The following is a 72089-nucleotide window of genomic DNA, read 5'->3' on the forward strand; positions in this document are numbered from 1 at the left end:
ATCTCACCATACCTTCTCTGCTATGCAATCTGGTTTCAGAGCTGGTCATGGGTGCACCTCAGCCACACTCAAGGTCCTAAACGATATCTTAACCGCCATCGATACGAAACATTACTGTGCAGCTGTGTTCATTGATCTGGCCAAGGCTTTCGACTCTGCCAATCACCATATCCTCATCGGCAGACTCGACAGCCTTGGTTTCTCAAATGATTGCCTCGCCTGGTTCACCAACTACTTCTCTGATAGAGTTCAGTGTGTCAAATCGGAGGGTCTCCTGTCCGGACCTCTGGCAGTCTCTATGGGGGTGCCACAGGGTTCAATTCTTGGACCGACTCTCTTCTCTGTATACATCAATGAGGTCGCTCTTGCTGCTGGTGAGTCTCTGATCCACCTCTATGCAGACGACACCATTCTGTATACTTCTGGCCCTTCTTTGGACACTGTGTTAACAACCCTCCAGGCAAGCTTCAATGCCATTCAACTCTCCTTCCGTGGCCTCCAATTGCTCTTAAATACAAGTAAAACTAAATGCATGCTCTTCAACCGATCGCTACCCGCACCTACCCGCCTGTCCAACATCACTACTCGGGACGGCTCTGATTTACAATACGTGGAGAACTACAAATACTTGGGTGTCTGGTTAGACTGTAAACTCTCCTTCCAGACCCATATCAAATATCTCCAATCCAAAGTTAGATCTAGAATTGGCTTCCTAATTTGCATGCTGCCAAACATACCCTTGTAAAACTGACCATCCTACCAATCCTCGATTTTGGCGATGTCATTTACAAAATAGCCTCCAATACCCTACTCAACAAATTGGATGCAGTCTATCACAGTGCAATCCATTTTGTCACCTAAGCCCCATATACTACCCACCATTGCGACCTGTACGCTCTCGTTGGCTGGCCCTCGCTTCATTCTCGTCGCCAAACCCACTGGCTCCATGTCATCTACAAGACCCTGCTAGGTAAAGTCCCCCCTTATCTCAGCTCGCTGGTCACCATAGCATCTCCCACCTGTAGCACACGCTTCAGCAGGTATATGTCTCTAGTCACCCACAAAACCAATTCTTTCTTTGGCCGCCTCTCCTTCCAGTTCTCTGCTGCCAATGACTGGAACGAACTACAAAAAGCACTGAAACTGGAAACACTTATCTCCCTCACTAGCTTTAAGCACCAACTGTCAGAGCAGCTCACATATTACTGCACCTGTACATAGCCCACCTATATTTTAGCCCAAACAACTGCCTCTTTCCCTACTGTAGTTAATTTATTTATTTACTTTGCTCCTTTGCACCCCATTATTTTTATTTCTACTTTGCACATTCTTCCATTGCAAATCTACCATTCCAGTGTTTTACTTGCTATATTGTATTTACTTTGCCACCATGGCCTTTTTTTGCCTTTACCTCCCTTATCTCACCTCATTTGCTCACATCGTATAGAGACTTGTTTATACTGTATTATTGACTGTATGTTTGTTTTGCTCCATGTGTAACTCTGTGTCGTTGTATGTGTCGAACTGCTTTGCTTTATCTTGTCCAGGTCGCAATTGTAAATGAGAACTTGTTCTCAACTTGCCTACCTGGTTAAATAAAGGTGAAATAAATAAATAAATAAAAATAATACAGTACATTAATTTATGTTTCTCAGATCACCTTCATGAGTAGTGAAGGTATGTTAGTGATTCATTACTATATAATGACAGTTTACATATGTTGCACAGTGAGGCAAGCAACAGTGATATCTGAGAGCCAACACACACACACACACACACAAGCCTCCCTCTCACTCACACACATAACTCCCCCCAACCTTACCCATTATCATATCAACACAGTCGAATTGAAAAGATGATATCCAGTGGGACAGGACTGGGCGGCAGATAATGGAGTCTCCCTTGGAGGTTGGCTGGCGGTTCCCATGGGCCCCATGGGCCCCATGGGCTGGCGATCTGATGGGAGATGTCTGAGTGTCAGACATGGTGAGGGGGATGTAATCCCAGTCGTATGCACGGTTTGTCCCCTCAGGGCTGATTCCATCTGTACAAGGCCACGGTCTCCTTGGCTTCACGCTCATCTCCAGTATGTCTCGCCTACACTGGAGAACCTCACATTGATTTTCTGGGCCTACATTGTATCTGCGCTACTTCTCGTGTTGTGCGATGTGTTGTTGATTTGGTGGTCTGATGATTTGAGTTAGTTGGTTTAGCTGGTTGTCGATTGGTTGTGTTGAATATGCCAGGCTGTCTCAATGTCAGAATTCAGACTGCATAAACTATTGTGCAAATCCTTTTGTCTTAAAGTCATCTCAGATGTTCCGATTCGTGTTTTTTTTTTTTTTTTTGCTATTGAGTCTAGAAAGATGTAAATGGAATCCCTAAGCAATGTTTATTGGTATGATCCAATCTTCCATTTGTGCTTCCGTAGTACAACTGAAAGTGCCTCTGGGATGATGAGACATACAGGGAAAAGAGATACCTAGACAGTTCCACAACTGAATGCATTCACCCGAAATGTGTCTTCTGCATTTAACTCAACCCCTCTGAATCCGAGAGAGGCGGGGGACTGCATTAATCGACGTCATCGGCGCCCAGGGAGCAGTTGTTGTTGGGGGTTAACTGCCATGCTTAAGATTGTTTCTACCTTGACGGCTCTTTGATTCAAACGAGCAACCTTTCGGTTACTGGCCCAATGCTCTTAACTGTGCTAACTCATGCCCGCAGCATATAGACATATAGAACTATAATTGTCTATACTATATAAATAACCATGATTCTCAGCGGGATTAAATATATTGGGAACTGCTATGAGAGAAAGCATTGGAGGTCCCCATAGAGCTTACACAAAGTGTTATACAATCACACTGCGCATTGCCACCTACTGTACTGTACACACGGATCATTGGGGACAATGGGAGAATGGTCAAGGGAACCTTTATGTGATAACTGGAACCTTGCACTGAAATTACCCCATGCCCCTTTAGTTTGCCCCTGAAGAAAAGCAATTATAAAAGTCTGATGCACCTAGGTGACTAATTTCCCACCTAACAGGCATCGAAAGGCCTGGGGGGGATTTCGCAGCTCGTGCAATCGCTCCTCTCAACAACGAGGAGGAGAAAGAGGAGTGGAAACAGAACGGGATTGGAGGGAGGGAGGGAGGGCGTCAGACATATTAAGCATTAATATTTTACACACTCGAGCCTCCATTTGTCTCTTTCCTATTTTCCTTGGATTTAATCATCTCCACAGATGCGTCAGAGGGAGTCAGGGGCTCGCTGAAATATGCACGTGGTGGTTATGTGTTATAAAGAGAGCTGTGTTATAAAGAGAACTGGGTTCTAAAGAGCTGCCGAGTCATTGTGATGGTTCTCTCTTTGTGATGAGGGACCGCAGGAATCACGTTCAGCACTCAATGAGAGTTGGTCTACCATGGGAAAATTGCAATTCATAGGCAGGTCGGAAAAGCAGGTCTATGGGAGATAGGCCTACAGCCAGACATTAGTATAAGCAATGCATGTACAGTTCTTACTTCTGAAACCTCTCAATATTTCTTATATACTGATCAAAAATATTCATGCAACATGTAAAGTGTTGGTCCCATGTTTCATGAGCTGATCCCAGAAATACGCACAAACAATTTAGTTTACATCCCTGTTAGTGAGCATTTCTCCTTTGCCAAGATAATCCATCAATCTGACAGGTGTGGCATATCAAGAAGCTGATTAAACAGCACAATCATTACACAGGTGCAACTTGTGCTGTGGACAATAAAAGGCCACTCTAAAATGTCACCAAGTTTTGATGGAGTGTGCAATGCTGACTGCATGAATGTCCACCAGAGCTGTTGCCACGAACGCAATTGCATTTATCGATGGCAATTTGAATGTACGCAGATACCGTGATGAGATCCTGAGGCCCATTGTCGTGCCATTCATCCACCGCCATCACCTCATGTTTCATCATGATAATGCCCCATGTGACAAGGATCTGTACACAATTCCTGGAAGTTGAAAGTGTCCCAGTTCTTCAATGGCCTGCATACTCACCAGACATGTCGCCCATTGAGCATGTTTGGGATGTACGTGTTTGGGATTAGAGGCATTGGGAGTGGGACAACGTTCCACAGGCCTCAATCAACAGCCTGATCAACTCTATGCAAAGGAGATGAGTCGTGCTGCATGAGGCAAATGGTGGCTACACCAGATACAGACTGGTTTTCTGATCCACGCCCCTACCTTTTTTTTAAGGTATCTGTGACCAACAGATGCATATCTGTATTCCCAGTCATGTGAAATCCATAGATCAGGACCTAATGAATTTATTTAAATTGCCTGATTTCCTAATATGAACATAAAAGTTCCTATGTGTATTGAACATCTGTCAAAATCATTTAGCCATAAAACGTAGTTAAGCAAGAACATAAGGTTTAGCGCCTGCGGGCATAAGGTCCACTTGTCTAGCTTCTAGACATGTTTATTGTTTTTTTATATTCTGTATATTTATATATTCTGTATATTTATTTTCTATTTTTATATTCTGTCATCATCTGCCCATTATTTCAAACACACATCCTCCTACGCACAAATCCTACTCTGTGGAATCTGGAAGTGTCTTTGGACATAAAATCCTCTTCCTTTGGCAACATCTTTACTACAACGCTGTCAGCCCTGGGTCTGGTTCCATTGCTCTCTCCTTACTTTCACTCGTCTTTTGTCAGACTGTGGTGTCAGTCACTTCTTGCAGCCGCGGGTGCCAGAGAGGGTTCTCGACATCCCATTGTGACATCAGTGATGAGCGCCACTCCAGGTGTGCGCTGACTCCTGCCCAGCTCGGCCCAGAAAGCCTTAATCTGAGCTGGGACGGGGCAGGGAGCCGGGAGCTTCGGACCATAGCCGTGTGTGCGGTTCAACGATAAGACCTTCAAATTCAGGAGCCCTCTGCTGTCTTCTTCTTCCCCTCCCTCTATCTTGCCTCCTCCTACTTCCCTTTTATCCCTGCATCCCCACTAAGGGCAGGTGAGAACCTGAAGGGATGGCCTGATGGGAAATAAATAAGCCCTGCATTTAAAGGAGTGAAATGCATTTTTCAAACCTTTTTGAAGCAGCAATTTCTGTTTTTCTCCTTGAGCTGTTCGATTAGGAAGAAAACTGCCCCATAATGGAATATTTAATCCATGAACCAAACCATTGTGAAATTAGAAACTGGGCCTCACAAATATATGGGGGGAATGAACTTGAATCTTTCTGAAAGGTACTGGATGACTGGAGGCTGCTGCTTTTTCAACTACACAGGAAATGCTGCTTACCTATTGATCGCTGTGCAAAGTAGATTTCAATGGGTTGTATTGTCAGCTGCAAATCCCATATATATTTGAGCTTCTGCAAATCCCTGGCTCTTTGCAACAAGGAGGTGAGAATTCATATTGGGATTCCACATCTATGATGCCACTTTTCCCTTTCCATCAATTCACATATTTCCTCTTAAATCCAGGAAGGATTCATTTCAATTGCAGACTATGTAGGCATTTGGAATGGCGTTGACACTAGCTTCACATTGAATCCCTCTCAAATCCTACAGCACTAGTGCCTGTGGTTATACTGTTATGCTGTCATGTCTTTTCTTATTAAATAGAACAAAATCATGCACACACAATCACAGCTCTTACATACAGGCCACTCTTACACCCGCCAGTGTGTGATGTAAAGGGCTCGTCTGGTAACATACACAGTACACTACAAACGTGCCCGTTTAGACAAAAACATACACGCAGCATTCTCCTCGTTAACCTTTGGAGAGGCAGCTGTGTGATTGTTTATGCTCTGTCCCTGTGTGACAGGCAACGCTCAGGGTGATAGAATACCCCATTCACACACGCACCAGACAGCCTCTGTGGTGCCATCTGGTTTCATAGAGGACTTACCCGGTAAGTATCAGTGCAAGGTGAAGAGGTAACATCCCACATTCCCCCCCTCTCGCTCTACCCCTGACACGTTTCTGCCCCCCCCCCTCAAAATCTAGATACATGAGGTTTGAGGTTATTTATTTATCTATTCCACCCTTCACTTGACAGACTTGACACACTTCTTCCTACCACCAGATGGCAGTGTTAACTCGCAGCGCCCGTTTTACACCCTCTTTTTTCTCTCTCTTGTATAAAACAAAGTAATTGCCTGCAGCACAGTTCAGAAGCTGCAGCTCCGGCTGACGCAGTTCTGGCTGGGCCCAGTCAATCCTTATTCATCACAGGAACACAGTTGCTGCTCTGAGGATGAGGGTTTTAACACGACCTGTTGACAACACCGTTTGAATGTGTATGCATGTGTGTGTGTGTGTGTGTGTGTGGCAGGTGAACCGTGCTGCCATCCAACCCCTTCCTCTTGATATTCATCTATCTAACAACCATTTATAATTCAAAATGAGGAAGCCAGGGATTTTTGGGGCACTCCAAGAGGGGAGTATTCTTTCCCCTGCACCACACAGCAGCAGCAGACTCTGATCGCTCCACTCTGTCTGATCAAAGCGGGAGGAAGTGTTATCCCGCCAGTGTTTGACACCTTCCACGCTTACTGCTGACAGAGAGAGGGGCCTAATTAATACAGAATTCACTATCGTTCTGCGGGGAGTCAAGTATCTAGATCGGCTCTGATTGTGGGCTATGTGGGAGAATGTGGGGGGTTGGGTTACTGGAGTTACCTGAGGAGATAGAGGATCGGGGACACTCTAAATGGGGCTCTAGCACCGGCTCCATCAGACCCTGGCTGCGTCTCAAATGGCACCCTATTTGCTATGTATAGCACTACTTTTGACCCAGGCCCATAGGGTTCTGGTCAGAAGTAGTGCACTCTTGGCAATAGGTTACCATACGGGACGCAACCCATGTCATCCCCCACTCCATTACTGTCAAACTTCCAGCTTGTAGATAGTATGAAGAAGGGCCAAACAGCATTAGTTACTGAGTGTGTTCAGGGGTTTTGGGCGAACATTTAGGGCATTGGGAGGAGGTATGCATGTCTGGGATTTCATAGATCTGCCCTGGCGTTAATCGGTTGGAAAAATGCATTCCGGAGAGAGAAAGGTGGATGTTGTACTCTTCCAAATCTTTTTGTTGTTTTTGATGCAACTAAGGCCTAACCAGACATGACATTTAGTGTGACTGTATGTCAACAAGAGTGCATGAGATCAATGCATTATTTCTGCAGAAACCCTATTTTAAGGAAGCAATCATTAGTTCAACAGTACTTGAACACCCATTCTCTGTAGACATTGATGTATCCAAACACACGTGTGCTTTGATTCAAATACTCCACAGACCCAATCAGAAAAGGAAATTATTCAGTTTCGTCATTTAGCAGACACTCTTATTCAGAGCAACTTACAGTAGTGAGTGCATACATTTTAATACCTTCTTCATACCGGTTCTCTGTGGGAATCCACAACCCTGGCGTTGCCAGCACCATGCTCTACCAACTGAGCTACGCAGGGCACAGAAGCATATAAAAATAAGCAACATATTGAAGATAATCAGTAGCTGTCTGACTCTTGCAAAGTGACAAAATGTTTGTAGCTGTCCAATGATTTGGCTGCAGACAATGCACTATTTGATTCAATAGAATGCTGTGGTTGTCATTTATGAAGGATGCAGTACTCTGGCTTCTACAGACCAATCAACCTAGCCGAATATAAAGAAAAGAAAGCCTCAGTGGAGGTTATGTACTGTGTAATGATATTTTTTCATCAAGGCTTCTGTCACTGTACACGCTGTGTGTGTTTGTGGGCATATACAGTGCAATGAATAGTGAAAACACACTGTATGTAAATGCAAGAATCCACCCACGGATGGACGCAGACATGCACGTGGTCACACTCATCCATGTCGCATGTTGTAGCAAACCATGGTCATCTAGGTGAATCTCAGATCTTAGCTTGGCTGATTGAACCACTGTGAAAGTGACCAGGACCTTGATATGTCCAGATCTCTCCCACTCACAGCCAGAAAACACACAACTATGCTCTATTAAACATACCAAACGACCATGTCTCATAGCCCCTATTAGGCTAAAGTGACTTGTGTCTCCGGTTCCCACAACAACCGGTTCAAAGATTATCTGACAAGTGAGGAAGGAAAGATAATAGGACAAATTCCAAACGCCAGGCCAATTACTGCTTTACAAATCCATCACACTGGGGACTCCCATGGGACCTGAGCCTCACACTGTGTGCTGAATGAATGACTGGAAATCAATGGTGGCTGTGTGTTCACTGTGGTGGTATGTGGTGGTGTGGAGACCACCAGGGACGGGTCGGTGTGTTGACGTGACCTGTTTCCACCTTACCTGGTTGCACCAAAATGATCCCACCACTCAGAATGACTCGGCTCTTTCTTTGCTACCAGTGTAGTAGACACAAGCCAAGTCTTGGCCTCTGATGGTAGATTTGGCTAGCAATCTACCAATGGTTGATAAGATCCGTTGAATTGTTGAACTCATCCAGTTTGCTGGATTTCTTCTTCTTATTGAGCAATCTACCGCTGCATCAAATGTAGATTGTGTGTACTGGTATAGTCAGTGCTACAATTGCAGGTAGAGGATGAATAAAGTGGAGTTAAGGTGTCCATGGAATTATTTATTGCGCACAACGTCATTGATGGGTTTCCACAGAAAGAACAGGCCGTTCCTCTCTATGCTCTGCAACGTCTGGGTCAAAACACTCCAGAACAGTCTCCTCAGAAACTCTATTTCATGTCTCATTCTAGCTTCTCTGACCCGCATTTCCTTGACCTTCGGATGTCTCTTCAAAGGGAAAATACTTATATTTTTGGAATGAGAGCAATGAGAGGGCACGTCTGAATACATGATGATTTTCCATTTTCCAATAATGTTGATTTCTATTTTCCAATAACTCTCAGTGTAGCTTTCTTCATAGGACAAATTATTAGAAAATGTTGTCGTATAATCTTCTAATATTTTAGTAATATAATATTTGGTAATCTTTTAGTAATCTAATCTTTGATAATATTTTAATCTGATAATACATGATTTACCCTCTTTATCAGATAAAAAAAAATGGTTTATCTCAGCAACATCAGCTCTGTGCATCGCTGAAAACATAGCCATGAGAAACCTCCCCATTTAGTGAAAGTATTTGAAACCCATTCCTTTGTCTCTGTGTGCCATGTGTGATACCTCCCGGTTATATCACACATGACCGTAAAAATGATGCGGTCAGTGCCAAATTTTCACCTAACTAAACTTCCAATTTTCCTGCTACCGAACCTCATCTTGGTATTCCTGCCACCCAATGTGTTATCATTGGAATCCCATAAAGCCATTAGTTACATGACTTTTCCCAGTGACCTATTTCAATTAACTGCCTAAAATAACAAGGTTAATCGAGACAGTTCCTGTGCTTACTTGAAGCTCAGGTGTTTGGGACAGGGATTTCCTACTTATTTATGCATCAGAATCATTGCGAAGGATAGGCTGGAAACCAAATGCAGAGCATGTGGTTATGCTCAACAAAAGGTGTAAAAAAAAGATCAAAATAAACACTGGGTGAGGTCACAGTGACACTACCATGGATTCAAAATGAAAGACATTTTGAAAAGGGGTTTAGAATGACATGTCAATTGATTTTCATAAAAATAATGACATTATGTTCTGGCACAACTCTATTGAACATGCAATCCAAATAATCATATCTTTCAAGCCATAATATTATTAGTGAGGGTTTTGGTGTGATAGTGTAACCAAGTTCATGTCACCATGCTATTTGGCTGTGTGACTCAGAACACTGTGAACACTTACACCACTGCTACTGGGTGCCATTAAAATAATTGAACTACACTTACATCACTGCTACTGGGTGCCATTAAAATAATTGAACTACACTTACGATCACTTTTCCCTCTTTATACTATATATACCAGTTCTGCTTCCTGTGGTCTGTGCTTCCTGTTGGGAGGCTGCCTTCAGAAAACCTACTTACATTTGCCATTCAAAGTGATAGAAAGACCACAGAAAGAACCTTCGGATTACAGCCATTCATCTCTATGGAGGGTCTCAAACAGAGGCGTCATGCCCATAGGGGGCACAATGGCATGTGCCCCCTCAGATTTGTCCTATTTTAAACATGGTACACTTCATTTTTAAGCCCACGTTTTATCATCATTATTTATTAAAAAAGATCTGTCTGCTGTATTTTGCTGCAGAGGGGGCACACTTCTCCCGCCCCCCCCTCTATCCTCAAATACTTCTTGCCACCTCTAAAATAATGGTGTCAAATATGCAGGTTGGGTTCCAAGTTTTTCCTTTCAGTTGCCTTGATGCCCGCCAGCACAAAAAGCTAAATAACAACAACACAATCACTGCATCTGTCAAAGCCGTGTATATAAACAGAAGTGGGTGTTGGCGGTGCACTTTCATTATGCTATGCCGTGCTTGGCTGAGTGACGTTTCAAAGCGTTTACGTTCTGCAGGGCTGGGCCTAGAGGTTGACTGGCCTCAAGCAAGAGGTTCTTCATTTTCTCTCCACTGATAAGACCACCTAACTAGGCCTGTCTTTGCTGCTATCCGAACTATGACTATTGTCTTTTTGTCTTTCCTTTCATATTTTTGTTGAGTCTCTCTTTCCCTAATCTCTTTCTTATGTTGTTTGGTCTTGCTGTGAAGCTTCCCGGGCCCTGTGAGTGCCATGCGAACAGCAAGCTTTTGAGTGACGCCTGGCGCTGCCAACCTCACAACAGGGGGGGCGATCCTTCTCTTCCTCTTGTCACCTTTCATTGAATGGGGCGTGGATAAAGGCAGAGACTGGGAGAGGCACATCAAGGCTCTCAGAGAGGGGGGCACAGATGTTCCGTTGAAGCGCTGGCAGCCATTATCCCTCCTTTTGTTTCGGGCATCTAAAATGATGACTGAATGACACCTGACAGATGAAGCTAGTGGAATAGGAGTCTAAAGGAAATGGTGAAATATTGCTTGTACGTTCTGCTGTGACAGTGAAAAGGCGAATCCTTCATCGAAATGTCATTTGAGATGGTGTTAATGTGTTTGGAAAAGGGTGCACGTTGTGAATAAGGGGAAATTGCTCTTTGGTGAATGATCATGTTAAAGGAAATATCCAGTTAAACTACATTTTTGTTATTTTTTTCATTAGTCCACCGTTTATATTGTTCCAAAATGTTTTACATGTCAGCAGTCAAGTTTTAAGATATAGGATTTTCAAGAAGCGAAGTGTTACTTGCCACATTGTCATGATGATGTGTTTTGCATCATATGATTACTTTTGTATCATGATCATGGTGGTAGCAAGTGACATTTTGCTTGAAAATCCTATATCTTGAAAACTTGACCGCTGACATGCAAAACGTTTTGGGAATGTATCAGGGGACTAATGAAACAAAACCAAAATATTGTTTTTGAGTGGAGTTTTCCTTTAACCTGTTACGGATGCGATACCTGTACAGGCATCAAAATCAGCAAAATTCCAGAGCGCCAACTAATAGTACTCCATACAACTCAAACTTTCATTAAAACACACATGCCGGGTACTCAATTAAAGCTACACTCGTTGTGAATCTAGCCAACATGTCAGATTTGTAAAATGCTTTTCGGCGAAAGCATGGGAAGCTATTATCTGATAGCATGCAGCCCCCAGAAACACATGAAGGGGATGTAAACAAAGAAATTAGCGTAGCCGGCGCTACACAAAACGCAGAAATAAAATATAAAACATTCATTACCTTTGACGAGCTTCTTTGTTGGCACTCCTATATGTCCCATAAACATCACAATTGGGTTTTTTTTTCCGATTAAATCGGTCCATATATACCCAAAATGTCCATTTATGAACACCGTGAAATCCAGGAAAAAACTCCCGTTTCCCAACGCAACGTCATTTTTTAAAATTAAAAAAGTTGCCTATAAACTTTGACAAAACGCTTCAAACTACTTTTCTAATCCAACTTTAGGTATTAGTAAACGTTAATAAATGATCAAATTGATCACGGAGAGATCTGTATTCAATAGCTGCAAGTTTGGAAATCGTGTCCGAGTTTGCCCCTTTCATCACTTCCTCTGGGAGACTTCATGACAGGATGTGCCTATTACTCATATGACCAAGGATTTAGCTGCATAGAATTCACAACACTGGCGACATCGTGTGGAAGCTGTAGGAACTGTAAGCCCATCATTATCTATTATACCTTGCAATAGACAATACAGAGACTGGCGGATTGATTTTTTCTTCGTCGATTTTGTGATCAGGTTTCCTTGGGATTTTGAGTCCGAAACACGTTCTGTTATAGTCACAGACATCATTTAACCAGTTTTAGAAACTTCAGAGTGTTTTCTATCCACACATACTAATCATATGTATATACTATCTTCCTGGCATGACTAGCAGGACGTTGAAATGTTGCACGATTTTTAACAAAAAACTGCGAAAATTCGCAGCATCCTTAACAGGATTTATGCCTGGGAACAATTTGGTGTCATGATGTTTTTGAAACAAGTCTGGTCATCAAGACAGTAATGAATGAATACCCAGATGCATTTAAGTAATATCAGCAGGGAATCACCTATGTCTGTAGAACAAGAAGGGCCACAAGACAAGTATGGGGTTTCATGAAGCATCTGGGAAATGTATACATGAATCACTCACATATGTCAGGAATGGAATGGAATCTCTATGCAGTACATGTGCTGTACTGAAGGAAATACTCATCTATAGCCCAACTCAAATACAATTACTCCTTCCGTTCTCGCTGTCTGTTCATAGTGACTCATCCAGAAAACAGGAGATAACATTAGGCTTTAGTTACCCCAACTCCTTTCAGATCAGAGGCCTTACAGGACGGCCAGGATATACTATACCTGTAGGGAGTCACTAGAGAGAGAGATGGGACGGAGCCTTTCCTCTCTTCCCTATTGCCATGGCTCCCAGCATGCCTTGTGCCTCTGATGATGACAGATAGAACACTCGGGGGTTCTCCCTGAGGGAAACATCCGTTACCTTTCACACCAGTCACCCTGCGTCTCCGTGTCATCTGTCACCTCAGCCTCCATTAGCAACCGACCATGCACCAAGAAGTTCTGTTTAGTTTTTCTTCGATTGAAAAAACCCAACCATAAAGCCATGTGTACATGCCCCTACCTCCCTGGCAATATAAATAGGTAAATACCGGCAAGCAGTAGAACATTCTAGGTGCCGGTACTCAGCTCCAGTTAGCTCCTGGCCAAGTCAAGCACCTCTTTTTCTCCTTATGCTACACCTTGTGATAACACATTCACTTGAAGCTTCTCAATGCTTGGGAGTTTGGCAGCACTACAGATTCAGCTCTGAAATTTTCAAAACATGTATTCAAGCAGGTGATTAACTGAGAACACACAGTACTTGGTGAACAGTAGTTACTAATGAGATAGAAGGATTACTCCCAAAATGACAAAAAAATACTATCTTTAAAAGACGTTTGAAAATGGAACTGAATAGGACAGGATATAGTGAAAGATTTCTTTACCCTGGGCTACCAAAACAGAAGCTATACAGGTCCATCGTGGATTTTTATCTACTTAGTGATAAAGGAAAGTGATAACCTTATCACTGTTTTCAGATATTTGTTCTCATTTGCCGGGCCTCATCCATGGCACGTCTGTCAGGCTAGCTGTAATAATGGGCTTTGCAGAAGGGAAAGCAGTCTGGCTGGTTGTCTGAAATCTACAGCACTGGCAAATCTGTTGTCTTGACCGAGTTACTTGTTCATTTGTGTATCATACCTCTATATTATGTGCTATTTAGATTGTTAGTATTATAATGTCCATCTGGCAGTGGACATCCGGACATGTCAGAAGCGAGCTACAATATGTTGAGCTTGAAATTAGTCTACATCTGTTTTCTGTACATTTATTTATAGAAAATAGTCTACATATCCACTTAGTCACAGACAATTCCACAAGTGCATGCATATACTCTCAATTTGTCATAAAAAAAATGGGCAAAAAAACTATTTTCCCTTTTCGGACATCATGAGTGTTCTTTTTGATGGGCTGAGAGAAGGGCTTCAGTGGAGCGGTAGTTTGCCAATTGAGGATCACAACAGGGTAGAGTTGAGCAGCTCCATTAGCAAACTCTATCTCAAAGATCAATTTTGCTAAATCAATTAGAATACTCTGTGCGCGTCGGTTTCCAAGTAGTAATCTTAATATTTCTCAAATAAGATTGCTTTTGTGCAAATCAACAACATACACCCAATTCAGAATTATCAACGCTGTGGTTGTTAACTGGGGAACAATTGATTTCACAAGCAGCAGAGAAGCAGGGGAGAGAGGTTAAAGGGAAAATGAACTCAATCTATATTTTGTTATTGTTTTTGTATTTTGCGTTGCCACGATGTGGCCGGTGACACTTTGCTTCTTGAAAGTCCAATATCTAGAAAACACTGCTGACATGCAAAACATCGTGGGACTGTACCAACAGTGGACAAAGAAAATACTAAAATATGTTTTTTTAGTGTTTTTTCCCTTTAAAGCCGCTCCAACTCAATCTTCTGAGCGCCTTTGGCTTCTATGTATTATACTGTATGGCAGAAATTCAATACCCCCTCAGTTACTGAATGTTTTTAAACAGAGTCAAGTGTCTGCATCCCAAATGCTACCCTATTCCTTGTATATAGAACTACTTTTGACCTGAGCCCTAAGGTCCCTAGTCAAAAGTAGTGCACTCAGGTAATAGAGTGCCATTTGGGACTCACATAAATGTATCCGTGTCTACCGCCACTCTCCCTCTGACTTTGGTCATAAACGATGGAGGTCACAAATGAAAAATATTATTTTCATCATTTGACCAGGACGTTTTTCCAAATTGCTGTTCTTTGATGCAACAACTTGAAGTGGGGTCCACACATTGCTTTTTGCTTTGTGTTATTTTGTCGGGTGCAGTTTCAGGCCGATGATAACAAGCTGGGAGCTTGGTTCTGCACTGTCCATTTGGGAGTAAGTGCACCTGGTTTTGATGTGAACCGCCAGAACAACAAGTAATTTTGTTGTTCTGGTTCACCGAACACACCATTCTCTATGCTCGCTAGTTGGCCCCAGTGGGGGGGGGGACCTTTGTCTGCTGCACGAAAATAGATACATTCAATCGTGACTACAAACTCTCCATTGAATCTTTTAGCATCTTGTGTATTATGGAGAAATGGCACCACTAGGCAAAGAGCAACCAATTGATGATGGCCTGCGAGTATAGCTAGAATACATGATGCATATAAGGCATTAATGATGACCTGCAGTATGTAGCATTATAAAGGAAGTTTGAACTACTTATAAGCTACAATGGCCACATAGTCAGTTTTATAAAACATGTGTAATGGATGTTATAAGGCACATGTATTTACCTCCGAATGAGTCAGCAAAAATCTGTAAAGTAAGTGAAATGAAGTTGACCAAATAATCAATCAATCAAGGAAGGCTTGCTGAACCTATTCCCTATTTACAGCATGATTTGTTGACAATCATATGAACAATTGCCACAATGAATGACATCTCGATGGCTTGGGTAGGAGTGACTCACCCCAAGCTACTACTGTGTTGCCAACCATTGTTATTCAAGCCTCCTAGAAACATCCCATAGACTTTTAATTATTTACATCGAATTAATCCTCTGTTTTGTATCTGAGGCAGATGAAGTATCCTCAGTGTTTTATATGAGGGGCCATATGACCACCAACGTCTTTCAACTCAGCGTCCTCTGTGTGTGAGAGTGCTCTCACTCTGCCACACAATCCTCTGAGTGTGTGTGTGCATGCTGACGAGTGTGTGTGTTTGCTGACGAGTGTGTGTGTGTGTGCTGACGAGTGTGTGTGCATGTGAGTGCTGATGAAATCACTTCCCACCACATAATGTTGTTTGCCTCCTTTCTCCCCTGCTGCAGACACATCAGCACAGCACAGTAATGTATAGGTATACACACACACACACACACACACACACACACACACACACACACACACACACACACACACACACACACACACACACACACACACACACACACACACACACACACACACACACACACACACACACACACACACACACACACACACACACACACACATCAACTCAAGGACAAAAACAAGCATGCCAACACATACATTTGAAGTCGGAACCTTACATACACCGTAGCCAAATACATTTGAACTCAGTTTTTCACAATTCCTGACATTTAATACCAGTAAAAATCCCCTGTTTTAGGTCAGTTAGGATCACCACATTATTTTAAGAATGTGAAATGTCAGAATAATAGTAGAGAGAATGATTTATTTCAGCTTTTATTTCTTTCATCACATTCCCAGTGGGTCAGAAGTTTACATACACTCAATTAGTATTTGGTAGCATTGCTTAACTTGGGTCAAACGTTTCGGGGAGCCTTCCACAAGCTTCCCACAAAAAGTTGGGTGAATTTTGGCCCATTCCTCCTGACAGAGCTGGTGTAACTGAGTCAGGTTTGTAGGGCTTCTTGCTCGCACACAATTTTTCAGTTCTGCTCACAAATGTTCTATAGGATTGAGGTCAGGGTTTGTGATGGCCACTCCAATAACATGACTTTGTTGTTCTTAAGCCATTTTGTCACAACTTTAGAAATATGCTTGGGGTTATTGTCCATTTGGAAGACCCATTTGTGACCAAGCTTTAACTTCCTGATTGATGTCTTGAGATGTTGCTTCAATATATCCACCTAATTTTCCTCCCTCATGATGCCATATATTTTGTGAAGTTCACCAGTCCCCCTGCAACAAAGCACCCCCACAACATGATGCTGCCACCCTCGTGCTTCACCTTTGGGATGGTGCTCTTCGGCTTGCAAGCATCACCCTTTTTCCTCCAAACATAACAATGATCATTATGAGAAACAGTTCTATTTTTGTTTCATCAGACCAGAGGACATTTCTCCAAAAACTACGATCTTTGTCCCCAATGTGCAGTTGCAAACCGTAGTCTGGATTTTTTTATGGCAATTTTGGAGCAGTGGCTCTCCTTCCTTGCTGAGTGGCCTGTCAAGATATGTCGATATAGGACTTGTTTTACTGTGGATAAAGATACTTTTGTACCTGTTTCCTCCAGCATCTTCACAAGGTCCTTTGCTGTTGTTCTGGGATTGATTTGCACTTTTCGCACCAGAGTACGTTCATCTCTAGGAGCAGTATGACGGCTGCGTGATCCCATTGTGTTTATATTTGTGTACTATTGTTTGTACAGATGAATGTGGTACCTTCAGGCATTTGGAAATTGCTCCCAAGGATGAACCAGTCTACAATTGTTTTTCTGAGGATTTCTTTTGATTTTCCCATGATGTTAAGCAAAGAGGCACTGAGTTTGAAGGTAGGCCTTGAAATACATCCACAGGTACACCTCCAATTGATTCAAATTATGTCAATTAGCCTATCAGAAGCTTCTAAAGCCATGACATCATTTCCTGGAATTTTTCAAGCTGTTGAAAAGCACAGTCAACTTAGTGTATGTAAACTTCTAACCCACTGGAATTGTGATACAGTGAATTATAAGTGAAATAATCTGTCTGTAAACAATTGTTGGAAAAATTACTTGTGTCTTGCACAAAGTAGATGTCCTCACCAACTTGCCAAAACCGTAGTTTGTTAACAAGAAATTTGTGGAGTAGTGAAAACGAGTTTTAATGACCCAAACCTAAGTGTATGTAAACTTCCGACTTCAACTGTACATACACATATAACACTCCCCCCAAATAGCTTTCCACACTGCAGCCCCCAATCTGCAATGTTTAATGCTATGTGATGGCAAACTGACGACAAAGTGCTCTCATTGGAAGAGGGAGGGAGTTGGCCTGTAAGTCAACCATTCAAGCGAGTTGAAAAAGAGCTCCCCTCTGGTTGTTAGTGGTGGGGAGGCTTCCTCTCATACACTCTGCTTGTCCTTGAAAGAAAGACGGTGCCTCAGGTGAGAGCAGATTGAATTGAAGCGCCTTCAGAATTGAAGCATTGCCTGTGTACATCAGCACATTCACCGTGTTAGGTTTTGTTTTAGGTATAACTGTCAGTTTCAATCTTTGGGATTTTCATCTGCATTGATTTCTATTTAATGGCTGAGGTAAATAGAACCGTTCAACTCATTGTTTGTGATGCCTCTGTGCTTTGTATATGAACTAATATGAAAGGGAATTGATTTTCTGTGGACACCATGTTCAATGTATTCTAAAAGGCCTGTCTGGTCATTGCTCTGATTCAACTATTTGAGGATGGTGTAGAAAGCCTGAGTTTTTGCTGCTCACATCGACTGATCATTTAAAAGTGCCTGCAAGAGCTTGGGTTAAAAGGGGTTGGAGGCAGTCAAATTAAATTGGGCTTTGGATAAGAATTTAAAGGGATACTTCCTGGTCAGGTCACACTTGCATTGATTCAGTTTATTAGACAATGATGCAATCCTGTACTGCACAGAATTGCACTGCACTATTGGCTGTCCCAAATGGCTTCCTGTGGTCAAAGGTAGTGCACTATAAAGGGATTAGTGTGCCCGATTGGACACACCCTATGGGTGCCTCTGTATCAGATGAACACAGTCCTTCCTATGAGCTATTTGGTTCTTCCTCTTGTCTACAGGCCTATAGCTTTTTGAGTGATTGGACTCCTTAAAGTGGAGGGAGTTGATAGCCTTTAAATGTCAATAAAATGTACCCTTCACTGTGACACATTTTTATGAGATGGCTATTATTTGTCAATCCTCGCAAAACATCACATATTTTCCAGATCCGTGGGTGAATCGAAGCGTGTTAGGAGGAAGAAACCTGTTACACAGGTAGCAAGGTTACAAATCATCCCTGTTGGCTAGAAAGAAAGACTGGGTGATGCAATTATTTTCTTTCTTACTTATTGTCGAGAATCTTACAAGGCAGGTGTGAAAACTTTCAACTGTATCTTGGCCTGTTCACCACTTCCAAATCTCTATTCTATACCACATCCAACTCTCTATTCTCTACCACTTCCAGCTATCTATTCTATACCACTTCCAGCTATCTATTCTATACCACTTCCAGCTATCTAATCTATACCACTTCTTGCTCTCTATTCTCTACCACTTCTTGCTCTCTATTCTCTACCACTTCCAGCTCTCTATTCTATACCCTTCCAGCTCTCTATTCAATACCACTTCCAGCTCTCTATTCTCTACCACTTCCAGCTATCTATTCTATTCCACTTCCAACTCTCTATTCTATACCCCTTCCAGCTCTCTATTCAATACCACTTCCAGCTCTCTATTCAATACCACTTCCAGCTCTCTATTCTCTACCATTTCCAGCTCTCTATTCTCTACCACTTCCAGCTCTCTATTCAATACCACTTCCAGCTCTCTATTCAATACCACTTCCAGCTCTCTATTCTCTACCACTTCCAGCTATCTATTCTATTCCACTTCCAACTCTCTATTCTATACCCCTTCCAGCTCTCTATTCTATACCCTTCCAACTCTCTATTCTATACCACATCCAACTCTCTATTCTCTACCACTTCCAGCTATCTATTCTATACCACATCCAACTCTCTATTCTATACCACTTCCAGCTCTCTATTCAATACCACTTCCAGCTCTCTATTCTCTACCATTTCCAGCTCTCTATTCTCTACCACTTCCAGCTCTCTATTCAATACCACTTCCAGCTCTCTATTCAATACCACTTCCAGCTCTCTATTCTCCACCACTTCCAGCTATCTATTCTATTCCACTTCCAACTCTCTATTCTATACACCTTCCAGCTCTCTATTCTATACCCTTCCAACTCTCTATTCTATACCACATCCAACTCTCTATTCTCTACCACTTCTAGCTATCTATTCTATACCACATCCAACTCTCTATTCTATACCACTTCTAGCTCTCTAATCTATACCACTTCTTGCTCTCTATTCTCTACCACTTCCAGCTATCTATTCTCCACCACTTCCAGCTCTCTATTCTATACCCTTCCAGCTCTCTATTCAATACCACTTCCAGCTATATATTCTATTCCACTTCCAGCTATCTATTCTCTACTACTTCCAGCTCTCTATTCTCTACCACTTCCAGCTATCTATTCTATACCACTTCCAACTCTCTATTCTATACCACTTCCAACTCTATTCTAATCTACTCTAATCTAAAATGAATCAACCAATCAAACAGAGGAACAAACCATCAGAAAAGAGAGCAGAAGGTGCGTCTCCAACTCCGCTCCTCTACACTATAGAGACTCTAAATACACTGATCATCAGTCTAACCCCAAATATACATCAGCTTAGTGTTGCCTCGTTACTATAGCACCTGCTATTTACTGTAGTTGGTGCTAGACATATATGTTGATCCAACACAAAACAATGGTGTGAACAAAAGCTTGCTGTGTTGTGATGTGTTGCGGCTTGGCAGTGTACAGCAGTGTGAACATCCTCGTTAATTCTCTCATCATATTAACCCCTCCATTAATCATTGGGTGTTGTCTGTGAACAAAGCACATTAATCAAACCACCCCACCAGGGTCAAAACAACAGGGGAACAAACAGTAGAGTTGTGCTGCTCACGGCGCTCCTCTGCTCCCACACAGCACAGCAGTCCTCTCCTTGGTCCCTAGATGGAGGAAGGAGAGGGAGGTATGGATGGAGGGAGGAAACTTACATAGAACTGTATACAGTATGTATTGGTAATAGGGAGGCGGGGTACAGCAGATGGAGAGGAGAAGAGGAACACAGCACGGCTGGCTGGGCTCAGTCGCCTCTGGTCTGACATAAATAAAAGACAGTTTTGGTGACATAAAATAAGCTCGCTTCACATGTGAAACTACCAGAAGGGTTGTTTGCTTGGGGAGGGGGGTGGATGAGTGGGCCGTGGTCGCAGGGCATAAACAAATAAAGAAGGACCTCTTTCCTTTCTGTAAGTAGGGAAATTATTCTGCACACACACACAAACACACATATGCAGACGCCCCCTCAAAGTCACTGTAGTCTCTCTATTATTTTCCCAAACACACTTCTGCACTCAAACACAAAAAACAGCCGCCCCCAACATCACTGTTACCGCTGCAACACACACACACACACACACACACACACACACACACACACACACACACACACACACACACACACACACACACACACACACACACACACACACACACACACACACACACACACACACACACACACACACACACCACACACACACACACACAGGCTCCCCGTTATCTTGCTCGTCCTTGTTTCCGTGTGAAACATTTCCCTCTTTTCTGACTCACTGCACCGAGAGTGTACCAGCTGAATGCCCAAGTGTGTGATCATGGCGTAACGTGAAGCAAGGAATGGCGGGAAGCATCAGCAAGTTCTTAATTAGGCTTTGAAAGAAAGACAGAATGCCTGCCAACATATTTAAACAGGGCTGCAGATGGTGCGTTTGAGATTGGTTTGCTGCTACCCTGAGAGCTTGATCTAAACCAAGTTGACCTAGATTTGAAGGGTGTTAAACATTGTCCACCATTCTACTGTTATGTGAACAAACAATACAAACAGACCATAATAACCTGTAGTATTGTGTAACTTCCTGTTGGAATTGGAAGAGACAAATGCCTGTGAGTGAATCACACTAAAAGTATTTGATTTATTTGTCATTTTCCAATAGGAAATCTCTTGAGATGCACCATCTCGTTTTCAAGAGTGTCCAAATATTTTTTTTAAGTACTTAGTAACAAGAATAATATGGCAACTACTGTCTAATAAAATGTACAATAAAACAATAATGATAATAAAAGTTAATTAACAGTATACAAAAGTTGTACAACTACTAATAGGCCTACGACTAATAAAACAAATTACCTATAATATATACATACATACATACAGTACTTACATAAATATTTATAAATATCTTCACATGGCGATGTTTCCATTAGTTAAAACACAAACCGTTTGTTCTAAAGATATGGAAAAAGGTCTTCCTTAAATTCATTGTGATTTTAATGCCCTGATTTGTATAGGCAAATTATTCTAGTCTGTTGGGCCTTTGTATCCTAAAGATCTTACTCCAACCGTATGATGTACCCTTGGACTTTGCAATTACTTCTGTTGTTGAAATGAGCAGTTTGAGTCTTTGTAAAGTTAGGTGTTCCTTAAATTATACAGGGAAAGTTAAGTTGATACATTTGAAATAAATTGGTACCAATGCAGCTGTCTGCTGTTTGGGAGCCAATTTAGTCTTTCAGACATTGTGCATTGATGTGTGTTTTATAATGGCATCCAATAATTCATCTGCAAAGATTTTTGTAAATGTAAAGTCTTGGGTTGTGTTTTGATAGATGATGTCATTGTCACGCCCTTTCCATAGAGCGGCTTTTATTCTCTAATTTGGGTAGGCATTCTAGTTTCATTATTTCTATGTTTTCTGTGTCTATGTTTTGGCCAAGTATGGTTCTCAATCAGGGACAGCTGTCTATCGTTGTTTCTGATTGGGAATCATACTTAGGCAGCCTTTTTTCCTTTGTATTTTGTGGGTAGTTATCTTTGTTAGTGGCACTATAGCCACTGGAAGCTTCACAGTCGTTACTTTCTTTCTTGTTTTGTTGGCGACATTTATATTAAATAAAGGAAAATGTACGCTCACCACGCTGCACCTTGGTCCGGTCATTTCCAGGAAGACGCCTGTGACAGTCACCATAGTCTAGGATAGGAAGCAACAGTTGGGCTACTGGGGTCTTTATATTGGACAGTAAAATAATGTTTAGATGTGTATAGTAACCTAAGCTTACAGTTTTTCTAATATAATCAATATGCTTTCCAAAAGATAATTCCGAATCAAACCCAGATATTTCAAACAATCAACACTTTCAATCATTGTTCACTTTTTGAATTGCCAACTGTGGAGTTTATTCGTTGCAGTGTACCAAGCATCATGATATAGGATTTAGTTTGATTTAGTTTGATTTAAAACCAAATTACTAGCTAGAATTTGTTTTTGTAAAACATTAAAATCACATTGGAGAGTTGCTTGTATCTACAAAACATTTGAACCTGGTGTATAGATTACTGTTTCATCAGTGTTTAAGTGACCATGCCTATTCTGACATTCGAGGCAATTCATTAATGAACATAGAGAAAAGAAGGGGTCCAATACTGAACCTTGAGGTACACATCTACTGAGTCCAAGAAGTTGTGATTTGTGTCCTTCCTTGAAAACCAATTGTTTTCCATTTCTAAGATATGCATGGATCCAGTTTAATGATCCGTTAGTAAAACCAGTGTTTTGAAGTTTTCCCAGTAAGATAGATCAACTATATAAAATGCTTTTGATAAATCAATCAATATGGTACCAGTTAGTTTGCCTTGGTCAGATGAATAATTTCTATCAGTAAGTTTCACTAACGCTGTAGTGGTAGAAAATTTGGGCCTAAATCGAGATTGAAAGGGTGAAATTTCTCAAATATTTTTGTCTAAGGAGTTTCCACCTTTACGAAGAGGGGTCACTCGGGCACACTAGGGCACATACAGAAGATATTTCACCAGTCGTTAAAGACACGTTGAATAGATTTGCTCGAGGGTACATTATAAAATTAGCAGACTATTTATACATTTGGGTTTCAGTCCATCTAGGCCAGCTCATTTATTAATATGTATTTCATTGAGGAGAGGCAGTATATCAGTTGGTTTTAAGTTAAATGTCTGATTTGGAATGTTGGTCTCCTGTTTCCATGTATACCTAGCATTGATGGAATTGCTGGTGAAATTATTATTTGAGGTAACAGATATATGAGAAGAGTTGATTAAACACATCAGCTATATCTGCTGTCTCTTGAATAGCACGGTCATTTAGGATTATTTACTGAATATGTTGATTATGTGACCTATTTAAAATGGGTGTATTTCCAGAACCAGATCTTTTCAATTATTTGTAAGACTATCCATATAGAAGGAGGCTTTTTCTATTTCTTAATTTTCTATAAGACTCCCAGTCAGTTGGATCTTGTGTTCTTCGGTACTTACAGTGTAACATTTTTATATTGTCTTAAATTAATACATTTGAGTGGTGCTTTAGGTATCTTCATTTTCCAAACATCGTAGATGATGGAATTATCACTGAAACAGTCTGGAAGAACACCTGCATTTGTAATCCTGTCAGGGCGTGTCACCAAGAGCCAATCTAGCAATATCCCATTATGTGGATTGACCCTCGTTGGTTCAGTAAAATACATATTTCCAATAGTTTTTCTATCCTTATAACAGATGATGAGTTCTTTTAACAAATAAACCTTAAAAATCTAAAGGGACATCTCAGGTGAAATCTTCATAAACAGTAATTTATCTACTCCCCCACCTCAAGTGCACCTATCAATTCTATATAATACGTAGACCTGGATTTTTAACCATGTAATTATTAATATGTGAGGATTATGAGTTTCTACCCATGCTCTGAGAATATCTATTTTGGGTACCAGGCTACGAATGTTTGCATGTATAATTTCCAAGCCTTTAGTACTCTGTTAGTCTATCTGAACTCGACGTGAGTAAATAATAACACGTTTAATTCAACAAAATGAATGCATCGCTTGACAGCAGATGATGTTCAGGAGGTGTCTTATCTGATTAAGTTCAGATGCTGCAGGGCTTGCAGGCCTTCGTGCTCTCTAAAAATAGATCTCCAGCTGAGCTCCTGGGATTTGCTCAGCTCTGTTCTGGAGCTCTGTTGTAGTTCTGCTGGATGGGACCTGTGGGTGCTCTCCTGGATGCTACTGTAGCAATACTCTCCATTTTTGGTAGATGGCTTGGGTTTGCTCATCCTTTTCTCAGGCTGCTTGTGTTTTCAAGGGGGTTTGGGTGTTGCGTTGCCTTGGCTTAGAGTCCAGTCCCTTTTGAGGTTGTTTGTGGTTGGTTGGTCTTCTGATGTCACTATGATTGTGTAACTTTCTTTCCAAAGCGGTGTCTTTATGTGGATGTGATCTTGAAGAATGTCCTTGTGATGTGCTATGTGCACAGTCTGAATCAGAGCACAGTTATGACTCTCTGATGTATATCTGTTCTGGGAAGAAGAGTGGAGACAATGATTTTGGCTCTGGCGTAGGCCTGTGTGGCTGTTAAAGCCATCCGTGTCGGAGCCTTGGCTACATCCACCCTGCCTGTGCTGAGATTATTTGTCCCTGTGTGGAGAATTGTTGGTCGGTGCTCCATCTCTGCTCTGCCAGGAATCTAAGGGCAGACTGCGTAGCTGGGCACCAGCTCTTCCTCACTTGTCTCCTTGGGAACAGCCGTCTTCCATCAAGGTATTTTCCTTTGTAGTCACACAGGATGACAATGTTTGTCCTCTGTCTGTTGCTCTGGCTGTGTGCTGCTGTTGTGGGTGGTGTCTCCATGGGGCAGGGGTTGAGAATGTGTGTTAGTGGAGGGGATGTTGGATGTGTGGCTGTCAATGCAGGGTGTTGCACGAGTGTCAGTGGTCGGTGTGATGTATGTGTGATTGTCAGGTGTGGTGTGTGTGGGTTTTGGAGATTTTGTGGGTCTGTGTGTGTTTGTGTATGTGTGTGGGTGTCTGTCTTCAGGGTGGAGAGCAGGATGGTCCTCATCTCTTCCAGCTGTCTCTCCAGGGACTGGCTGTTCTACTCCCTCCTGATGAGTTCCTCCATTGTGCGGTTCAGCTCCATCTGCAGATCCTGGTTTTGCACTTCAACCTGCCTTACAGCATATCACATCTGATGTATCTGGGCTGTTAGCTGGTTGCAGGTCTCTAGGTCAGGTCTGGTTGCTGGAGTTGCTGGAGGTGGACTTTTTCATTGAAGATGGTGTAGTCTCTCTGTTATTCAGCCAGGCTGTCTTTCAGAGCGTTAACTCTGGGGGAGTGGAATGAGGAGGTGGGGAGTGGTATCCTGTTGTTGTTTCTGATGTTGACAGATCTTCATGGGTAGCCTTCACTGCTCCTCCTGTTTAAAGTGCTCTGTGGACGTTTTTAAGTGTTGGGAACATCCTTTTGAACTCCTCCACGCTGCTTTCAGGGCCATTTTTGCTCCATTGTTATAAATGATAACTTCAGTCACCCTGTTCTCCTTCCACAGGGATATGTCTGCCTTTGCAGATGCCACCCTTCCTGGTATAGGGTAGGGCAGCAGTGATGGAAGAGTTCCAGGCTGTAGGGTGAAGAAGAGCAGGTTGCATCTCACTCTCCTCTCTTCAGGTCCACTGAAGTCAATCAAAAGCGTCTCTGAGTTGTCTCTCAGGGTCTTCTCTTTCACTTGCTTCTTTGCTGTTGTAATATATTTAGGGTATTTCATTTAGACCCCCTTGTTTGTATTTTCAAATGATGCACATGGGTCTGCGTGGCTGGCTAGAGCCTAGGTAAAAAATAACAAGGTTAAGACAACATAATAATTCCACGCGGAAGCATTACAAAAATAAACAAATTCATAGGACTAGCACTATTGATAACTACTAGCACCGTTGCTAACTAGCAATGCTGGTCCCATGAATTGCGAAGAGTTACGGGAAATTATAACCCTGTTGCCTTAACCTTGTAATCTCCTACCTAGGCTATAGTCCCAGTTGGTATTAGATAGAACATTGCGGCCCCACCTGTTGGGAAAACAACCTGTGGTTACCTAGGTTACCCATTGTCTCACAGCTAAAACCTAACATTTTTCAAACCCGATTTTCTTGTTGTCTGCTTATTTTAGTTAATTACAAAACTTAATTTTAAGAAAAGTAAAACATGTCTAAAGGTTACTTTCAACATTGTCTGTTCCTGAGTGTTTTCATGTTTTATATTGTAGTGCTTCCCTCATGCTCCTTTTCATGACGTTGCCAGCAGCAACGTGAGTGCTAGCTAGCTACTGACAAGAACATTAAGCTTCCCAGACCCAACAACACCAATAAACGTGCTATACAGCTACAAGTAGTGAGTGGAGTAACAAATGAACTACACTAAAGTTAAGTCTTAACTGTGATAAAATGTTTTCCACACACATACAGTGTCAAGAAAAAGTATGTGAACCCTTTCGAAATACCTGAATTTCTGCATAAATTGGTCCTAAAATTTTATCTGACTTCATCTAGGTCACAACAATAGACAAACACAGTCTGCTTAAACTAATTACATACATACAATTATACGTTTTCATGTCTTTATTGAACACACTGTGTAAACATTCACAGTGCAGGGTGGAAAAAGTATGTGACCCTTGGATTTAATAACTGGTTGACCCTCCTTTGGCAGGAATAACCTTAACCAAATGTTTTCTGTAGTTGCGGATGAGACCTGCGCAATGGTCAGGACAAAATTTGGAACATTCCTCTTTACGTAACCGTTTCAGTTCAGCAAAATTCTTGGGATGTCTGGTGTGAACTGCTCTCGAGGTCACGACACAGCATCTCAATTGTGTTGAGGTCAGGACGTATTTTCTTCTGCTGAAGCCATTCTGTTGTTGATTTACTTCTGTGTTTTGGGTTGTTGTCCTGTTGCATCACCCAAATTTTGTTGAGCTTCAGTTGGCGGACAGATAGCCCATCATTCTCCTGCAAAATGTCTTGATAAACTTGGGAATTCATTGTTGCATCAATGGACCTGAGGCAGCAAAGCAGCCCAGAACCATGATGATCCCTCCACCAAACCTTACAATTGGGATGAGGTTTTGATATTGGTGTGCTGTGCCTTTTTTTCTCCACACATAGTGTTGTGTGTTCATTCCAAACAATTCAACTGTAGTTTCATCTGTCCACAGAATATTTTGACAGTAGCGCTGTGGAACATCAAGGTGCACTTGTGCAAACTTCAGACGTGCAGCAATGTTTTTTTGGACAGCAGTGGCTTCTTCTGTGGTGTCCTCCCATGAACACCATTCTTGTTTAGTATTTTACGTATCGTATACTCGTCAACAGAGAAGCTAGCATGTTCCAGAGATTTCTGTCAGTCTTTAACTGATACTCCACTCTAGGATTCTTCTTTACCTCATTGAGCATTCTGTGCTGTGCTCTTGCAGTCATCTTTGCAGGACGGCCCCCCCTAGGGAGAGTAGCAACAGTGCTGAACTTTCTCCATTTATAGACAATTTGTCTTACCGTGGACTGATGAACATCAAGCCTTTTAGAGATACTTTTGTGACCCTTTCCAGCTTTATGCAAGTCAGCAATTCTCAATCTTAGGTCTTCTGAGATCTCCTTTGTTCAAGGCATGGTTCACATCAGGCAATGCTTCTTGTGAATAGCAAACTCAAATTTTGTGAATGTTTTTACAGGGCAAGGCAGCTCGAACCAACATATCCAATCTTTTTTCACTGATTGGACTCCAGGTTAGCTGACTCCTGACTCCAATTAGTTTTTGGAGAAGTCATTAGCCTAGGGGTTCACATATTACAACCTACACTGTGAACGTTTAAATTATGTATTCAATAAAGACAAGAAAATTACAATAGTTTGTGTGCTATTAGTTTAAGCACACTATGTTTGTCTATTGTTGTGACTTAGATGAAGATCAGGTCAAATTTGATGACCAATTTATGCAGAAATCCAGGTAATTCCAAAGGGTTCACATACTTTTCCTTGCCACCGTAGCTACGTGTGGCCTACTTGGACACCGGTCCCCACATTTCCCACTCTCCCACGCCGAATAGCCTGAAGACACAGGGCTCTTTTCACAGGCTCTGTTTCCCTAATTGGGAGCTTTGCTAACCGTAGCTTGGGATTTTTGACCTCGTTACAGGTTCAAGTCCAGGCTCTTGCTGGGCCATTCAAGGACTTTCAGAGACTTGTCCCAAAGCCACTCCTGCATTGTCTTAGCTGTGTGATTAGGGTTGTCGTCCTGTTGGAAGGTGAACCTTCACCCCAGTCTGAGGTCGTGAGCCCTCTAGAGCAGGTTGTCATCAAGGATCTTTCTGTACTTTGCTCCGTTAATCTTTCCCTTGATCCTGACTAGTCTCCCAGACTCTGCCGCTGAAAAACATTCCCACAGCATGATGCTGCCTCCTCCATGCTTCAACGTAGGGATGGTGCAAGGTTTCCTCCAGACATGACACTTGGCATTGAGGCCAAAGTGTTAAATCTTGATTTCATCAGACCAGGGAATTGTGTTTTTGGCAAACTCCAAGCGGGCTGTCATGTGCATTTTACTGAGGAGTGGCTTCCGTATGGCCACTCTACCATAAAGGCCTGATTGGTGGAGTTCTGCGGAGATGGTTGTCCTTCTGGAAGGTTCTCCCATCTCCACAGAGGAACTCTGGAGCTCTGTCAGAGTGACCATTGGGTTCTTGGTCACCTCCCTGACCAAGGCCGTTCTCCCACTATTGCTCAGTTTGGCTGCATGGCCAGCTCTAGGAAGTCTTGGTGGTTCCAACCTTCTTCCATTCAACAATGATGGAGGCCACTGTGTTCTTGGGGACCTTCAATGATGCAATTTTGCTCTAACATGCACTGTCAACTGTGGGACCTTATATAGACAGATGTGTGTGCCTTTCCAAATCCAAATTTCCAAATTCCAATTGAATTTACCACAGTTGGACTCCAATCAAGTTGTAGAAAATTTTCAAGGATGATCAATGGTAACAGGATTCCCCTGAGCTTAATTTAATTTAATTTTGCTAATGTTAATAGCACATTAGCTTTCTGGATTTTTCTTCTTTTTTTTCTTTAAGGTTCTTGGTCTCACCGTCTCTGCTTCTGCCTCTGAGGTTTATGGTTTTATGACAGCTATTGCTTTTCGTATTCGGTAAAAAAAATGAACAATTCTCACAATTTTCAAGATCTTTTCCAGGAGCTCATTTTGCTTGCTGCCAGTTGCCTAGCAACAAAATTGTATGATGGTTTCAAAGTAATCCTGAGAAATGATTGCTTGTTGAGGAGCCCATTAACTGATTAGCTTGCATTAAGAAAACCACTGAGGTCCACTAGTGGCATTCAGTTTGCCTGAAGCATACCTATGGCATTGAGAGAAGAGGCAGAAAAACTTGCTGAAGTGCAGAAGCACCTTAGGAGAGAGAGATTCCACTTACTCACAATCCCCAGATGGACAGAACCAGAGCCCATTAAATGTATTAAATGATAAAGGTTTTATCTAAGAGAGAAAGCCACCTCCTCTAGAATATTATGTGAAACCTTAGACTGGAGCTCAGGTGGTGAAGAGAGGAAGAGAAAGTTGGATACCTTGTAACCTCAACCTGGATTAATGGGAACCGAGGGGCAGCCTCACTCATAAATGTAGTCAAGCAACGTTGCATGCTGACGTAAGATCCGGTTATGAATGTAACCGTAGTTATCTGAAGGAATAGAGTGAGACATGACTAGAGTGATGGAAAGAGAGCCTATAAAGAGTAGGCTGAGCTCACAAACATTCATGACATCACCCCCTGAACCCCAATGGATATGTACAGTACAGCATGTTGGTGTCAGAAGTTGTAATGGGAAAATGCACCTCCATGTCCACCTCAGTGATACAGTACATTCCACTGTTAGATGTATGTATAAACCCTCTGCTGGGATGGTACTTTACTTTGCATAATAGTCATCTGTTTCTTTATTAAAGAACCAAAGGTTTGACCAGAAGCGAGGCCACGACTTTTAATTGTATCTCTACTACACCAGTTAATGTTAGTCTTTTTTTTTGCTCTCCCTGGAATGTACACATCTTGTACAATACTTTCCTCCCCTGCTTGTGTTGATCCCTTTGTGTGAAGGTTATGAACCACTGGGAAAGTATATAAGAACATTTTTACTTGAGCAAGAGTTAGAGAAGCCCAAGATTGTACACCTCCCCTATGCATGTGACCCACAAGGCTTCTGGCAGCGTTGAGATACACGGTAGCGGAAGGTCAGAGTGGGCTTATCAAAAGGCAACTGAAGGCTAGTTCAGAGAAAGATACTTCATAGCATTGGGCCACTGTTGCTTCCTCTTGTTCCTACTTTTTGACAAGTCTCTCAGAATCGACTGTGGATAATTGGTCATGTCAAAATATACTTGAATAAACTATTTACCGTCTTCCGATTTATTTCAAATCTGGCTGAAACATTCCATTCTCTTCAGTGTGCTTCACTCAGTTGATAGAATGCAGAAAATCCTTGTCATTGGCATCTCTTTTTCCTTTGAGGAAGGAGCCAAAGGAATAACCATTTACAATGTGCTGAGTGATGACGTATTTACACATATGCAAGCGGAGGACATTTTTGGTGAAAGGCTTGTAAAGTTATGACTTCTATCCAATTCATCAAGCTACTAGTTTTGTTTGGTTTAGGTATTTTTATGCATCCAACATGATAAACATGTTAAAATAGACTAATCAATGCATGCATTTGCACTTTTTGGAGTGTGATTTAGCAGCCTGCAAGAAACATCTCACAAATTGTCCACCTGCTTACTTTTTTACCTGATAAATATATTGTACACTGTACAAAATATTTAGGCTGAGCTCATAAAGCAATAGACAAAGTCTGATTTTATGAATATTAGCTATTGGTTATCACTTAACTTCATGCGACGAGCAATCCCGTATCCGGGATCCTATTTATAGCCTCAAGCTCATTAGCATAACGCAACGTTAACTATTCATGAAAATCGCAAATGAAATGAAATAAATATATTTGCTCTCAAGCTTAGACTTTTGTTAACAACACTGTCATCTCAGATTTTCAAAATATTCTATTGAACTATAGCTAAACAAGCATTTGTGTAAGAGTATTGATAGCTAGCATAGCTATAAGCCTAGAATTCAGCCAGCAACATTTTCACAAAAACAGGAAAAGCATTCAAATAAAATCATTTACCTTTGAAGAACTTCAGATGTTTTCAATGAGGAGACTCTCAGTTAGATGGCAAATGTTCAGTTTTTCAATAAATATTATTTGTGTAGGACAAATCGCTCCGTTTTGTTCACGTTTGGCTCCGAAGAAAACCTGTATCCAGTTATAACCTCAAGCTCATTAGCATAACGCAACATTAACTAATCATAAAAATCGCAAATGAAATGAAATAAATATGCTAGCTCTCAAGCTTAGCCTTTTCTTAACAACACTGGCGTCTCAGATTTTCAAAATATGCTTTTCAACCATAGCAAATCAAAATTAACTCCATAATATCGACTGAAACATGGCAAACGTTGTTTAGAATCAATCCTCAAGGTGTTTTTCACATATCTCTTCATTGATATATCTTTCGTGGAAGTCTGCTTTCTCCTCTCAATCACATGGAAAAATACTTGCAGCTGAAGTTTGCGCACCAATTTCGACGCAGGACACCGGGCGGACACCTGGTAAATGTGGTCTCTTATGGTCAATCTTCCAATGATCTTCCAATGATATGCCTACAAATACATCACAATGCTGCAGACACCAAGGCTCATTCCTGGCGCATTCACAGCCATATAAGGAGACATTGGAAAACAGCGCTTCAAACATTTTGCTCATTTCCTGTTTGAAGTTTCATCTTGGTTTCGCCTGTAGCATCAGTTCTGTGGCACTCACAGATAATATCTTTGCAGTTTTGGAAACGTAAGAGTGTTTTCTTTCCAAAGCTGTCAATTATATGCATAGTCGAGCATCTTTTCGTGACAAAATATCTTGTTTGAAACGGGAAAGTTTTTTTATCCAAAAATGAAATACTGCCCCTAGAGTTCCAAGAGGTTAAATGTCATTAATTGGTCAAAACAATTATCTGGGTGTCTTGGGTACAACCTCCACCAATACTCATGTTCATTTTCCCCCAGGTTAGTTCCTTGCAAGAGCTAGCTATAGCACTAATGTAGGCAATACCAACACCTGTAAGACTACGTTTACACAGGCAGCCCAATTCTGAACTTGCTTTGCACTAATTGGTCTTTTGACCGACCACATCAGATCTTAAATAATTGACTCCTGTTTAAATCTGAGAGAGAGAGAGAGAGAGAGAGAGAGTGAGAGAGAGAGAGAGAGAGAGAGAGAGTGAGAGAGATATTCAACGTTTTTCTTCCAGTGAAGGAGAGGCGGACCAAAATGCAGCGTGGTTAGTGTTCAACATGTTTAATATAGACGATAAACGACAACACTACAAAATACAATCCTATCTGGTGCAATGACACAAAGACAGAAGACAAATCACCCACAAACCCCAACACAAAACAAGCTACCTAAAACTATAGGGGAGGGTCTGGGTGGGCATCTGTTCGCGGTGGCGGCTCTGGCGCTGGACGTGGACCCCACTCCACCATTGTTTTTGTCCACCTCCTTAGCGTCCTTTGAGGGTCAACTCAGGCCTGAGGGGTAGCTCAGGACTGAGAGGTAGCTCAGACTGGTTGACGGCTCTGGCGGCTTCTGGCTGACTGGCGGCTCTGGCGGATCCTGGCTGACTGGCGGCTTTGGTGGATCCTGGCTGATTGGCGGCTCTGGCGGCTCCATGCTGACTGGCGGCTCTGGCGGCTCCACGCTGAATGTCGGCTCTGGCGGCTCCACGCTGAATGTCGGCTCTGGCGGCTCCACGCTGACTGGCGGCTCTGGCGGCTCCACGCTGACTGGCGGCTCTGGCGGCTCCACGCTGACTGGCGGCTCTGGCGGCTCCACGCTGACTGGCGGCTCTGGCGGCTCCACGCTGACTGGCGGCTCTGGCGGCTCCACGCTGACTGGCGGCTCTGGCGGCTCATGACAGACTGGCGGCTCTGGCGGCTCATGACAGACTGGCAGCTAATGACAGACAGGAGACTCTAGCAGCTCTGGACAGAAGGGAGACTCTAGCAGCTCTGGACAGATGGGAGACTCTGATTGCGCTGGGCAGACGGCCAGCTCAGATGGCGCTGGGCAGACTGGAGACTCCGGCAGCGCTGGAGAGGAGGAAGGCCCTGGCAGCGCTGGACGGAGGAGCTCTGGCGCCTCAGGACTGAGGGGCTCTGGCGCCTCTCGACTGAGGGGCGGAAGCTCTGGCAGCGCCGGACAGGCGGGAGACTCCGGCAGCGCTGGAGAGGAAGGCTCTGGCAGCGCTGGACAGAGGGGCTCTGGCGTCTCTGGACTGAGGGACTCTGGCGCCTCTGGACTGAGGGGAGACTCCGGCACTGCCGGACAGGCGGAAGACTCCGGCAGCTCTGGAGAGTATGAAGGCTCTAGCAGCGCTGGACAGGCGGGAGCACCTGTAGCCAAAGAACGGAGAGAGCCTGGTGCGGGGTGCCGGCACTGGTGGTACCGGGCTGGGGACACGCACCTCAGGGTGAGTGCAAGGAACAGTACACACCGGGTTGTGAAGGTGTACTGGAGACCTGGTGTGTATTGCAAGCATCAAATCCTCCGGAACTCCAACACAAGTTTCAGGCTGAGTATGAGGAACTGACACAGGTGGCATCGGACAGCTAACACGCTCCTCAGGGTGAATGCCGTGCATACTACTCCAAACCAACAGCTCTCTCTCTACTCTGTCCAATACCTCCTCAACATTCCCAGACGCGCAACTCAACTTCGCCAACTGCTCTGGTTGCAGCCATGGCTCCTTACGGTAGACAGGGGGAGTTGGCTCAGGTCTGATTCCTGACTTTGCCACACTCTCGGGTTTCCAGCCACTCTGCCGTGCTAGCTCCTCATAATGCCGCCTCTCTGCTTTCGCTGCCTCCAGCTCTGCTTTGGGGCGGCAATATTCCCCTGGCTCTGCCCAGGGTCCTTTCCCGTCTAGGATCTCCTCCCATGTCCATTTCTCCAAATAGTGCTGCCTCTCCCACTGCTGCTGCTGCTGCTGCAGCGTTGTTAGTGTTCAACATGTTTAATATAGACAATAATCGAGAACACTACAAAATACAAAACAACAAACGTAAAAAACGAAACAGTCTTATCTAGTGCAATGACACAAAGACAGAAGACAATTACCCACAAACCCCAACACAAAACAAGCTACCTAAATATGGTTCCCAATCAGAGACAATGACTAACACCTGCCTCTGATTAAGAACCATATCAGGCCATATATAGAAACGGACAAACTAGACACACAACAAAGAATGCCCACCCAGCTCACGCCCTGACCAACACTAAAACAAGGAAAACACAACAGAACTATGGTCAGAACGTGACAGAGAGACCTGTGTTTGTGAGGTAAAATCTCTTTCATTGGCACATCAAAATAAAGCACAATCAGACAAATATAAGCATTTTAAAGCAAAAACTTTCAAATTGATCATATGTAATAAAAATAGTAAGACTATGAATGGGCATTTAAATTGATCAGTAAAAACAGAAGTGAATGGCATGACAGTGGAATGAGGTCAACCGTGTACATGGGGAAAGATTGTGTGTAGACAGAATACAGGACTAAGATAGTATTGCTTTCCATACATACTTCAAGTCTTACATTACACGATATATCCACTGCTGAAAGGTGGTACATTTATGCAGATTTTGTATATTGTTGGTCATGTGGTGTCAACCTGTTATGCTCTCAAAGCTACTCTGTGGGGATTGTGGGGAGTGGGCAGGATCTATCTCGACTTCAGAGGGAACTAAACTTCTCTTTCTCTTCCACCCTCTCTCAGAAGAGTTCATATGGTGTCCTTTGCGACCGCAGAGACGCATTGCCTTGACTCAGTTTGGGAGAGATTACATTTGCGTTTTGTGCTGTGTGTCAATGAACAAATGTGTTTCATTCATTTCTGTGGCTGGCCGATGGCAATTTCCGCCGTGGTGGATAACTTCTGGTAATGAAGCGATCCGTTGGACTATGAGGTCGTAGGCTAAGGCACATTAGCATTGAATACCAAAGCTTTTGCGTGTGGGCCTGTGTGGCTCAATTGGTAGAGCATGGCATTTGCAAAGGCAGGATCATGAATTTGATTACTGCTGGGGCCATTCATACAAAAATGCATGCACGCACGACTGTAAGTTGCTTTGGAACAATGTGACTGCCAAATGGCATACATATAGTGTATATTTCAAAGTATCTGTTCTATGTGGCTTTCAGATAAATACATTCTGGCATTTTAAATGTGATGAATACCAACATTGAATGTTCTGGATAGTGTATATCAAATGTCAATAGTCAGACCATGCTTACTTATTGCCAATACTATAATAACCTTGGTGCATTTTATTACTGTAAAGGATTTCATGCGTCTTTGTTGATATTAATCAACACAAGTGTATAGTATTTTCATGGATTGACAGGTAAGGAGAGCTACAAAGTGTATAACAACTGATGAATTGGAATGCTCTTTTCCATCCAAAGAGTATAAAAGAAGTATAATTCCTGACAGTTCTTTTAATAGATTCAGCTTGCTTTTATTTACTTGACTGATAGTGTAGGATATTTGAGTTAGCGCAATTATAAATTAAACAATAACTTTAAATATCTGTGAATTTCATATTTAATATGAAAAAGTACAAGACAATCTAAATGTAGGAGTAAATAGTATTATTATTAGTTTGTACTATTGCCATTGTCTGTCCTTCATTCAAAAAAATCCTTATCGCTGGTAGACAAATTCTTTACCCACAGTCTACTCTAGTAATCCTCAAATACTTTAAGAACTTGGTGGTTAAATGCTTTATCCGGCACACTGAGAAGATCCTATGTTAGAGTCCTAAGTTTGAATACCTTGTTTTGGATACCTTGTTTTGAATACCTTGTTTTGAATACCTTGTTTTGAATACCTTGTTTTGAATACCTCGCATGATTGTTAAAGTAACGTGTTTGTTGTTTTGAGTGTTAGTGTGTGTTGGTTGTTAGCAGAGTCGTTCCCACATTTGTGTAAATCTGCCAAGTCTTCCCATTTCTGTCAAACGCTGAAATACATTTGCACCCACTCACCACATTTAAGGAGGATCACACGTTATGTTGTGGCAAAACATGTAAAATATTCAATCGGATTTCACAGGCAAAAGCCATTCTGAAATAGTAATGGATGCAGTTGTATGTGACAGATTTTTAGATTTGGTGAAAGAAAACATCCCGGTCGGGACCTTAGTACTAGTTTCCCATGTAAAGGCATAACAGAAAACCCACGGCTTTCTGACGTGTCAATCGTGGTATTTTCTTTAGCATGACATATTGATGTGTCGTAGTCACCTCTACACAAAGTATGCAACCCAATTATTTAGTGAATGCTTGGGATGTCTGCTTGGCATGTCAGTGACACATTTCTAGAATTGATTAAGCGCCTTAAAGGACAAATGACTCCAGTTGATCACAGTAGGCTACACATTAACCTACCCGGTACTCCTTATTACACCTAGCATGTTTCAGAAATATTTAGCCTGGCAATGTTGTGATGCCCTCTATATAATATACAGCAACACAATTCATTCCCAGGGGTCTTCACGACTCCACCCTATATCCACGTAACCACATAGACCTATGAGTTCTACTTATAAACAGTATAATTTCCTACGACCTACTCTCAAGCTGAAAAAGGGCACCATTCCATTACTGTGCATAGAGAGCTTAGCTGGCTGGATAAGACGTGTTGATGTTGCCTCTGGCAAGACAGGTATTATGGACACTTTGATCTGTTACTCCTACTCCATTCACAGCATTGTCCTGGTGGTATGGTAATGCTGTACACTGAAGTTGCTTCACATTAAAATATTATTCATATTGTGTACAGTAATTTCTGAGAAGACCTGGGGCCTGTGGGTACTCGTGCCGCAATGTTAAAATCAACCACATATTCCTTGACTATTCATTGATTTCTGTTTTCAGTGCAGCCACTAATAACTTTGATGATCAATCAAACTGGCTGATAAAAAGTTAAGAATCATCTTAGTCTAATTTGTATTTTTTGTTTACCCTATCAATATTTGATTGTTGTTGATCATGATGCACCTGCAAGCCATTTGTGGGATTGGAAACAAAATGTCAGCTACTGCAGTAGACCTCCCTACAATAGCACCACCCTCGAGGCAATAGCACCGCCCTCGTTCGCATGGCGCTACATGGTTCTGCGGACAGTCCAGTACATTACTGTGGCTGAGCTCCCTGCCATCCAGGACCTCTATATCAGGCGGTGTGAAATAAAAGGCCTGGAAAATCATTAAATACCCCAACCACCCAAGCCATAGACAATTTTCTCTGCTGCCTCACAGCAAGAGGTACTGGTGCATCAAGTCTGACACCAACAGGCTCTTGAACAGCTTCTATCCCCAAGCAATACGACCGATAAATAGCGAACAAAATAACTACATGGACCGAGTTTACCTTGTATCTTATTGACCTTTTTATTTCAGTATTTGCACTCTATACACTTGCATATTTGCACTTGCATCTCTATGCACACTCACAGGTCTCATCACACTGGCACACACTGTCACTCCAACACACACACAAACACTCCATCATCTGCTCACTCACACATAATATGCTCATACGTTTATACTGACTCTATAATCCCGCACACCCACTCACATACAAGCTGCTGATACTCTGATTATCTTATATCCTGTTGCCTAGTCACCTTACCCCTATACATATCTACCTCCATCACTTCAGTATCGCTGCATGTACATTTGGTAATGGAACAGACTTTTTCAATATTTGCTGTGTATAGTATGCTTACTTACTTACTTTATTGTTTTCATATTTCTTATTCTTATTTCTCGTTTTCCTTCTTCAAGTAATACATTGTTATTGATGATTGAATTGTTGGGCTTTGAGTTTGCAAGAAAGGCATTTCACTGTGCATGTTAAAACTGGAAACTAGGTCTTTCTGAATCTCATCAGGGCTGGTGCAAAAATATGGCACTCTTAATCGTCAGTGTATGTCAGACAGGTGGTAATCACCAGGAATAGTTAGGTAGTGCAGCTCTCCTCTACCATTATAATCCATGTAAGTGGCTTTATCTGGCTGTTATCTGGAGCAATCAGACACTTTGGGACCCTTCCAATCATCCTAAAATGCTAACAGCTATCCACTTGATGCGCCCAAGTGTGTGCGCTCGGTAGCACTGTATAATACAAGTATAGCTTTAGTTAGAAATGTACTTCCTTTGTTATGTTGAGACTAGTTTTTCTGTAAGTGAAAGGTGGAATGTTCCCTGACCCATAATCTTACCACAATCGTTGCCTTACTTTTTACAATTACGCAACCATAAACAGAAAAACAAACAACTCCAAAATGAAGAGTTATATCGGTGAAGTATTTCAAGTAGTTCATGGTTGAACCAACATAAGAAGAATCCTGCAGGGCGATTCTACATCATTGGGCAGAATGCCCTATCCAGCCAATTAAGTCAAGATGTGTTTGCTGTGTGTGGGATAATACAGAGAATCCCCCTGCTACCCAATTAGAGAAGAGCCCTCCCACTTCAAGCAAGTCCAAAAAGCTAACTTGAGACAATAACAACTGCTTAACCTGATGGCGTCTCCATTGAGAAATAGTAATTCTACAAACCTACCACCCTGATTTCCTTTGGCTCCTTGCAATTTTACTTCAACCAGTAGATAGGAATTAGCACCAGTAAACATGACTTGAGCAATTCAAATGTTAATGTTTAGTTTTCTCCCCACAGACGCATCACTATTTTCTGAAATAACAAGAAACAATAATCTGTGTAATCATACATTTTTTTGCTCAAACCAACCATTGGTCACAAGGAAAATAAAAAGGGAGTACTTTTTTTCAAGTATTGCACATCAGACCTCCTGTATTTTTTATCTTCCTCCCAATGTGATGTCTGTTGATCTTGGCAAAGTGTTCTCATCTTTGGACAAATTGATAATGGAAAAATAATGTCAGGCTTCATTTGACTTGGGCCCACGCACCACTCTCGCCAGCTGCCCCCCTTTAGATAGACACAGCCTCCGCTGAGCCAAAGGCCCGCTTATGAACAATGGATATAGGCATTTACAGGGTTTATTTCCAAAGGGCATTGGAGCCATTCGATGCGTGATCAAGGCACTCAATATTATTTTAGGGGAGCCAAACGCTCACTCAATATGCTTTATTGATTGTGTAAACGAACATGAACAAATCTAATGATCAAAACGACTAGATTCCAAGGACATCATCTGGAAGTCTGCAGATCCTAGCACCGGTACCAGGAAGTAGTGGAAAGATTCAACAGAATATTTGAATCAAATGGATACCAATTGGGCTGTTGCTTTATATTTTTCCTATTTTCAAAAGTGTGTATTAATATGCATGTGTGAATTGGAAATTTCATTTTTTGGGGATATCCCAATTCTCCCTGAGACACCCTCGGAGAGTGGGGTCACAGCCAGGGTCTGCCTTTACCATCAGCAATTAGGGTTAAGTTCCTTGCTCAAGGCACATCAAGAGATTATTCTACTTGTCGGCTCAGGAATTTGAACAAGCAACCTTTCAGTTACTGGCCCAATGCTTTAACCGCTAGGCTACTGGTCATTTGAGCTGGCTGCAATTCTCCAATATACATCTACACTCATTACATTGCTTTTGGATCATATTAGGATTTGTATATCGCTGTCACTATCTATCTATGATTTTTCTGTACTCTGATGCGGTGGCATGATCACCGCATCATTCTGACATTTATCCTGCTCAGGTATTTCCGACATTGCCTTAACATTCCGCAGCCGTTACTTCGTAATTCACATTTTCTCCAGGGTTTGCTGTCACAGGGTGAAACACCGGGCTGTAAAGTACCCCGCCCTGTGTGATGGCTCATCATAGGCTGACACACACACACACACACACACACACACACACACACACACACACACACACACACACACACACACACACACACACACACACACACACACACACACACACACACACACACACACACACACACCTCTGATCCTTGTTGTCCTGTAATCTGCTGACTCGTCACATTCCCCGTCAACCTGCGAGTCCCAGTACTTTCTCCACAATCAGTCCATCAGATTCCATTTAGCATAGCTTCCCCTGCTGCAAAGAACGGACCACCATGTCAATGTGTGCATAAGTGTATTTCATTTGAGCTGAAATTTCCTAAGGATTGTAGCTCTAATGTGAATCCTTTGTTCTTTCCAAACTAAGCAATTTTATTGTAATGGTTAAGTAAGGGTGTGGAGGCTAATTACAACAGGAACATAATCAATGAGAAAGGAGCTAAATAAATCAACTCCAATTAGCTTAATTTAGAGTTGCATTGCTATCTATCTCAATGGACAATGTACTGAATGTAACAATCTTGATGGACTATAATACTACAGTTCAAGAGGCATAGATGTTTTGTGGGATATTTTACTTTGTATTTAATTTAAGTTTAAGAATAAATACTGTGACAGAGATGTGGGCATGACTGGCCATATAGACAAATATGTGGCAATTTATTGTAGCTTCCACTGAACATTGCAAAGTAGTAATTTTCAGTAATTTAAGAAAGCCATTAACATGTACATAGTCTGCTAAGAGTTTTGTACTGTTTCTATGTCCTCATGTCAGATAGCTCTATCAAAATGGTTTACAGAAATGACATAGGTTGGAGAAATGACTGAAAATGATACATTTTGTCTTAATGGCAAACATATGGCCAGAAACAGCCTCTAATAACATACATTTCTTTTTCACATTATTGTTATTATTGTTATAATTAAAGAGAGCGTAGCATTTTGGTTTTTGGATGTTTGTACTGTGAGGACTAGAGATGTGTGGAGTGAGCTCTGTCATCCCTCCTTGGTGTAGACTGCAAGTAAACCCAAATATAAACCCCATACACAAGGCAAACATCCTGTAACAACAGGTGACCGAGACGAGACTTTGAGTGAATCATATGCATTTTGCTGTCACTAGGGACTCAAAGGATTTTCTTGAAATAGAAAAATATATATTTTATATAAACATCAAATATAACACAATATACAAACATACACTATCTTACAAAACATTATAACAAATAAAACAAACTTTATATACAGGGGTATAAACGTTTAAACAAAACTACATAAGGCTTCCCAGGAATTTAGAGTGCGATTTTACTTTTTTCAGATTATGTAGCATTTAAAAAAAAAAATCAAGTTCAATGTTGCATGTCCGTATATAATATTTACCGACTTCCTCGCCTTGGGTTTCTTTCATCAACAAAGTGAGAGGTCTGAATAACATTTTGACGTCTGTGGTGGTGGGAACATTGTGAATTCAAGCGTGGCTCGGTGCAGTATAACACAGCACGACAAAACAGAGGTTACCTCATTGACATCACTTAACATAATAGATGCAAGGTTTTGTTTTTATGAAATGGACACCAAGGGTTAATAAATGGTTGTGTTCTTCTGGTTACTAACATCAACAGTCACACATCATTAATATGGATTGAGGGGTTAATAGGCTTGGGGTTGGATATGAGGGGATTGAAATGAAACTTGCATGGGTAGAAATGATATGCAGAACTTAGCCTGCCAATGTAAGCTGCCTATGTTTCAATCTTTATCTACCCATTGCTTCTGGAAGGTACTTAAACGAACAGCTTTTATCAAACCACACACAACATGAAAACATCCACGTGACCGTGATAAGGTAATGTAGCGATGTAGGGAGAGAGTATAATTTGTCTAATGTTGTAAATGTATGTCCCCGTGGCAATAACAGAACATCTTTCTTTTCTTCCCTATCTTAGGATCTTGTCTAATATGAAAGCGATTTAGCATATCAAAATGCGTCTTTAGCTTGTTTGGCAAGGATCTGGCCTTGTCCGTGACTACAGTACAGATGAAATCAAACCAAAGATTACATGGTTCCGATTCCGAAATTCAACCTTTTCATCAAAGTGAAAAACAGTTTTGCCTTTTTCTCTCAGTAGGTCTATATACAATATTTTTTACATCCATACTTTCTCTCTAAGTATAGTTCTGATTAAAACCACTTATAGTGGTGAAACGTGGGATGGGCACATTATTCAATTTGCAATGCCCTTCTCTAAAAAGCTAGAAGTCACAAGCATGCAGATACTAAAGTAAGTGTCCTCCACAAACTGCTGTGTGGTACACTTTCCCATTGCGTGAGCGACATGAAATGGATTTGGTAAAAAAAAAAGGAGAGCACGTTAGCACATCAGGAGATTGAGTGGCCCCTATGAGAAAGCCTGCCCTCGGGGTGTGAGACTTCTGAAGAGGTTAGTGTCTGTCGGCTGAACTAAGCTTTGTCTTTCACAAAAAAAGGAAGAGGAGTCAAATTTAAAACCAAAGTGAGATCTCTCAGAGGGGACTATAAAGCTGCAGCAGAACAAGCTAGTGTTGTAATGACAAACTGATTCATAACTTAAATTTTTTGTGTGATGATATGAGCCAACTGTACTAAGAAATGGTACACTACACAGGAGCTGTACAATGACATATAAGTAATGACATATAAGTAATGTCACTGCAAGTGACATGTAAATTATCAGTGTTGGTGACATATAGTATAACCACAATAGTTAAATATCACTTAAAAATATATATATATATATATTCTAATAAGATCATGACGCAATTCTAAATGTCTATTACTGTAAATTGCAGTTATCATGTTCCAATCGGTAATTTTTCCCAGTAAAGTTGCACTGAACTGTAATCCGGGCCTAATCCTATTTTAATCCATGCATGTAGAGCATGGTATTTGGTAGGAAGTGGATTGCGGCAGAGGGCCAAACAAATATTTACTGGGTAATACATGCATTTCGTCTTCTGCCAAGGCACAACTGGAAACGAGATGAAAAACAATGCCACAGAGTCATGCTAATTCGCTGACTACCCCACTGTAAAGCAGGCCAGGGTGCCCGGTATCGCCAAGTAACCATTCATTATTGTAATTAATTCATGTTTCCTTGGGCATAAACTCATTGTGAGGAGGGTTGCTTTGTAATAATATACAATTCCCCCCCCCATTTGAGCTTTAGCTTTCACTTTGGCTTTCACGGTAATATAAGTTGTAATTATAAAATGTAACACTGTAAGAACAACGGATCAGTGATGGCCTTCATCTTTTAAATACAACATGTATATAGATTTGCTTTTATCAGAATATGGTCATTGATGAAGATGCATTTACCCAGAGTGGCTTGAAGTTCAGTGATATATATTGAATTAATTTGTGCTTGCCACAGCAACACACATACTTTTATATATTTCATTAATTCCATTTCTATGTTGTCCTCCAGTGAACCAAGCCTTGGGCGGCAGGTAACCTAGTGGTTATAGCGTTGGGCCAGTAAACGAAAGGTTGCTGGATTGAATCCCTGAACTGACAAGGTAAAACCTGTTGTTCTGCCCCTGAGCAAGGCAGTTAACCCCCTGTTCCCCGGTAGGCCGTTATTGTAAATAAGACTGTGTACTTAACTGACTGGCCTGGTTAAATAAAATCTAAAAATGCTTAGAAACAGTCCAACTTTGTCATTTTGAAGGGAATTTTAGTAAAAGCTTAGTGGTTGTGGTTACGTGCATGACGTGCATGATTCATCAACCTTCTCCCTGACCACCTTCCTCTGATCAAGGCATCTTTGGAGGATGCATGCATTCAAAAACGTGGCCTAGATTGCGCTAGATTGACTGAGATAACTACAGCTAGGCTACTCATGATGATCTATTGCATGTTCATTTTTCGCTTTTGAAATGCTTTGAGCTGATGAAAGCGTTATAGAAATGTGATACATTGTAATACTATTACTATTCTACACCTTAAGATATTACATTCATTTGGAGGTGAATAAATATAACATTTCTACCTAATGTGCTCTTTTCCCTTCTTTTGCAAATTTGACCAAATTAGCCAACCTCAGGATTAGCTTCTGTTACAATTGTGATCCTACTGGGATACCGTGAAGTTGAATGCTGAGGAATTGGGGAGTGATTTGCTGTCATAATGATAAATGGGCAAAACGTTCAGTAGTGTTTCAGCTCGGGTAACAGTTGACAGACAAAAACCAATCTCAAACGTCTCTATTTCTTGTTTGTACAAAATGATGAAGGGGCCTTTCAGATGGGCCTGAGATTAAGAGTAGACCCAGTGCACCACACCTTTTTATCAATCACACACACACACACACACACACACACACACACACACACACACACACACACACACACACACACACACACACACACACACACACACACACACACACACACACACACACACACACACACACTATTGCATGCATATTGCTTAGACAAGCCTCACTGGAAATTGGATAAGAGTTCAACATATCAACACACAAATCAGCATGCAGTGACATAGTTTTGCGAGAAAGCTTCTTTTTAACATTTCGGCTGATACATTTTTGATCTGGGCTGACTGTTAGTTCTTTATTGCCCTGAGTTTCCAATTAGACTTCTCATTGACTAATCTCATTTATGCACTGATGCACTGTAGATGCTTTCCTATCAGTGGCTTATTCTGCCTACTCTCTGAATGTCTAACACGACTCCAACACCATCATTAAGTTTGCTGACGACACAACAGTGGTAAGCCTGATCACCGACAACGATGAGACAGCCTATCGGGAGGAGGTCAGAGACCTGGCAGTTTGGTGCCAGGACAACCATCTCTCCCTCATTGTGAGCACGACAAAGGAGCTGATCGTGGACTGCAGTAAAAGGCAGGCCAAACAGGCCCCCATTAACATCGACAGGGTTGTAGTGGAGCGGGTCGAGAGTTTCCACATCACCAACAAACTATCATGGTCCAAACATACCAAGACAGTCGTGAAGAAGGCACAACAAAACCTTTTCCCCCTCAGGAGACTGAAAACATTTGTCATGGGCCACCAGATCCTCAAAAGGTTCTACAGCTGCACCATCAAGAGCATCCTGACCGGTTGCATCACCGCCTGGTATGGAAACTGCTCGGCACCTGACCGTAAGGCGCAACAGAGGGTAGTGCAAATGGCTGGGGCCAAGCTTCCTGCCATCCAGGACCTATACAATAGGCGGTGTCAGAGGAAAGTCCATAAAATTGTCAGAGACTCCAGCCACCAGCCTCCAGCTACCGCACAGCAAGCAGTACCGGAGCGTCAAGTCTAGGACCAAAAGGCTCCTCAACAGCTTCTACCCCAAGCCATTAGACTGCTGAACAAGTCATGAAAATTGCCACTGGACAATTTACATTGACACCCCCCCCCCCTTGTACAGTCGTGGACAAAAAATTTGATAATGGACACAAATATACATTTCCACAAAGTTTGCTGCTTCAGTGTGTTTAGATATTTTTGTCAGATGTTACTACCGAATTCTGAAGTATAATTACAAGCATTTCATAAGTGTGAAAGGCTTTTATTGACAATTACAAGAGTCAATATTTGCAGTGTTGACCCTTCTTTTTCAAGACCTCTGCAATCTGCCCTGGTATGCTGTCAATTAACTTCTGGGCCACATCCTGACTGATGGCAGCCCAATCTTGCATAATTAATGCTTGGAGATTGTCAGAATTTGTGGGGTTTTGTTTGTCCACCCGCCTCTTGAGGATTGACCATAAGTTCTCAATGGGATTAAGCTCTGGGGAGTTTCCTGGCCATGGACCCAAAATACCGATGTTTTGTTCCCTGAGCCACTTAGTTATCACTTTTGCCTTATGGCAAGGTGCTCCATCATGTTGGAAAAGGCATTGTTTGTCACCAAACTGTTCCTGGATGGTTTGGAGAAGTTGCTCTTTGAGGATGTGTTGGTACCATTCTTTATTCATGGCTGTGTTCTTAGGCAAAATTGTGAGTGAGCCCACTCCCTTGGTTGAGAAGCAACCCCACACATGAATGGTCTCAGGATGCTTTACTGTTGGCATGACGCAGGACTGATGGTAGCGCTCACCTTGTCTTCTCTGGACAAGCTTTTTTTCCGGATACCCCAAACAATTGGAAAAGGATTAATCAGAGAAAATGGCTTTACCCCAGTCCTCAGCAGTCCAGTCCCTGTACCTTTTGCAGAATATCAGTCTGTCCCTGATGTTTTTTTTCTGGAGAGAAGTGGCTTCTTTGCTGCCCTTCTTGACACCAGGCCATCCTCCAAAAGACTGCCTCACTGTGCATGCAGATGCACTCACACCTGCCTGCTGCCATTCCTGAGCCCCGATCCCGCAGCTGAATCAACTTTAGGAGACGATCATGGCGCTTGCTGGACTTTCTTGGGCGCCCTGAAGCCTTCTTCACAACAATTGAACCGCTCTCCTTGAAGTTCTCCTTGATCCGATAAATGGTTGATTTAGGTGCAATCTTACTGGCAGCAATATCCTTGCCTGTGAAGCCCTTTTTGTGCAAAGCAATGATGACGGTGCGTGTTTCCTTGCAGGTAACCATGTTTGACAGAGGAAGAACAATGACTCCAAGCACCACCCTCCTTTTGAAGCTTCCAGTCTGTTATTCAAACTCAATCAGCATGACAGAGTGATCTTGTCCTCATCAACACTCACACCTGTGTTAACGAGAGAATCACTGACATGATGTCAGCTGGTCCTTTTGTGGCAGGGCTGAAATGCAGCGGATTTTTTGGGGGGGGATTCAGTTCATTTGCATGGCATAGAGGGACTTTTCAATTAATTGCAATTAATCTGATCACTCTTCATAACATTCTGGAGTATATGCAAATTGCCATCATACAAACTGAGGCAGCAGACTTTGTGAAAATATATATTCATGTCATTCTCAAAACCTCTGGCCACGACTGTACACTGTTGCTACTCTCTGTTTGTTTGTTACATACTTTAAACTTTTTATTCTAACGTTTTATTTTAGCCTACTTGGTAAATATTTTCTGCACTGTTGGTTATGGGCTTGTAAGTATGCGTTTCACGGTAAAGTCTACACTTGTTGTATTCGGCGCATGAGGCAAATCAATTTTGATTTAATAAACACTGGTCGTCCACATACAGTATTTCAGTATGAGGTTGGATTGCAATCCTATCTATTCAATGTAGAAAGATGAGAGGTTACATTCTAGCAATCCTCTGTTTTAAATGCTGCATTCACATAGGCAGTAATGTTTATCACATTGTCTTGGCTTTAGCCAAGCAGTCCAATTCTTTCTGTTGGTGGTAGCCTAGCAGTGTAATTCTTTCTGTTGGTGGTAGCCTAGCAGTGTAATTCTTTCTGTTGGTGGTAGCCTGGCAGTGTAATTCCTTCTGTTGGTGGTAGCCTAGCAGTGTAATTATTTCTGTTGGTGGTAGCCTAGCAGTGTAATTCTTTCTGTTGGTGGTAGCCTAGCAGTGTAATTCTTTCTGTTGGTGGTAGCCTAGCAGTGTAATTCTTTCTGTTGGTGGTAGCCTGGCAGTGTAAATCCTTCTGTTGGTGGTAGCCTAGCAGTGTAATTCTTTCTGTTGGTGGTAGCCTAGCAGTGTAATTCTTTCTGTTGGTGGTAGCCTAGCAGTCCAATTATTTTTGTTGGTGGTAGCCTAGCAGTGTAATTCTTCCCAATTGACACTGTTTCTTCAAAGCAGGGCTATCCCCGGAGGATCTGGGACGTGGCAGAACAGTAAACCCCAGTCATCAGATGGGAATCAGGCAGGTTTATATCAACCCTTATACGGTACAATCATTGATCACACACCCATAGTATTCATTACTCTTCATGGCAAGAGAACATTCTGTTTGTCCTCAGATCCGTCTCGAAGGACCCAAGTGGTAAGTTACGGCTTGCTAGCTCATGTAATAAACATTGCGCTGTGTTTTTCCCCAGCATATTCGTTCACATCAGGTCACATCTTTACTATGATAACTCTGACTTTTGAATTACGGTATTGTTTGCAGTCTAATATTTGTAGAGAAATTCCTATTTTACTGTATTTTTTCCTTTTCGTTTTGGGGATAATCAACTTTGAAAATCTTCTTTTCTGGATTTTTAGGTGTGAATCATGTTAATTATTGTATACCACATTAACTACACAAAACCCAGGGGTGGTTTTGACATATCTCATTTTGACTGTCACCATCGTAGTCCAACTATTCCTAGTTCTTGACTAGTAATGAGGAGCATTGGTTTTGGATATTCAGTTTGCTTCTCTAATTGACTCAATTGAAATGGAAAAGACCCCAACCTTGCCATATCTACAATAAATTGTTGTATTCTTTGTCAGGTTATTGGATGCTTGTGAATCGCCTCATATTCTAATCAAGATTGTAGTCACTTGTAATATCATATATATATATATATATCAAAATGCCCCGAAGAGCCCTGGGACTGAACACCATGCTTATCTTAAAATTGTATATGTTTCAATTACATAGTGAAGCTTAAAGGAATCTTCTCAGAGATACCCAGACAATGTCGCAGCAGAGAGTTATTTGGCAACCACTCACCCTTATAATTTTAGTTGCAACTTCTAATGTGGACTCGGATGCAGACATGCAATTTATCATGTACTTTAATCTCTTAAGGTGGAAAATGATAGGTAGCATTTTGAAATTCCAGCTCCCCAGTTGGAACTCTTGGCATTCACCTGTGTGTGACAGACACTGTTTGGCGCCTGGACAACTGGCCACAGACCCTAACCCATCAGCAGGCAACTGAGAAATTATCCGAATGTCCCACGCTAATTTGGTTCTTAACTAAATTTACATTCAAAATGAATTAAGATAATTATCTTGTACTATTCTTCTTGTGGTGTAATTGTGTTGTTAATATTAGCTTTACAGTGGCCATACATTACCTCAAATACTCTGTTTTCCAACCTTTGAATGTTCATGAAAAATAATCTAACCTTAATTAAGGTAACTGCATAATTGTCAAATTGAACTCAATTTGCCTTGCTGATTGCTGATTGACTGGTTTAATAAGGATCCGTCCCTTTTTCCCCAATTTTTGCCTAAAATGACATACCCAAAACTAACTGCCTGTAGCTCAGGCCCTGAAGCAAGGATATGCATATTCTTGGTACCATTTGAAAGGAAACATTTTGAAGTTTGTGGAAATGTGAAAGGAATGTAGGAGAATGTAACATAATAGATCTGGTAAAAGATAATACAAAGAAAATACCAACTTTTATTTTGTATTTTTTTGTACCATCATCTTTGAAATGCAAGAGAAATGCCACAATATATTATTCCAGCCCAGGTGCAATTTAGATGTTGGCCACAAGATGGCCGCAGTGTTTGTGCAAAGTTTTAGACTGATCCAATGAACCATTGTATTTCAGTTCAAAATGTTGTATCAAGACTCCTTGAACGTGCCAAATTTTTCTTAATAACTTTTAATAGTTTCATGTTTCAAATTGTGCACTCTCCTCAAAACAATATCATGGTATTATTTCACTGTAATAGCTACTGTAAATTGGACAGTGCAGTTAGATTAACAAGAATTTAAGCTTTCTGCCAATACCAGATATATCTATCTCCTGGGATATGTTCTTGTTACTTACAATCTCATGCTAATCACATTAGTGATAGTTCATAATCAGTCACCAATAATGTAATGCCTGAGATTGCTTCAGATGAACCTAATGAAATCACATTTTGACTATATAACCTCATATCATAGTCTGGTGAGCAGTAAGTGTGATAAGGGCAGGTAACAGATTATCAAACTGATAATCAGACCTTGGTCAAATAAAGTTACAGTATTTCAAAGACATTCAACATATCTTGAGAAAGGTATTTTAAAACACACACATACAGGTATATATAAATATACATTGAGGTGGGGGGGCAATCCACCAAGTAAATGTTACATGTAATTTTATAGCCAGCAGCATACCACCCTGCATCTTGCTTCTGAAACTAAGCAGGGTTGGTCCTGGTCAGTCCCTGGATGGGAGACCAGATACTGCTGGAAGTGGTGTTGGAGGGTCAGTTGGAGTCACCCTTTCCTCTGGTCTAAAAAAATATTCCAATACCCCAGTGCAGTGATTGTGTAAGGTGTCATCTTTCAGATGGGATGTTAAGCAGGTGTCCTGACTCTCTGTGGTCACTAAAGATCCCATGACACTGGGTGTTAACCCCAGTGTCCTGGCTAAATTCCCAATCTGGCCTTCATACCACCATGGTCACCTAATTATCCCCAGCTTACAATTGGCTCATTCATCCCCCTCCTGTAACTATTCCCCAGGTTGTTGATGTAAATGAAAATGTGTTCTCAGTCAACTTACCTGGTTAAGTGAAAACATACATGGCACTTTTTTAACATATATTTTTATATATTTTTTACAGTAGTTACATTGACAGTATAAAGTAATTAGATATTTTGATTTACAGTGCATTTGCAATGTACTCATACCCATTCACTTTTTCCACATTTTGATATGTTACATCCTTATTCTAAAATTAATGAATTTGCTATTTTTTCCCAATCAATCTACCCCATAATGACAAAACTTGCTCATGTATTAAAAATAAGAAACTGAAATATCACATTTACATAAGCTTGGCACACCTGCATTTGTGGAGTTTCTCCCATTATTCTCTGCAGATCCTCTCAAACTCTGGCAGGTTGGACTGGGAGTGTCGCTGCACAGCTATTTTCAGGTCTCTCCAGAGATGTTCGATCAGGTTCAAGTCTGGGCTCTGGCTGGGCCATTCAAGGACAACTACTGCGTTGTTTTGGCTATGTTCTTAGGGTCATTGTACTGTTGGAAGGTGAACCTTTTCCTCTGTCTGAGGTCCTGAACATTCTGGAGCAGGTTTTCATCAAGGATCTCTCTGTACTTTGCTCCATTCATCTTCCCTAGATCCTGACTAGTCTCCCAGTCCATACCGCTGAAAAACATCCCCACAGCATGATTCTGTCACCACCATGCTTAACTGTAGGATGGTGCCAGGTTTCCTTCAGTCGTGACGCTTGGCATTCAGGCCAAAGAGTTCAATCTTGATTTCATCAGACCAGAGAATATTGTTTTTCATGGTCTGAGAGCAGGGACGTCACTAGACATTCAGAACATCCGGGGCTCAGCCCTGATGACCTGGGCCTGTCCCTCAGAGCTGTGTGCTTAGTCCCCTCCTGTAATATCTGTTCACCCACGACTGCATTGCCAAGCACGACTTGAACACCATCATTAAGTTTGCTGATGACACAACAATGTTAGGCCTGATAACCGACAACGATGAGAAAGCCTATAGGGAGGAGGTCGGAGACCTGGGAGCTGATTGTGGACTACAGGAAAAGGAGGGCCGAACAGGCCCGCATTAACATCGACGGACTGTAGTGGAGTGGGTCAAGAGTTCCTTGGTATCCACATCACTAACAAACTATCAGGGTCCAAACACACCAAGACAGTCATGAAGAGAGCACTACAACACCTTTTCGTCCCCGAGACTGAAAATATTTGGCACGAGCCCTCAAATCCTCAAAAGGTTCTACAGCTGCACCATCGAGAGCATTCTGACCGGTTGCATCACCGCCTGGTATGGCAACTGCTCGGCATCCGACAGTAAGGTGCTACAGAGGACAGTGCGTACAGCCCACTATATCACTGGGGCCAAGCTTCCTGCCATCCAGGACCTAAACACTAGTAAAACTGTCAAAGACTCCAGTCACCCAAGTCATAGATTGTTCTCTCTGCTAAGTCCAAAAGGCTCAAATTACCTCAACTAACCTGGACCCATGCACATTGACTCGGTAGTGGCAACCCCTGTACATAACCTCTTTATTGTTATTTTATCATGTTACTTTTTATTATATTTTTTTACCTTAGTTAATTTAGTAAATCTGTCCTTGAGCTGTTCTTGTCTAATGATGTTCTTTATTATGCCTTTCTCTATTATGTTTCATGTTTTGTGTGGAAGAGTAGCTGCTGCTTTTGCAACAGCTAATGGGGATCCTAATAAAATACCAAAATATCAAATAAATGTACTGTCAAAACCCAGCTCATAAAATGTTCTAGGTTGCTAACAGCAGCACTGCTAGCTAAACTGGGTAGTCCCGAATGTTAGTTAGCTTAACATTATCTGTCAGTGCAGCTTTTGAGTCAACATGTTGAAATGTAAGTTACTCAAATCTGTCTTACAGTGAGGTCAATAACTCTGAATAACATCATCATGGGCTAACAACATTTTCAAAAATGTATATGGTAATAGAAAGCTTTCTCCCTCAGAGAATGAATAGTTGCCCCCGCGCGCCGAAATATAATTTCTTTGGACTAATCAAAACTTACTTTGGAAAATCACTTTCACTCCCCCTCCTAAAGTTCCACCGTATACAGAAATTGTGGTTTAAGGCAGCACTTAAAAGGCAGGATAGGCCAGGGCTCATGTTTGGAGTATTCATTGCACTGTGTAATGTAGTGTAGCCTAGTTTGTTTTACACCATCCCAGCAGGGCAAAAGACTCAGGGCTGAGACAAACTCATTTGGGGCTAGAGCCTTCAATATCTGAGAGTCCTTTAGATGCCTTTTGGCAAACTCCAAATGGGCTGTCATGTGCATTTTACTGAGGAGTGGCTTCCACCTGGCTACTCTACCATAAGTCCTGATTGGTGGAGTTCTGCAGAGATGGTTGTCCTTCTGGAAGGTTCTCCCATCTCCACAGAGGAACTCTGGAGTGCTGTCAGAGTCACCATCGGGTTCTTGGTCACTTCCCCGGCAAAGGCCCTTCTCCCTCGATTGCTCAGTTTGGGCAGGCGGTCAGCTCTAGGAAGAGTCTTGGTGGTTCCAAACTTTTTCCATTTAAGAATGATGGAGGCCACTGTGATGTTAGGTACCTTCAATGCTGCAGACATTCTTTGGTACCCTTCCCCAGATGTGTGCTTCGACACAATCCTGTATCGGAGCTCTATGGACAATTCCTTCAATTCCTTCGACCATGGCTTGGTTTTTGCTCTGACATGTACTGTCAACTGTGGGACCTTATATGGACAGGTGTGTGCCTTTCCAAATGATGTCCAATCAATTGATTTTACTAGATGTGGACTCCAATCAAGTTTTAGAAAAATCTCAAGGGTGATCAATGGAAACAGGAGGCACCAGGACTCAATTTCAAGTCTCATTGCAAAGGGTCTGAATACTTATGTAAGTAAGGCATCTGTTTATTTTTATTTTTTTTATACATTTGCAAAATGTGTTTTTGCTTTGTCATTATGGGGTATTGTGTGTAGATTGATAAGGGGAAAAAAGTATTTAATATATTTTAGAATAAGGCTGTAACGTAACAAAATGTGTAAAAAGTCAAGGGTCTGAATAACTTCCGAATGCACCGTACACTCCATCTAGATAGATATACATTATACATCGTGTTTTCCGTCATAACTATTATAGAACATGAGCATTTAAACCCATCCCTCAACTACTCTCAGTCCGTCCCACCTATCTCTGTGAACCACCCTCTTATGACTTCCATGTGCCATATATGTTTCAGCGGTGATGTTTAAATACATTCTGAATCTGTCTAATCCCATAGTATCTACAGATTGTAAATGAAAGTTCAAAATTTTGACTAAAAGTATTATTATATTGTTAATTGATTGACTATGCTTTTCCAGATCTCCCAACAGTGCTTATTTGTAGGGTTAATTTGAGATACATTTTGTCATTTTTCAGCCATTCCTGAACCTGTGACCAGAAACAAGCTACACAGGGGCAATTACCAAAATAAGTGATCTAATGATTCTGTGTCTTCAAAGCAAAATCTGCCGAGGTGAGATGGTTGTGTGCCCCATATACATGAAAACCTATATTTGTGAATGCAATGTAAACCTTTTGGGATTTTTAAATACCGATATTATTGAAAAGAGTAGAAATATCAAACGTTAGAAGTGATCGCTGTATCGTTCAAGCTAAGGGCAGGTACTGAAATGTAACACTCATTGTCTCATCTAGAGACAATATCTCTCTCTTCATCACTCAATACCTAGGTTTACCTCCATTGTATTCACATCCTATCATACCTTTGTCTGTACATTATACCTTGATGCTATTTTATTGCCCCCAGAAACCTCCTTTTACTCTCTGTTCCAGACATTCTAGACGACAAATTCTTATTGCTTTTAGCCGCACCCTTATTCTACTTCTCCTCTGTTCCTCTGGCAATGTAGAGGTGAATCCAGGCCCTGCAGTGCCTAGCTCCACTCCTATTCCCCAGGCGCTCTCTTTTGACAACTTCTGTAACCGTAATAGCCTTGGTTTCATGCATGTTAACATTAGAAGCCTCCTCCCTAAGTTTGTTCTATTCACTGCTTTAGCACACTCTGCCAACCCGGATGTTCTAGCTGTGTCTGAATCCTGGCTTAGGAAGACTACCAAAAATTCTGAAATTTTAATTCCAAACTACAACCTTTTCAGACAAGATAGAACTGCCAAAGGGGGCGGTGTTGCAATCTACTGCAAAGATAGTAGGACAGAACTCTGCAGGCTATCCAGGTCTGTACCCAAACAATTTGAACTTCTACTTTTAAAAATCCACCTCTCTAAAAACAAGTCTCTCACCGTTGCAGTCTGCTATAGACCACCCTCTGCCCCCAGTTGTGCTCTGGACACCATATGTGAACTGATTGCCCCCCATCTATCTTCAGAGCTCGTGCTGCTAGGCGACCTAAACTGGAACATGCTTAACACCCCAGCCATCCTACCATCTAAACTTGATGCCCTCAATCTCACACAAATTATCAATGAACCTACCAGGTACCTCCCCAAAGCCTTAAACACGGGCACCCTCATAGATATCATCCAAACCAACTTGCCCTCTAAATACACCTCTGCTGTCTTCAACCAAGATCTCAGCGATCACTGCCTCATTGCCTGCATCCGTAATGGGTCAGCGGTCAAACGACCCCCACTCATCACTGTAAAACGCTCCCTGAAACACTTCAGCGAGCAGGCCTTTCTAATCGACCTGGCCGGGGTATCCTGGAAGGATATTGATCTCATCCCGTCAGTAGAGGATGCCTGGATATTTAAAAAAAATGCCTTCTTCTTCTAACCATCTTAAATAAACATGCCCCATTCAAGAAATTTAGAACCAGGAACAGATATAGCCCTTGGTTCTCCTCAGACCTGACTGCCCTTAACCAACACAAAAACATCCTATGGCGTTCTGCATTAGCATCGAACAGCCCCCGTGATATGCAGCTGTTCAGGGAAGCTAGAAACCATTATACACAGGCAGTTAGAAAAGCCAAGGCTAGCTTTTTCAAGCAGAAATTTGCTTCCTGCAACACTAACTCAAAAAGTTCTGGGACACTGTAAAGTCCATGGAGAATAAGAACACCTCATCCCAGCTGCCCACTGCACTGAAGATAGGAAACACTGTCACCACTGATAAATCCACCATAATTGAGAATTTCAATAAGCATTTTTCTATGGCTGGCCATGCTTTCCACCTGGCTACTCCTACCCCGGTCAACAGCACTGCACCCCCCACAGCAACTCGCCCAAGCCTTCCCCATTTCTCATTCTCCCAAATCCGTTCAGCTGATGTTCTGAAAGAGCTGCAAAATCTGGACCCCTACAAATCAGCCGGGCTAGACAATCTGGACCCTTTCTTTCTAAAATTATCTGCCGAAATTGTTGCCAGCCCTATTACTAGCCTGTTCAACCTCTCTTTCGTGTCGTCTGAGATCCCCAAAGATTGGAAAGCAGCTGCGGTCATCCCCTTCTTCAAAGGGGGGGACACTCTTGACCCAAACTGCTACAGACCTATATCTATCCTACCATGCCTTTCTAAGGTCTTCGAAAGCCAAGTCAACAAACAGATTACCGACCATTTCGAATCTCACCATACCTTCTCTGCTATGCAATCTGATTTCAGAGCTGGTCATGGGTGCACCTCAGCCACGCTCAAGGTCCTAAACGATATCTTAACCGCCATCGATAAGAAACATTACTGTGCAGCCGTGTTCATTGATCTGGCCAAGGCTTTAGACTCTGTCAATCACCACATCCTCATCGGCAGACTCGACAGCCTTGGTTTCTCAAATGATTGCCTCGCATGGTTCACCAACTACTTCTCTGATAGAGTTCAGTGTGTCAAATCGGAGGGTCTGCTGTCCGGACCTCTGGTAGTCTCTATGGGGGTGCCGCAGGGTCCAATTCTTGGACCGACTCTCTTCTCTGTATACATCAATGAGGTCGCTCTTGCTGCTGGTGAGTCTCTGATCCACCTCTACGCAGACAACACCATTCTGTATACTTCTGGCTCTTCTTTGGACACTGTGCAACCCTCCAGGCAAGCTTCAATGCCATACAACTCTCCTTCCGTGGCCTCCAATTGCTCTTAAATACAAGTAAAACTAAATGCATGCTCTTCAACCGATCGCTACCCGCACCTGCCCGCCTGTCCAACATCACTACTCTGGACGGCTCTGACTTAGAATACGTGGACAACTACAAATACTTAGGTGTCTGGTTAGACTGTAAACTCTCCTTCCAGACCCATATCAAACATCTCCAATCCAAAGTTAAATCTAGAATTGGCTTCCTATTTCACAACAAAGCATCCTTCACTCATGCTGCCAAACATACCCTTGTAAAACTGACCATCCTACCAATCCTCAACTTTGGCGATGTCATTTACAAAATAGCCTCCAATACCCTACTCAACAAATTGGATGCAGTCTATCACAGTGCAATCCGTTTTGTCACCTAAGCCCCATATACTACCCACCATTGCGACCTGTACGCTCTCGTTGGCTGGCCCTCGCTTCATACTCGTCGCCAAACCCACTGGCTCCATGCCATCTACAAGACCCTGCTAGGTAAAGTCCCCCCTTATCTCAGCTCGCTGGTCACCATAGCATCTCCCACCTGTAGCACACGCTCCAGCAGGTATATATCTCTAGTCACCCCCAAAACCAATTATTTCTTTGGCCGCCTCTCCTTCCAGTTCTCTGCTGCCAATGACTGGAACGAACTACAAAAATCTCTGAAACTGGAAACACTTATCTCCCTCACTAGCTTTAAGCACCAACTGTCAGAGCAGCTCACAGATTACTCTACCTGTACATAGCCCACCTATATTTTAGCCCAAACAACTACCTCTTTCCCTACTGTATTTAATTGTATTTATTTATTTTGCTCCTTTGCACCCCATTATTTTTATTTCTACTTTGCACATTCTTCCATTGCAAATCTACAATTCCAGTGTTTTACTTGCTATATTGTATTTACTTTGCCACCATGGCCTTTTTTTGCCTTTACCTCCCTTATCTCACCTCATTTGCTCACATCGTATATAGACTTGTTGACACTGTATTATTGACTGTATGTTTGTTTTACTCCATGTGTAACTCTGTGTCGTTGTATGTGTCGAACTGCTTTGCTTTATCTTGGCCAGGTCGCAATTGTAAATGAGAACTTGTTCTCAACTTGCCTACCTGGTTAAATAAAGGTTAAATAAAAAATAAAATAAAATTAAGGGCAGGTACTGAAATGGTATTATTACAGATGTGCAGCACAAAGCTAGTTTAAGTGCCTGGCTCCAAGTTTGTTCACATGTTGGAAATAGAGCACTCCATCTTGCTTCACAAGCATGTAGGTGCCCACTCATCTTACCTGCATGCTCGCCGTGCTATTCATTTTGATAACTGCATTAGTGGCAGCTACCCAACATAACGTGTCCTCGACTGGGTCAGGAATAATACAATGAAGAGTTTTCTGACATAGAGCCATATGGTCCTGCTGAGTGCTCGGACCATCTAAGAATTGATTACCCACTTCTTGTGTGAAATCTAATCTTAACATTGGCTGACAGTTTTGTGAATGTCGGTGCACGTTAGGGGGAGACCCAGTATGTTTTTAGTTTTTTTTCCAACTCTGGGATATCAGAATATTGAGTGATGTAGGTGTAGATAAGTATCAGTGTGTTTGAGTGTTTCCCTTGCATCCGGTTTCTTAAATTAAAGAAGAGGCATTTTTTTTCTTCCTGTGTTGGAGCACTGCCAAAGCCAATCATACTCAGGGAAGCAGTCATCACTCGGTGTGCACGCTTACTATTTGTAATGAACTCCAACATAGAGGTCAGCTGATGTCGTAGCACTTAATTTTTCATAAAAAGCATCCCTCAACTATTTAATTTTAAGCCAAGAAAAGCCCCCACATTTCAAGTATGTGTGATCTTATAGAGAACTCTCTTGTAATGTAACAAGTATACCTATTTGTAAAGCCACCATTACTAAAAACCAATTTGAAGGATATGTTACATGGTGTTCATCTAGTACCTTGGGAACTGAATGCTGCATTATAATGCTGCATACTAAAGAAACCCCAACCATGGCTTTTTAAATGTTGACTTGTGGTAATAATCGGTTCAAACACATATTTCCCAACTAACCTTGCACTGGTGACATCTACACATCAAAGGAACACAACAGTAGAAATCACCAGTTTGTTTGAAATGCCATGCAGCTCAGAAAATCCATTGGGGGAGATATAGATACAGTGGTTGTGGATTATTCATATCAAAGGTTTAATGTAATAATAATGGGAAACTTAATTAGAGGCCTCCAAATCTGCTTAGGGGCTTCATATTTCCCTCCTTATCAGCAACTGCAGACCGGTTTATCTCCAAACTTCTACATTAATTAACTTATCACCATGCATCAGGGTCACAATGCACCAAAGGCAGCAGTCCGAGATGGGGAACAACACGCCCTCCCTTCCTTCGTTGTGAACAACACGCCCTCCCTTCCTTCGTTGTCGTCATGGTTCGTCCATTGCAACACTGCACGACCAAAAACATTATGACTCGTGAGTCAGTGAGGATAAAGATCAGGACAAGAACAAATGATACACCAAAACAAGTCTGGGAAATGTTGGCAAATTGTCCGTCTCTATAGTAATGTGAACCATTGCAAGGTTACATATTAAGAATTTTCCATTAAAATATGGGTGAAAGAAAGGGTTGAAATGGTAACTATGGAATCTGAACTATGAGAAACTATTGTATACCTGGCAGGATTTAAGGAGAATCAAATGCATGTTCTCAAATGCTTCTTGTTTTATTCCTTTCTGCAAAATTGCCCAGCTCTCTCTCTCTTTCTCAATATCTGTCTGGCTCTCCCTCTGAAATGTTTGTAAGGATTGGAAAGGCTCTGGAGATTTCACTCTATATCTCACCGCACAGGATCTCACTGTCTCCTCTCCTCTTCTTCTCTCCCTCTCTTCAAAGAAGCTCCTTCCCTTCAAAGCATCACCTAACTATGTCTGTTTCGGTACTTCCAATGCATGATTTTACTAACACAATATGAGAGTTAGCACAGAGACTAGAAGTCTACAGGTACGGTAGAATTGCTACCAGTCATTGCGCTAACGCTAGTGAACTTCCTTCGTAATGCAAGCAGAGACATACAATTGGTATCCACAAATACCAGAATCTCGCAGTATCCCTTTAATATAGATCTACCTCATAGTTAATTGATATTGTAATGTATCTGCTTCAGGATAGGGTTTCTTTAGCAGCTTGTTTATAGCAAGTTGTGCTGTTGTGTCGAGTGGGGGATAGAAAACCCAGAGACGAGGATAGGGAGAGAGGGAGGGAGAAATTGAGGAGGAAATCAAAGTTTTTTTTCTGAACTGTACTCTGTCTCAGCAGAGGGAGCAGCCTCAACCAAAGCCTTGCCAAAACTGCAGCGTAATGTGTTAGTCTAGGTCCCCACAGTGAAGGTAAAAAAAAGCCCCCACAAGTGATAAGCTGCAGTAAGAACGAGGATCCCTGCTAATCTCCTAAACATGATTTTCCATACTGCTTTATCCACCATGCCTCTGGATTAAAGGCATTCTATTAAAGAGAGGGGCTTACCATATGGTGTAAGGACGGAACCAACAGTAGTTTGGGGTTTAGCCGTGTTTCTTTCAATAGCCTTTTAAAAGAGCATTTGCTCATTTTGCTGCAGAATCAGTCTTCAGTGAGAAAGGGGGGGGAAGCGGCTAAAAGAGGACTTTGAATAATTACCCAGTTTTGCGTCACTGTTTGCTAAAATATCTTTAAGAAAAAAATGAAAATGAAGATTGCCAGCACACAAACGTAAAGCTCATGTGGCCGTTCCATTGAATCGGTGGGAAAAAAGTTACTGTGAGAGAGGCCAAACAAGTTATGCTTAGTCTTGGCTTGTGTCGCCTTACACAATAATGCAATCTGTTTGATCACGCTCCAGCTGTTTGTGTCTTTGGGACCAAACTGGGGTTATTCTCCTATAATTGGATGTGTTAATTGCTTAGCCTGCCAAAGTCTGCCAGGCCAAATTTGTCTTCAGATAATACAGCAAGAGGTGCTCTAATTACAAATACGCCAACATTGTTTTTGAGTGAAGACAATAACACAGGAGACATGTAATAACTGGATGGATGCTAAAGAAACAGGCCATTTTGTATTTCATAAATCCTTGTTGTCGTCCACAGACATGAGATGATGTGCTGCTAGCTACAGTTTCATCATGGTTATATTGTGCCTATAGAAAACAGGGGAATTAGACCAGGGATAAACATGATTAATATAGACACGCCACAGATGTTTCCGCTAGAGAGTATGACCTCTGAGATGCTGCACTCTATAAAACACTGTTCTCCCACTGATCTTGCATATAGATGCTTTAATAACCTATAACATGAACAATACATATATTTCACGTATACATACCTTGTCATTGTATATCAGCGATGTCTTCATTGGGAGGTTGCTTATGGTACATGATGTACTCATCTATATATATATATATATATATATATATATATATATATATATATATATATATATATATATATATATATATTGCTTTTTGTGTTCAATACTAACATGAAGCAAACCACATTATTGATAAATGTTGATGAGCCTTGTCAGTTCACCTCTAGCTATTCAATCAATGCAGTATATTGAGGCAAAGGTATGGTGCATAATTATAATACTATTATGAGGTATTTAGATTTCTGTTATCTGCAGCCGTCAGGCATGTGCACGTTTTACATACACTACTGTAATATGATATATCTCTCTATATATTAATTTTGCGCTCTCTCTATTTCTGTCTTTATATATTTTGCGCTCTCTCTCTATTTCTCTCTCTGTCTCTTTCTCTCTCTCTCACTCTCTCTCTGCATGTAATGAATACTAAGTTGATGCAGGTCTTATCAGATATGCAGTATGATCCTGTGATAAATCTATTCAGTTTCAGTCAGTACCTTGGACATCCTTGATAATTGTCATGACTGTCCACAAGAATCTAAATAGGTCGGATCAGGTTTGCAATGAATAACTTCAATCAGACCACCTCTCACCCGCAGAGGCGGGAGGAAAGAACTAGAAGGAATTAACAACTCATGTCCTGTTGTAAATCAAGGAGAGAAGATTCAGGTCTCCCTCTCCAATATTCACCAAAGGAATCTACTTTGTTTAAAGACATTTTCGGTGGAAAAAAAGTAACATGTTCAAAAGCGAATACTGGAGCAATATTTCTAACATAGACCATGGGGAATGGTCAGAGGCGATGACATTTTGTGATGTCATTAAAAATGTTATAAAGGAAATACTGTAACTTGGAAAGTATACCCACTACATGTACGAAGTTTCCATACTATGCGTAGTGCAATTTATATGAACAATTCTGAAAGTGTTTTTGTCAAGAGAGGGATGTGATTTGGCAAATTGTACAGGCAGGGAAAAGGCTAGAACGTCATCCGGGAGATCAGGCAATAGGTTGATAACAGGAAATCCGGCTAAAGTACAGGCAGGGAATAGACAAAAGGCGTCGTTAGTGAGGCAGGCAAAAAATATTATACACTGGAGGATTACATTACGGGAAAAACAAAGCTCCGAATAGAAGTGTGTCACAAAACAAACAATACCTCACAATGATGGAGTGCAAAGAACTGAACTAAATACTGTGTGATAATAACATATAGGTGTGTGAACAGGTGATCAGAATTTGGGTGATTGGGATCTGGGGAGTGAACTGCGTTCACGGGATCTATTTGTTTGAGAGTGTAAGCTGTAAAGTGGGCTGGAAAGTGAGCTGCGTTCAGGGGATCTGCGTGTTTGAGAGTGTGAGTTCGAAGCAGACTTTACAGTTCAAGTGACAAGTCACGCCCTCAAGTGAGGTCAGAGAGCGTGTCAGCCTGACAGAACTGCCCCTTTCGAACAAACTGTATAAATGATGAGTCAAGAAATGAACATACTAAACCAGAAAAGTGTCAAGCTGCAGCTCTACATTGAAAGTGGTTTGAGCTGTGAATCTCAACACGAGGTAGAGATTTGCTGTCCTATGTAAAGTATCTTCGAAAGCGAATTTACCTACTACCCTGCTCAAACCATCGTATTACGCTACTCTTGTCACCCCACTGGGAACCATCGACACAGCTGGCTAGCCTATCTTCAAATAAGCATCTTCAAGAGTGAATGGAAGGAAAATAATCTCTGTAGTTCAGTTCAGGACTACACGACAGGTCACCGGATACCGGACAACTACAAAGATGGACAACAGTAGAAGACTTGTTGGAACCCTTTTGGATAATCAGAGCCTTAGAAGCGCACCGCGAAAAGGCCCAACTCCCTTTCCAAGGTGGCCCTGTCCACCGAGAGAAATCTGGTTAACCCAGACATTTCACGTAAATACATTCATGATTTCTTACTCAAAGCGGGTGGCTGTTTGTGCGCAAAGTATATGATTACTGTAGGTGAGAGTAGTTTCCAAATGTTCCAACGTTAAGTGTCTCTGTCTCCCTCCCTCTCCATCTCTTTTGTAAAAAGCAGCCACGTTGTCGTCATCTTGCTGAGGACCTGCTTTTACTGTATTAAGTGTGTATGTTTATCCTGTGTTAACATTTAATTAGCTAGTAAATATATAACTAAACCAATTTGTATAGTACTGAATCATAAGTAAGGCTCGGGTTTTTGCAGATGCAAAGAGGTTACGACTGTTCAGAGTGAGGATATGAGGTTATGATTAATAAGTTGACTGTTTATAGATCTGATAAGACTTTTAGAGTTTAATTTGGGAGATAGTAACTCTTTAATCCCTTGTGTGGTGTTCATGTTTTCGTTATTCACCTGGTGTTCATGGGTCTGATGGATTGGGTATTTAAAACAATACATCCATTACAATTGAAATTAAAATACTTAATACTTATATGTTGACAAATATCAATTAGAAGCATTATAGAAAACATACATGGTTAATATTTGCCATTTGCTAGATTTTATTTATCTGTCACGTATACTCCCTCCCCAGTCTTTAGGTCATCAGGCTACTGATTATCCCGCACACCTGTCACCATCGTCAAGTACACCAGCACCTCATGACACTCACCTGGACTCCAACACCTTGATTATCTTCCCTATATCTGTCACTGTAACGGCGTTCGTCTGTAGAAGGAGAAGCGGACCAAAATGCAGCGTGGTGGTTACTCATGTTCTTTAATGAAAAATGAACTATACATGAAATAACTAAATATACAAAACAACAAACGGAACGTGAAAACCTATACAGCCTATCTTTTTTTTTTTATAAAAAATAATTTATTATCTTCAATACCATTCATTCTTTACAACTCATAATTTACATACATACTCAAATAATGGTATTTTAATTAAACTAATTAAACTAAACATAAACCCCAAACAAAACCTCAGGGGAGCATCTTCCCTCCCCGTCACCCTACAAAATACCTTTCCCTATCTCCCCGTCCCTAATCTATCCTCTTACAAATCTAAATGACACCCAGCCCTAAACCCCCTTCCACCTCTCCCGAGCAGCATGCTGCCCCCACTTCCTCTCCTCCCTCTTCATCCTCCCCCTCAAATCTCCTTCCACTCTCCTCACTATCCCTTCCACCCCCCAATCTCTCCCTGTCTTCACCATGTTCTGCCTTGCTTCCCACAGCCCCCGTTTAAAGAGACTCATGAGAAGCCAGAGCAGAAACCTGACCCTATCCGTCCCTCTCGCTCTCCCTACACCCCATCTCTAACCTGGCCCACGCCAATACAAAATCCCCCTTTACCAAACCTAACAACACCCGTGCCCTAGCCCATACTACTCCGGCAAAGGCACAGTCCCAAAATACATGGCGCACAGTCTCCTCCCTGCCACAAGAGGATCTTGGACAGGTGGGGGATTGCACCAAACTATACCGGTACAAGATGGAACGTACCGGCAAACACTTATGAAGGCTCAACCAATTCAGGTCCTTGAGCCTGTTGTCCAGACCCCGCGCCTGCACTCCCTCCCAGACCACTTCCGAGATGCCCACTACAGGCGCCGGACTCCCTGCCTTTCCTCGTACAGGTGCCTATGATCTAAACCTACTCGGGCAACTTCAACCTCAGGGTGCGCACGCAGCCACTTGGCCGCATGACCAAAGTGCCACGGCAGCTGTTCCGCCCGAGGACCCGTGTTAGACCACACCATTATGCTTCTCGCCTGATACAAGAAAAATACTCGCAGGAGGTAACCGGACGGGTGTATCACTGGCTGAGCAAGCTCCGTTAACAAGAAAGAAACAAAAATTGTGTCCAGCTTGAGGGGGAAATGTGGTACCCCCCTACCTCCCTCCCCGATGGGACAGATCATGCGTGCCCTGGCGACCCGAAAAACTTGACGGAAGACTTTGCATGGTTCAGAACTGCTCCCGACGCTCGGGTGAAATCCCCAAAGATGGCAAGGGACCTTGTCAGGCATGAGTCCTTGCACAACAGCAAGGAAGTGTCGTTGGCGTACTGCGTCATCTTAACACGCAGCCCACCACTTCCAGGGATCAGCAAACCTTCCACCCCTGTGTCTGCCCTAATGGCAGCCCCCAGAGGCTCCATGTACAGAACGAAGAGGAGAGCCGAGAGTGGGCACCCCTGCCTGACCCCAGACGAAGAGGTCAAAAACGTCACCCAAGTGACTATTTACACTAACTCGGCACCCCGCTCCGACATATAATGTACGAATCCATCCTATAAACTTCTCCCCAAATCCTAATCGACCTAACACTCTGAATAAAAAGGATCTATTCACGCGATCGAAGGCTTTCGCCTGATCTAGCGCTGCTACCATAAAAGGCAGTCCTCTATCTTCAACCCAAGCGATGGAGTCCCTGATTAACTGTAGGTTCCATCTAATAGAGCGGCCCTCTACCCCGTACGTCTGATCCTCATGAACGACGTAGGGAAGGGCTGTGCGCAACCGGTCTGCTAAAACCTTTGCAAGTAGCTTGTAATCTACACACAGCATGGTCAACGGCCGCCAGTTGCCAAGGTCTGTTACTTCCCCCTTCTTATATAAAAGTGACAGCACACCAACAGCCATTGATCCCCCCGGGACCCCCGTCTCAAGGATGGCCTTCAAGACTTCGAGGACCACTGGTCCAAGTATACCCCAAAACTTGAGATAAAACTCAGCCGGCAGCCCATCCATCCCAGGCACCTTCCCTTTTCCCATCCTCCTAAGAGCGCTCTCAACCTCTTCTAGTGAGATCTGGGCCTCCATCACTTCTCTAATGTCCTCCGGCAACCGCCTGGACAAGTGTTCTAAAAACACATTTCCCTGCTCTACATCTATTTCCCTTTCCTTAAATAAACCTTGGAAATGATCAGTTGTCACCCTGACCATATCCTCTGGTTCTCTAACTATACTACCATTTTCTTCCCTAACACCATGCATTACCTTCCTACTCTGTCTTGCCCTAACCAACTTAAAGAACATAGCAGAACAAGTCTCATTATGTTCTAGAAAGCCACTATGCGCACGCTCCAGGAAAGCTCGAGCCTTCCGCTCCTGCAACTCCCTGAGCTGCGCCTTTAGGGTTGCGGATCTCTCCCAGTCAAACGACCCGCCGAGGTTGCCTGCCTCGTATTCGAGTTCAATTAACCTTTGGATACGATCCACCTCCCTCCTCTCCTCCCTTTTTTCCCTCTTGCAATACCCTATTATAAAAGCCCTAATCCTCACCTTAACTAATTCCCACCACTCTAACACCCCCTCGCACATGGACCGGAGGCCCTCAAGCCTCCTAAAGAAACCATAAAACCCGTCAACAAAAGCCTGCTCCTCCAGCACATCCCGATCTAGCTTCCAGTACCCCCTACCAAAGAGGCAGACTGGCGACCCCACCTGCAGGAGCACCCCGTCGTGATCCGAAAAGAAAACAGGCAACAGCCGCCCAGACAACTTACCCAAAGACCTGGGTACAAAAATATAGTCGAGCCTCCGCTCAACCCCCCTGGAGTTACGCCATGTAGGACCGTCCATTTTCAGAGTAGTGTGCAGACCACCATCTACCAGACCATGGCAAGCCATTAGCCTGGCAATGGCGCCTGCACTGCTATCCCCCCCTCTTCCTAAATCTGTATTAAAATCCCCCCCTATCACTAATTTCCTATTTGTGACACACAGGGGCGTCAGACAGTCCACCATCTCCCTTCTGTCTGCCACCACCTGCGGCCCATACACCACCACTAATCTAAATTTACAATCCCTTATCGTGACATCCACCCCTATAACCCTCCCCTGCATTACCACAAAAGAATCCTCCACTTTTACCTCCCTGTGCCCACACAAAATCCCTACCCCCGATGAGTGCACCCCCCCAACACCCCAAACCGACTCCCCCTTGTCCCACTCCCTCTTAAACCTACTAACATCCCATCCATCCCTCAGGTGAACCTCCTGTAAAAAAACAAAAATCAAACCCACACCCTCCAAATAACTAAAAACCGCCCTCCTCTTAACAATATCCCTTAAACCCCTTACATTTAAACTAACAAAAGTAAAATTAGACTCCATGACAAAATAAAAACATGTAATACACTCAAATTCTAAACCCAGACAGAAAAAAAAAAAAACAGGAGACTCACCCGATGCTCCCCTGCTCCATATCTACCGGTGAGAACACCATCCGTAATCCCGACACCCCCCCCCCCTCTTCCATCCCAGGATGCAGGAATAGTGTTTGGCTCCGGGGTGCCCTGCACCCTGGGTCTACCCCCACAATCCTCCCCCTCCCCAGTGTTGCAGCTGGTTTGGAAAAAAATTGGGGAGGCTGAGTCCCCAAACAAAAAACTCCCCACCTCCTCCTGTACCCAGTCCTGAGTCTTGTTAGGTGTGTCCCCACTCAAACGGAGTTGAGAGCCTGGGGAAACCAGCAGCAACCCAGAGGTTTCTCCCACCCCCATCACTCTCTTGGCCATCCCCTCCCCCTCACTGTCGGCCAATCGCACCCTCCTCTTCATTCTCTTCTTTGGTGATGGCGGCAGTGAAGAGGTACCACCCTCCCCCCCTGCCAGCTCCTAAACCATACCCCTCATCTCTTCCACCAGGGCACTTTTCCCCCAGTCCACTTGCTCTTCCACCGTCTCCTTCTCCACCACTCCTCCCTTGCTTTCTTCTCTCTCATGCTCCTCCACTCGGTTGCCTTCTTCCGCCGCTTTTCCTGGTTCTCCTACTCCCGTGCCTTCCGTTTCCTTCTCTCTTCCATCCGCCGCTTCTTGCTCCTCTTTCTTCCTTGTGGCTTTCCCCTCTGGACTTGTACTCTTGTCATGAGGTGTGTTTCCTTCCCCTCCTCTTCTTCCCCCATCCCCCGCTCCTGCTCCCCCCCCAGCCGCAGACGCATATGACCTCTGACGGGCAGGGCACCCCCGCCACAGGTGTGCTGACGAGCCACATCCATGGCACGTCTTAGGCTTGTCACAATCCCTCGCCTCGTGATCCTCAGATCCACAAAATCTGCATTTTCTCATGCTGCACGAGGCGAAAATGTGTCCGTAGGCCATACAGCGCCTGCAAAATGGGGGCTGACGTGCATAAAACAACGTCCCCCTGTCAGCCCCAAGGGAGAACATAGCAGGAGGATGGAGGTAGCCACCATGTCCCTTTGGGTCCTCCCTGAGGAGGGCCTGGAAGCCTCTCCTCCCATTCCAAAACCCAAGGGAGTCTTTGAGGTGCCTAGCTGAGGAGACGTTATCCATGTATCTCCCCAGAAAAGCCCTCACCTCTTCATCCTTAACGTAAGGGTTGTAAATGTTGACAGTTACAACCCTAAAGTTATTCTTCGCCAGGCTTGTTATTTCGTAGTGGCACATCGGCCTCTCACCTCCCACTGCTCTTGCCCTTCTCAGGATATCATCGTGTTTTTCTTCTGTATATAGTGCCACGTCGTATGCTCCCTCCAACGAGTTGCCCTGGAAACAAAACACGTCCTTCACCGTCAGCTTTAGAATCCCCATCAATATTATCCCTCCAAAAGATTCCCGTCCTAAAGGCTCCAACTCCTTTTCCTTCCAAGCAAAACAAATCGTGTTGGCCAGCCCAATCCCAGGGACCGACCGTGTTGATGTATTTAGCACCATCTCCGCAAGGAGAATGGCGCTCGTTCTCTTCTCTTCCAAAACAAGGAAAAAAGAAAATCCAAAGTGACTGAGCCTATCTGGTGAAACTACACAGAGACAGGAACAATCTCCCACGAAACACTCAAAGAATATGGCTACCTAAATATGGTTCCCAATCAGAGACAACGATAATCACCTGACTCTGATTGAGAACCGCCTCAGGCAGCCATAGACTATGCTAGACACCCCACAAAACCCCAAGACAAAAACACACCACAATAACCCATGTCACACCCTGGCCTGACCAAATAAATGAAGACAAACATAATATACTTCGACCAGGGCGTGACAGAACCCCCCCCCTAAGGTGCGGACTCCCGGATCCGGGTCCGGGTGGGCGTCTGTCCATGGTGGCGGCTCCGGCGCGGGACGTGGACCCCACTCTATTAATGTCTTAGTCCCTCCTCCTTGCGTCCTAGGATAGTCCACCCTCGCCGCCGACCATGGCCTAGTAGTCCTCACCCAAACCCCACTGGACTGAGGGGCAGCTCGGAACTGAGGGTCAGCTCGGGACTGAGGGGCAGCTCAGGACTGAGGGGCAGCTCGGGACTGGGGAAGCTCAGCACTGAGGGGAAGCTCAGCACTGAGGGGAAGCTCAGCACTGAGAGGAAGCCCAGCACTGAGAGGAAGCCCAGCACTGAGAGGAAGCTCAGCACTGAGAGGAAGCTCAGGCAGGTAGTTGGATCCGGCAGATCCTGGTTGGCGGTTCTGGCAGATCCTGGCTGACTGGCGGACCTGGAAGAGTCTGGTTGACTGGCAGATCTGGAAGAGTCTGGTTGACTGGCATATCTGGAAGAGTCTGGCTGACTGGCAGATCTGGAAGAGTCTGGCTGACTGGCGGATCCTGGCAGACTGACGGATCTGGCTGCTCCATGCTGACTGGCGGCTCTGGCTGCTCCATGCTGACTGGCGGCTCTGGCTGCTCCATGCGGACTGACAGCTCTTTGCAGACTGGCAGCTCCTTGCAGACTGGCAGCTCCTTGCAGACTGGCAGCTCTGGCTGCTCCATGCAGACTGACAGCTCCTTGCAGACTGACAGCTCCTTGCAGACTGACAGCTCTGGCTGCTCCATGTAGACTGGCAGCTCAGGCTGCTCCATGCAGGCTGGCAGCTCTGGCTGCGCTGAACAGGCAGGAGACTCCAGCAGCGCTGTAGAGGAGGAAGGCTCTGGCAGTGCTGAACAGGCGGGAGGCTCCGGCAGCGCAGGAGAGGAGGAAGGCTCCGGCAGCATTGGAGAGGCGAGGCGTTACCTTTTTCCAAGATGGCCGTACTTCTTCATTGCACAAAGGAATAACCTCAACCTCAAATTCAAAAGACTGGTGACATCCAGTGGAAGCGGTAGGAACTGAAAACAAGTGCCTAAGAAATATCATTTCCCAATGAGAACTCACTGAATAGACAGAGACCTCCAAAAAAATGGTATGAACTTTGAAGTCTTATTCACTTGATACCTCCTAACCGTTGAGTTAGCAACAGCAGCTGCAAACGTTGGCTAGGAAAGAACAGACAGAGTATCTCGTCTACCACACAACAACGTTACTACAATGTATTCAATTTACCACCAGAGACATTCTTCAAAGGATAAAGGACTCTGTTGGGCAACACGGCCTTCCATCTACCACCAACCTACCGAAGCGCAGCTCAGAGTAAATATTTATTGCATTTTCCATTTCCAAATGGGCAGTAATATAGAATGCATAAAATACTGTATTTACGATAGAGATATCGCTTCTCCCTTTGTTCCTCAGTCTTCCTGCTCTTTCACTCAAACCCAACCCCCCTTTTCTTTGTGTAACCAGCTGTCATATCTGTTCCGCCCGCTAGGGACGTTTTCCTTTATGACGTAATTTGTAATCTTGGTATGATTCATTCTGTGTATTTGTGATACTGTGTGATTAGTTAGGTATTTAGTAAATAAATAATTAAACCCAATTTTGTATTGCTGATTCAACTTGTTAGCCAGGGTTCGTGAAGATAACCAAGAATTTGAGACTGAAATAAGATGACGATTAATATTGACTGCTATTGATGTAAAATATTACTAGGTCTTTAAGAGTTTATTCGGAAGATAACTGCTTATTATTTCATGGTGCCCCGACTTTCTAGTTAATTACATTTACATGATTAGCTCAATCAGGTAATATTAATTACAGAGAAAGGATTTTTACAGAATAGCATGTCATATCACTTAATCTGGCATAGCCAAAGACACGACTACACACACACACACACACACACACACACACACACACACACACACACACATACATACATACATACATGCAACAACATCACTAGCATTTACCTCCGGTATTGGAGTTGATGGTTCTGTGGGTCAGGCGAATAGGGCACCAGCATCCTCCTCCTGAATCCTCCTCACAATGGCTGCAGAAGCTGGGGTCCTTGGGAAATGTTGCCTCCTCTGAATTTGAGGTCTTACCAATGCCTTGCCCAGGTCCCCAATGAAAGAGTTTTTCTCTGTTCCAATCTGGGATCAACACCATCCAGATGACAAATGCATTGTATGCCGAGATGTCCAAGATGTTGAAGAATTTCACATGGCCAGTCACCATCATGTCTATATTGTCCTCCCCTCCTTTTGTGGAATTGTAATCCATTATGATTTCTGGTTTTTGATGTTCCTGGCCACAGATTCTCACATCCCTATGCAGCATACTCATGAGTACCACATTTCGCCTTTCTTTGGCACGTAGGACACTAGGGACATATCTGTCGTGAACACAAATTTAGAGGAATTGATAGGCCTGTTCCGTGTATTCAACAGCTGAGATGGGAGCTCTGGCTTGTTTTTTTTTTGTACTGTTCATACCATCGTCAGTTTCCTCTTGAGGAGCTACTGTCCCAGCTTGTGCGAAGTAAAAATGTTATTGCATGTGATGTGGCCACAGAGTCCCTGTGTCACGTCCAGGACAACACACATCCATCTGGCTTCCCAGTATACATTTGCATGTTCCACGCATATGATGGAGCAGCATCACAAGCAGTC

Source organism: Oncorhynchus masou, chromosome 6, assembly GCF_036934945.1.
Source record: "Oncorhynchus masou masou isolate Uvic2021 chromosome 6, UVic_Omas_1.1, whole genome shotgun sequence".
Taxonomy (NCBI): Eukaryota; Metazoa; Chordata; class Actinopteri; order Salmoniformes; family Salmonidae; genus Oncorhynchus; species Oncorhynchus masou.